The 72,089-nt window shown below is 46.1% G+C and overlaps 1 protein-coding gene across 1 annotated transcript; it reads left to right on the plus strand.

Moving 5' to 3' along the window:
- Positions 1–356: 356 nt before the first annotated feature.
- GALNT12 (polypeptide N-acetylgalactosaminyltransferase 12) lies at positions 357–40,176 on the plus strand (the record flags this gene model as incomplete). The annotated part of the gene is made up of 10 exons (XM_081238371.1): positions 357–721; positions 14,812–14,981; positions 19,616–19,805; positions 22,568–22,753; positions 25,771–25,888; positions 27,263–27,439; positions 29,514–29,645; positions 31,567–31,680; positions 36,928–37,074; positions 39,071–40,176. The coding sequence occupies 10 exons, from the start codon at positions 357–359 to the stop codon at positions 39,209–39,211; spliced, it is 1,740 nt and encodes a 579-aa protein (XP_081094497.1). The 3' UTR covers positions 39,212–40,176.
- Between the last annotated feature and the right edge of the window lie 31,913 nt (positions 40,177–72,089).

Here is a 72,089-nt window from a genome sequence, read left to right on the forward strand (position 1 = left end):
TATTGGACTGTGTAGGGGTCAAATGAGATAATGGCAGTGAAATTCATAGCGCCCTGCACAGCGCATTGGGCCAACATTTACGGAGCGCTTACGACTTGCCAGGCGCTGAGCTGAGGGCTTTACGGCCGTTACCTTTTTAATAAAGCACACAGCCCACCAAGAAGGTGCACGTCTCAGCGAGCCCTCCTGAGGACCCTGTAAAAGTTTGCCCCTTCGGCGGGCAGGCGGGGCGAGAAGGGGGCGGGGCGCAGGTGGGGCGGGCCGGGGGCGGGGCGGCGCGCCGGTTCCGGGATCCGGGTCGCTGGCTGCGCCACCGCCTCGGGGCGCGCCGGGCGCTGGCAGCAGCTGGCGGGCGCATGTGGGGGCGCGCGGCGTGGAGGCGCTGCCCGCGAGGGCTACGGCGCAGCCGGGAGGCGCTGCTGGTACTGCTGGCGTTGGTGGCGCTGGCCGGGCTGGGCTCGGTGCTGCGGGCGCGGCGCGGGGCCGGGACGGCCGAGCCAGGATTCCCACGCACCCCGCGCTCTGGGCGGCGAGACCCGGTTCTGCCGCGGCCGCCGGTGCGGGAGGACGCTCTGGGCGCGCGAGGCGAGGCAGTGCGGCTGCAGCTGCAGGGCGAAGAGCTGCGGCTGCAGGAGGAGAGCGTGCGGCTCTACCAGATCAACATCTACCTCAGCGACCGCATCTCGCTGCACCGCCGCCTGCCCGAGCGCTGGAACCCTCTGTGAGTCCCCAGGTGGCGGGAGAAGCACCGCCCTCGGAGTCCCCGGGCCTCAGTTTCTGCAGCTGTGAAGTGGCAAGGTGGAACCGGGGTCTCGAAAGACCTGGGGATCTCGCGTCTTATTGAGTCACTCGGAAGTGGGCAGTGAAAGTGTTCATACTGCGGGGTGGGGGAGAAAGTTTTAAAAAATGAAAATAGAAAAATCTCAGAAATTGACAAATCTACTGACAGGTTTCAGATGAGACCCTTTGGGTGCCCTTCCTGGGTCCAAAGGCACCCCCAGTCCAGTTACGCCTGTAACGTCCTGCTTTGGCAAAGCTAAGGACCTGTGGGGTTCGAGACAGGCTTCATTCACTTACCTGTGTGCACCTGTGTGCACCAGGGCCCTTGGATCAACCAGGAGGGAGGGCCCACCGGGCAGGTGAGATGAAAGGTGCCTGGAAGGGCAAGTCTGAAGCCGCAAGCCTCCTTGCCCTCTCTCTGGGAGTTGGACTCCTGACCTTTAAGTGGAGGAAGTCAGGAAGGAGCGGCTGCTGGGAAGGGCTCCTTCTGGCTGTGGTCCAGCAGAGCTCACTCCTGTGGTGACACAGTCCTGGAACCTGTGTGGGCAGAGGCCTAATTCCTGTTGGAGCTGCTGTCTGGAGGGGTTGTACCCACTGCTTAGGTAAGAAGGGAACAAGCTGGCAGGTGGAAATTGGCCCTCCTGGCCTTCTATCTCCTTTCCTCTTTTGGAAGGGATCTTCCAGGTCCCTGCTGGAGACCCTCCTTAAAGACTTTGAGGGAAAGAGGGCTCAGCGAGGGGGTTCTGGAGCCAAGTGGGCAGCCTCCTGTATGTACCAGGTGTCTGCCACTCCTCCCTGCTCCTTGTCCCTCCTGCTTTACAGGTGTGGAAATTGGCCCAGAGAGGTCAGGTGACTCACCCAAGGCCCCACAGCTGGAAAGTGGTGGAACTGGCCTTGGGGGACTGTGCTGATTTCAGGATTTTAGGCAACTGCTCTGTGCATCCTTGGTCAGAGCGAGCAGGAATGTCAGGAGGAGGCCCCATCTCTGCCCTCACTGGCAAAGTTTGAATGGATTTTCACCTCACTGTCTCTGCTGTTTTTCAGGATATGCTCATGCCTAGCCTATGCTTTTACCTTAGGCATTTTCACTGTTTATCTTTTTGAGTCGAGCTTTGTTTGTTGGGGTTGGTGGTAGTTCCTCCTCTTCAGCCAAATGGCTGAATATATGTTTATCTCCTTGAAACACCAAGGGTGCTCACTGAGGCAAGGTCTAGGGGAAGCTTTCAGGTCAGACTCAGGGTTCAGACCCAGCTCATGTGAAATAAAATCGTGGCTCTTTTGCTCATCAGCTCTGTGACGTCGGCCAACTTATCTAGCCTCTCTGAGTCTCAATTTCCCTATCGGCAAAATAGGCGATGAGTAGAAATAACACAACCTAGGAGTTAATAAAACACCTAACACCTGGGAACACACTGTGTACTCAGTTCTTATTAGTTTTTTCTGCCTTCCCTGTTGCCAACAATACACTCAGGAGGTTGCTTTTAAGAGTCATCCAGGGATTGGTCATAAAGTTTTTCTTTTCCGGGTTCCAACTTCCTCTGTTGTCCCAGGTTGTGAAGTCTCCTTGAAACATTGTGGGTGACCTGTGGGGCTTATGGTGTCCCATCTCCATGGTGACACAGCTGCCCTGTGTCCTATCAGGATTTGCTTATAGATCCTGCTATTGCAATGACCCTGGGAAGTTAATCCAAACCCAGCGTGATAAGGAGTGTGAATGCCTCCTGTCTTTAATTCCTGCATCAAGGCCTGTTGGGTCATTCTTGCCTAGAGAGAGAGGTGAGCTCCATCTGTGTCTCTCTCAGCCCAGCCAGGCCTTGAGGTATAACTTAGATGTAGCCAGTAGTGTCGAGGCCTTTCACAAAGACTCACTTTTATTATAGTTCATACGGGCGTGAGGACCTAATAAGGTCTTGAGATTTAGCCTGACAAACCAGAATGGCGGATTATGAGTTCACAGTCGGGGTCCTGGGTGAGGGGGAGGGTTGGAACTAATTAATAAGCAGAGGTGTGGTTAGGATCCTTGAATGTCATAGGAGGGAAGGTCCTGAGGGAGCATCCAGTCTAACCAGAGAGGAAAAGCCATGCCCCCAAGGTAACACACATATCTGGGGCAGAGCTGATCTAGAACCCACATCTTTTATTCCCTCCTCCCTTTTGAGATGGAGGCAATTATTTATCTATTAATTTTAATTATAAGAGCAATACATGTTCACTCTAGAAAAGTTTGCATATACAGAGAAGCAAAAAAAAAAAAAAAAAAAGATCATCCATAAACCTACCATCCTGGGAAGAACCACTGTTAACATTTTGCTGTGTATCCTTCTAGACTTTTCCAGGTATAGAAATAGATTCTGAAAAAGATACACACGGGTAAGTGGGTGAGAACATATTCAGACATGAGTATGTACAAAGGCCCACACACGTTTTTAACCAAAGTCTGCACTACAGGGGATAAATGTGTTATCATAGGCAAGGGACTGTTTGGCTTGGTTCTTCTGGCATCTGCAAGCCTTGGTAGCTAATAGAGACACTTTGAAGTATTGACTCTAATTCCTCAAGACTTGGTGTAGACCCTGGCCCTTCTGTGAGGCTAATAATTCACATGCCAGTAGATTAGTGCATCGCTTTTTTTCTATTAGTTACGGCACTGAATCGAGGAGGGAAAGGAGGAGGAGGAGGATGACAAGGAATTCTTGCATGGTAGTATAGTAAGTATAGGGTTTGCAAAACTCTTTCACAAATACCATCTCATTTTAGCCTAGCAAGGACAGGGAACTTTCACTGTGAGATGGCAGCAGGCCAAAGTGGGGAGCCAGATAGCTGGGTTTGTGGCCTTGGGGAACTTTGAAAAATTATGTGAGGGATCTTCCCCAGAATGATTAAATAGAGTTTTGGTGGGTAGGGCCTAGGCTGAGGCTGATGTGCAACTAGTGTTGAAAGCTACTGGCTTAGAGCCTTTGGACTTCTCACGCCAAAGATTAAGGGTGCGTGCTTTTGAGGGTGTGGGAGAATACCAGAATTAGACAAAGTGGGGATTGATGACAGGTCAAGTGCAGATGAAACTCGTGGTGACATCACAGTCAGTTACAAGGTGTGTCACAAGTGGATGGTGGCTAATCACGTACCAATACTTACAGGAAGTTTTAGTTTTCATAGATACGGGAAGCCTTGAGATAATCCTATACTGTTATTCTCATTTGCATTCTGACCTCTTTAGCAGGAGAGAAAGGTGGCGTGACAGCGCCCTTGAGGCTGTGCATTTCCACCGCACATGTATGGGATGCCACGCCTGTGAACATCAGCTCTTCTCTGCCACTGCCAAGGAGTTGTGAACCGCTGGTTAGAAAAGTGTGTAAATAAATAATACACACAGGTGTTTGCATTTCCTGAACGCTTGCTCTGGTTTTAGCCGTATTAGTGCTATAGTTGCAGAGTGTGTATCCGAGTTTAAGGACTAGGACTTGGGTGCTAGGATGGCAAAGAGTCTCAAAATAGCTCTAAATAGGTAATTCAGCAAAGAAGGTGTTTGTGTCTTGCTGGGGTTGGCAGGAGGGAGTTGGTTAAGATTTCTCTTTTTGCAGAGAGGTAGCCTGCTTGTCTGTTCGCTTAACATTACCTTTGGAGAAACATCACACATGGTGTGGAGATTAGACTGTTTCTTTGCTTCCCCAACAAGGTTGTAAACTGAGGCTATTTTATAGTTTTTACTAGACCCATCTTGTGGTTGTCAGAGTGACGTCCTTTCTTTGAATCAGTACTTTAAGTCTACAGAACATGTTCCTTTTGATTAGTTTTCATGATACCTTCTCCCATCCTTTTACTTTCACTTCTTCTGTGACCTTAGCTTTTAGGAATGTCTCTAATTAGCATGTTGCTGGATTTTGTGTTGTCATTAAAAAAAAAAATCCAGACTGACAGTCTTTGACTTTAACTAGATAGTTATGTCCATTTATACTTACTGTGCTTACTGATACTTTAGTGTTTGATTATGCCGTCTTACTTATGCTTTCTATTTGTTATGCTTTTTCTATGTTTTTTCCCTTTTTTCCATACTGCTTTTTGAATTGATAGAACCTTCTGGTTCCATTTTTCTCTCTCTATTAATTTGGCAGTTATCTATTTCCAATCTTTAGTGGTAAATTTGAAAGTATATATTTAACTGAAAAAAGTCTAAAGATAATCCATAACTATGGATACTAGAATGCTTTAACATTGATCACCTTCTTTCCCAATTTGTATGTCATTTTACTCCACTATTTTAATTCTGTCTTGCCTTTTTTTTTTGTGGTACATGGACCTGTCACTGTTGTGGCCTCTCCCGTTGCAGAGCACAGGCTCCAGACGCTCAGGCTCAGCGGCCATGGCTCACGGGCCCAGCCGCTCTGCAGCATGTGGGATCTTCCCGGTCCAGGGCACGAACCCGTGTCCCCTGAATCGGCAGGCGGACTCTCAACCACTGCGCCACCAGGGAAGCCCTGTCTTGCTTTTTAAACCAACACATTAGACATTTTTTAAAATGCAGTATTTGTTTACATTTATCCACACATTTACCATTTCTTCTTCCCATCATTCTTTCCTGAATGGTCATCTTTGGATCTCAGATCTTTCTGGGATTCTTTTCTTGTTCCTGAAATATATCATGTATTTCTTGCTGTAGACAAGGTTATTGTTGTAAACACTCAGTTTTATTTATCTGAAAATTTTTTATTTTGCTCTTGTTCTCAAAAAATTGTTTGGTTGGGTATATTATTCCAGGTTGATAGTTTGGCATTTGAAGATAGTACTCCACTGTCCCCTGCCTTGCTCATTCCTGTGAGATGTCTATGCTGAGTTAAATTTGCCTGTCATTCTTGTTTCTTTGTCATTCATTTGAGGTCCTCTTTTATTTATTTAAGCATAGTCAGCATACTTATTTTATGCTCTGTCTGATACCTCTAATATCCAGGTTCGTAGATTTCCTTGTTGTTCCTGTACTCCGAGGACTTCTTTTACTTTTTTGTAAGCTGATCCACGCATTTAAAAGATTTTTTTTAAGTATTTTATCAAGAATTTTTTGGGTGTCCTGTACCAAGAGGCGTTCCCAGATATTTTAAATCTTTCATACTGCCTTGAGTGAAAGTCCTATATTCACTTTAAAAAAAGACTTATTTTCTCTATTAGTTAGGGTTCTTTGGTTGAAAGTGACTGAAAACTCAATGCAAACTGACTTGAATATAAAAGAAAATATATTGACTTCTATGACAGAAAAGTCTGGGATTACAACTGGGTTCAGATTATTCTGGGCCCTGAATACAGGGACTCAACTGATTTCATCAGGAAAATGTTGATTGGTCAGGCCTGGGGCATGTGACCTTCCCGGAGGGGTGTGTATATGTGCGTATGTATACACAAGTGTGTGCACACACATTGTATGTATGCATGTGTGTGTGTGTGTGTGTGTGTGTGTGTGTGTGTCCAGCCCTGCACAAACCATACAGCTTGAGAGTCCAGGAGGCATGGCTCCTGAAAGAGCAAAGTGCAGTAAGATGAAGAAAGGAGAAAGCATTCTGAGCCAATAAAACACACCTATGTGTATTATGACCTCCCTGGCCTGTTCTCCAAAGGATATGAATTTTCATTTTTTTAAAGATGTTTATGTGATAACCTAAATATAATATAAAAGAAGATCTGGAAGTATTTGCCACACCCATTCATTCATATCCATAAAATACATAGACATATTGTACTGGTGGAGATTATGGTAGTCCGCACCCAGTAGGGTTGTTATGAAGGCTAAAGGGAATAATGCATGTAGAATGCTTAGCACACTGCCTATCATGTAGTAGGCACTAATAAATGTTACTATTATTACTAGGTACAGTGCAAAGCATGCAGAAAATACAGAGAAAAACACACTTTAGCCCCTGCCCTTACAAAGCACATGGATTATTACCAGAAAGTTAAGGAAAGGATGGCTTACTATGATTTAGCAGTGAATTTGGTTCTGAGCTCTCTTTTATCTCCTATGCAGAAGTGGAACCCTGAGTGATGCATAGCTGCCCTTGCCTAATGGAAGGATGCACAGCTTTTTATCACCCAGGAGAAGGGGAAAGTGTTTTTCCTGGAAGCAAATTTAGAGATATTCAGGAAGGATATATTGAACTTCATGAAGGAGAATGCTTTTAAAGGAGGTTTTATCTTCTTTTTTTCTTCAGTTGAAGTATAGTTGATTTACAATGCTGTGTTACTTTCTGGTGTACATCAAAGTGATTTAGTTTTATATATATATATATATATATATATATATATATATATATATATATATATATATATGCTTTTCCATTTTGGTTTATTACAGGATATTGAATATAGTTCCCTGTGCTATACAGTAGGACTTTGTTGTCTGTCTATTTTATTTATAGTAGTTTATATCTGCTAATCCCAAACTCCTAATTTATCCTTCCCTCACCTGTTTTCCCCTTCGGTAACCATAAATTTTTTCTCTGTATCTGTGAGTCTGTTTCTGTTTTGTAAATAAGTTCACTTCTGTCATATTTTAGATTCCACATATAAGTGATATTATATGGTATTTGTCTTTCTCTTTCTGACTCACTTCACTTGGTATGGTAATCTCTAGGTCCACCCATGTTGCTGCAAATGGCATTATCTTATGCTTTTTTATGTCTGTGTAGTATTCCATTATATATATGTGTGTGTGTGTGTGTGTGTGTGTGTGTGTGTGTATATACACTACATCTTCTTTATCCATTCGTCTGTCGATGGACATTTAGGTTGCTTCCATGTCTTGGCTATTGTAAAGTGATATTTTAAAGAACAAAGGAGAAACTGTATCATGCCAACAAAAAAATAGGAGAGGGCAGAATGTTAAATATTACTCAGTGAAGACATTTGCTATGGGAAGCTAAAGAAATATGATTCAGCTTTTTAAAAATCTTTCTTGTGATTATAAAAATGATGCATGTTCATTATAGAACTTTATAATTTTATTATTTTTTAATAAATTTATTTATTTTTATTTTTATTTATTTTTGGCTGAGTTGGGTCTTTGTTGCTGCGCATGGGCTTTCTCTAGTTGTGGTGAGCAGGGCTACTCTTCGTTGTGGTGTATGGGCTTCTCGTTGCAGTGGCTTTTCTTGTTGCAGAGCATGGCTCTAGGCGCGTGGGTTTCAGTAGTTGTGGCACGCGGGCTCTAGAGCACAGGCTCAGTAGTTGTGGCGCATGGGCTTAGTTGCTCCGTGGCATGTGGGATCTTCCCGGACCAGGGCTCGAACCCATGTCCCCTGCATTGGCAGGCGGATTCTTAACCACTGCGCCACCAGGGGAGCCCTATAGAACAATTTTAGAATGCAGAAAAATATAAAGAATTAAATAGGAATTAGTGATCATCCCACTGCTCAGAGATCACCATTGTTAACATTCTTGGCATATTTCTTTCTATTGTTTACTGTTTATGTGTGAGCGCATGCACACAGACTTTGTTGTTCGAAGAACTGACATGATGCTGTTTATAGATCTGTACCCTGCTTTTCTGATTAAACGTCAGAGTGTGGTCATCCTTTTTTTATTGCTAAATATTCTCTGAAAACATGGCTTTGGATGGCCATATAGTGTTTCTTCATGCAACCATGAACGTTTATCCTCCGACATTTAAATTGTTTACAGAATTTCACTATTATAAATAATGTTACAAAAAAAATATTTACGACAAGCCTCCTTCAGGGTATCTCTGATTATTCACCTGGGTGAGAAATTCTTAGATGTATTGATATGAGGTGAATGAGAAGAGGAACATTTTAAAGCTCTGAGTGTAGGGAATTCCCTGGCGGGCCAGTGGTTAGGACTCCAAGCTCTCACTGCTGAGGGCCCTGGTTGGGGAACTAAGATCCCATATGCAGTGCAGCGTGGCCAAAAAAAAAAAAATGTTTAATAATAAAAAAAGTGAAAGCTCTGAGTGTATATTGCTAAATTGGTATCTTGTAATCTAAGAGCACACAAATAGCCCACCTGGACATTTGAGAACAGTGCCCTTGAACTTCTGGATTTTGCACAGCAGTGAAAACACATAAACAAAAACACTGAGGAGGGGCTGACATACAGTCCCAACTCTATTTGGTCAAAGAGAGCTTGTCCTGCTCTCCTATTTACTCCCATCATGAGAAGAAATAAATTTTAATCCAAAACAGTAAGGATGTGATTTCAAACTAAAGGACAGTTCTTTAAATTGAATAAATTTCATGTTTGAAAACCTCATTGTCCTTATTTCTACTCATTTCTCTTTGGGCTGGTGCATATGTGAAACTAAATTTTAGCTTTACCTTGTTTTTAAAGATTAAAAAAATCTTTATTTTTAGTTTCACAAAAACACTTTTTTTTCATGTAGTATAAGCAATTCTTTCTGATGCTTCTAGTGGGCTATGGTGGCTTTTCTATGCACCCTGTCTAGTACTCAGAGAATATTAAATCCAGACATAATTATTAATATTCTTATACATATATGTGTGTGTTTTCCATTTGCTCTAACATATATTTGGAGGAAGGCAACTGTTTTTTGTTTTTGGTTTCATCAACATTCTTTTAATTAAAAAAATTTTTGTCTCTGATTTTTTATTCTTTTTCATTTTATTTTGTTCTGTTTTTAAAATTTAAAAAATTTTCAGATTTTTTATACAAATTTTAAAGGTTACTTTACATTTAGATTGATTACAAAATGTTAGCTATATTTCCCATCTTGTACAATACATCCTTGAGTCTATCTTACGTCCAATAATTTGCACCCCCCCCCCCACCACTGATAACCACTGGTTTGTTGTCTGTATCTGTGAGTCTGCTTCTTTTTTGTTATATTCACTAGTTTGTTGTATTTTTTAGACTCTACATATAAGTGATATCATATAGTATTTGTCTTTCTCTGACTTATTTTATTTCACTTAGCATAATGCCCTCCAGGTCCATCCACATTGCTGCAAATAGCAAAATTCTGTTCTTTTTTATGGCTGAGTAGTATTTCATTGTATATATCTGCCACATCTTCTTATCTATTCATCTGTTAATGGACCCTTAGGTTGCTTCCATATCTTGGCAATTGTAAATAATGGTGCTATGAATATTTGGGGTGCATGTATCTTCAAATTAGTGTTTTTGGCTTTTTTCAGACATATACCCAGGAGTGGAATTCCTGGGTCATATGGTAGTTCTATTTTTAGTTTTTCGAGGAATGCCCATACTGTTTTCCACAGTCTGCACCAACTTACATTCCCACCAACAGTATACAAGGGTTCCTTTTTCTCCACATCCTCAGAGGGCAGCTGTTTTGGTAGAAGTGGGAATGAATGAGAAAGGAGAGGGCCTTGGACAGGGCCACTAAGATTGAGATACGCGTAGGTCAGAATTGGCTTGGTGTTTGGGTACACCCTTTGCAACATTAAAAATTTTCTTTTCTTCTTTATGTATTAAACTTCTAATTTTGAAAAATTCAAACCTAGAGAAAATTTGCTAGAATAGCCAAAATCCTCTATATCCTTCACCTAGACCCACTCATTATTTTGCCACATTTACTTAATTTTTCTCTTTCTACATGTATCCTATATTATTATACACATTTGAGAATAAGTTACAGATATGATAATCTTTTATCCTTTGTTACTTCAGTGTGTATTTTCTCAAAACAAGGACATTCTCTCATGATACCATGAAGGTAGTTATCAAATTCAGGAAATTTATACAATATCAGATGTTTCCAGCTGTCCCAACTTTTATTTATTTTATTTTATTTTTTTTTTTTGCGGTATGCGGGCCTCCCACTGGTGTGGCCTCTCCCGTTGCGGAGCACAGGCTCCGGACACGCAGGCTCAGCGGCCACGACCCACAGGCCCAGCCGCTCCGCGGCATGCGGGATCCTCCCGGACCGGGGCACGAACCCGCGTCCCCTGCATCGGCAGGCGGACTCTCAGCCACTGCGCCACCAGGGAAGCCCTGTCCCAACTTTTAGAGCAACTTTTTTCTTCCTTATCTGGTATCTAATTGAGAATCAAGTAGGACATTTAGTTGTCCTGCCTCTTTAGTCTCCTTTAGTCTGAAATGGTTCCTCAGACTCTCATTGTCTTTTAGGACAGTCACGTTTTTTAGAAGAGTACAGGCCTGTTGGTTTATAAAATGTCAATTCAGGCCTGTCTGATAGTTTCCTTGCAATTTATTCAGTGTATGTGTGACCATAAAACTTAATGACTTAAAACAGCAATAAACGTTTATTATTTTGCATAATTTCTGTGGGTCAGGGATTTGTGAGTGCGTTATCTGAGTGGTCTGGCTTGGGAGTCTCTCATGAGATTGTAGTCAAAATGCTACCTGGGGTTTTTGTCATCTCAAGGTTTGATTGGGGCTGTTGAGGCTGGAGGACCTGCTTTTAGGATGGCCCATAATATGCTGGAAAGTCTGTCTGGGCTGTCCTGGCTGTCAGAAGCCTCAGTTCCTCTCCACATAGATCTCTTTATGGGACACTTGAGTGTCCTCACTACATAGTGGCTGGCTTTGCCCAGAATGGATGGTCCATGGGAGGGAACAAAGAGGAACCTTCAGTGTCTTATGACCTGGTCTTAGAAGCCACATACTGTTATTCCTGCTGCATTCTGTTCATGTGTGGTGGTTTTAAAATATACCTACAAATTCTTTGATAGTCTTCGCTTTAAAAGAAGGAGCCTAATTCTCCTCCCCTTGAGTATGGGCTGGACTCCCCTCTGTGGAGCACAGCGCTAAGTAACCACTTCCGTGATTCAGAAGACCAGCGTGTCCAAGAATTCAGGTCCCGCTGGCTAGGGCTGGTGGGAATGCCTTATCGCTTCAGGGCACCAGCGTGGTCATGCCTCCAGCCTACAGATGAAGCAGGCATGAGAATGTAAAGGGGGCTGAGAAGAGCCAGCCCCTCTCAGAGACTCTCAGATAAGCCTATTCATGTGGCAAGGCCACCCCAGTGACGGCAGAGCCTGGGCTGCTGCCTGGGTAGCCTCGGAGCCCTCTACAGAAACTGTCCTGGCACTTAGGAAAAGGGACCTGGAGCTACGTAGAAGACCCTGAGAGGGATGAGAGGAGAAATTGCCTGTTTCTTGGTAGGAGGGAGGGCTGGTTGAGGAGAGGGGATGTAGGGATCTTTATTTAGATTCTGATGGCCCACCTGAGCCTCCCGCAGGGTCAAAGGCACGAGCCAGAACCCTGTGACAAGATCACACAGGGACACAAGGAGCTCAGCCAAGTACATACACACTTGCAGGCGCTCTGAGAACTGTCCAGGCTACCCTGCCTCTCAGACTTGTCTTTAAAATAGGAACAGTAAATGCTAACATAGGAAGAGGTTTTGAGAGTGAAATAAAGTACTACATTTCATTGATTCTAAGGCATTTTTTTTCTTTTGTTTGGCCACGTGGTGCAGCTTGTGAGATCTTAGTTCCCTGACCAGGGATTGAACCTGGGCCCTTGGCAGTGACAGTGCAGAGTCCTAACCACTGGACCACCAGGAAATTCCCTCTAAGGCAGGGGTCCCCAAACCCCGGGCCTGTTAGGAACCGGGCCGCACAGCAGGAGGTGAGCGGCAGGGGAGTGAGCAGTGCTTCATCTGCCGCTCCCCATTGCTTGCATTACCGCCCGAACCATCTCCACACACCCCCCGTCCCCCATCCGTGGAAGAATTGTCTTCCACGAAACCGGTCCCTGGTGCCAAAAAGGTTGGGGACTGCTGTTCTAAGGCACTTTATTTTTTCTTTTTTGCGGTACGCGGGCCTCTCACTGTCGTGGCCTCTCCTGTTGCGGAGCACAGGCTCCGGACGCGCAGGCTCAGCAGCCATGGCTCACGGGCCCAGCCGCTCTGTGGCATGTGGGATCCTCCCGGACCGGGGCACGAACCCGTGTCCCCTGCATCGTCAGGCAGACTCTCAACCACTGCACCACCAGGGAAGCCCTCTAAGGCACTTAAAAAAAATATTTAAACATTTCTGAAATTAGGATGTCTCTTAAAATCAGAGCATCCTGCAGTTATGATTGGTAGCATTTGTCTTTCTTACTGGTTCATAAGAGAATGGTGTGTCTTCCAACCATTGGAAGACACACCATTAATTTTGATGAAAGCTTACAGACTGGAGGTAAGATAGCACTGAGGAATCGCTAACGTTTGAAGTGTTACAGTGATATTGTGTTCATTATGAAAAGAACCTTTATCTCTTAGACAAATATATTGAAATATTTATGGATGCTGTGGTATGCTGGGTTTTGCTTAAAAATAGTCTGGGGTGGGGGGAGTGGGTGAAGACAAAGATGAATCAAGACCATGTGTTAAGGACCACTGAAGTTAGGTGAAAGGTTCACAGGACTTTCTTATACTGTTCTCTCTACGTTTTGCATGTTTGAAAATTTTCATAATAAAATAAAAGGAAAAAAAGTGAAATAAGTTGTGTACACAAAAGGCTTTTCCTCTGCCCTTTGTGGGACTGGGTCCCTCATTATTCAGGCCTCATGCTAAATGTCACCTCCTGGAGGGGCCCTCCCTGATTACCTGTTCTGTGGTTGCCTCTGTTCCCCCTTCCTACCCCCCTCTGTAGTTGCTCTCTCTTTCATCCCCCTCCTTTTCTTCATAGCACCCTAACTTTCTGAAATTATTGATATGTTTGCTTATTTGATTATTGTCTCCCTGATTGTAAGCTCTGGGAAGCAGGGGCTTTGCCTGTCTGGCACATAGTAGGTGATCAGGAAATGATCGGTGACTGACTGATACAGGGCCCACTGCTACAGTGCCTGGCACGTGGTAGATAGTCAATAGATGTTGGTTTCACCCCTCACCCTGCTTGGTTCTCCATCTCTTTGATCTTGCACTTAGCTTATCTGTAAGACCTTCCCTTACTGCCCCCAGAGGCTGGCCAGTCTTCAACATTTATCTTCTTCTTGCATTTCCACCCAATCCCTTGGTCTGGCCTTTAGCCAGGCCAGCCTTCAAACCATGGTCCTTCTGGTGTCCCTTGTGGGTTTCTGTTCCTCCCCTATCTTGCTGTCAGCCATGTCCTAATTTCCAGGCACTGCCTACTCCCTGGGATGACACTGGGAGTTTGTCATCCATTACTCTGAGGAGAGAATTCTGTGTCAACCTGGAACCTTCTGTGCAAAGTACAGAAAACCCTACCAAAGAAAGAGGGAGCTAAATGGTTCTTATCACTGTCAGCCAAGCCCTAACCCCAGAGAGATGGGTGGGCTCAGCGCCCCCCTCACCACGAGACTGCCACAGAATGGAATGGGAGGGTGGGTGGTGGCAGTGGTATGAGGGCTGGGGGGTAGTCAGTGTTCTCTGCAGAGCCCTTCCTGGAATGTTCATACATCCTAGCCATGGTTCCAATTTATGCATTCAGTGCATCACCTCTGAAAGCATAGCCCCTGCTGGGATGCAGAGTAGGAAAGATGCTGGGAGAAGGTAGGGGGAGATTCAAGTGGTGGTGAGTTCTGGAGCACGGAGAGTGACACCTGCTGAAACGGAGACGTGGGCAAGGTGCTGTAGGAGCAAGGAAGGGCAAGCACCTGCCCCACACAGGTGTCCCCAGGCTTTTCCAGAGAAGGCGGGGTGAGTTCTTGAAAGAGGACAGAGAGCGTGCCAAGCAGGAAAGGGAGGAAAGGGCGCAGTCTGAGCAAAGGCCTCAGTGGGATTGGAAAGGCGTGGACAGATGGGAGAGCTGTTGGGCGGGGAAAGGTGACAGTCCCCCTCCCTTCTGATTCTGCTGAGTTTGCATGTTGCACAAATCTGAAAATTGCTTTAAAGCTTAAAAACAGCATCTGCCGTTCAAGCTCGTTAAGTATTTAAAACCTTTTAAAGAATCTGCTGGGTCTCCTAATGGAACACAGGGGACTCTGGAAAATCCTAGCAGCTATTTGCCATTCCCCAGGGGGAGGCCCCAGGACCGTGACCTACGTCCCCTTCATCACTCCATCCCCAGCACCAGCCTGGGCCTGGTACCTACAGTCAACAGTGGGGTCTTGATTCCTGAAGTTGTGTTGTGTTCGCAGGTGCAAAGAGAAGAAATACAATTACAATCAATTGCCCACGACATCTGTCATCATAACATTTTATAATGAAGCCTGGTCAACTCTCCTTCGGACAGTTTACAGCGTCCTCGAGACATCCCCAGACACCCTGCTAGAAGAAGTTATCCTTGTAGATGACTACAGCGATCGAGGTGAGCCCCTGACATGGGCTCTTGGAAGAGCCTGCCCTTCTGTGGCTGTGCCTGGGAGGCGAGAGTGTGACGTGGGACACATAGAACAGGCCTGGAAGGAAAGGCTTCCTGCACCCCTCTGTGCCTGGCCTCTCCCCTCAGGGAGTTCAGAGCCAGGTGGGGGGAGGCGAACGTGATGGCAGAGGGCTCTACCACACGTTGCTACGGGACTCACCCCGCCTGGGTGCTCAGGAGGGGATGGTTGACCTTAATCTTGAAGGCTGGGTTTGCAGACAGCAAAGGTGGAGGGAGGCGTTTCAAGTGGAGGGCGCAGAATATGGAAAGGCTTAGAGGTGCCGTGCTGTGTGGACGGTGTAGGATCTGCAAGTAGTTCAGGAAAGCCGGAGGGCCAGCTGCTGCAGTGAGTAGCAAGAGAGGAGCAGGGGTGGGGTGGGGGGAGAGGGCCCAGGCCTTCGACCCGAGGCCGAGGAGCTGGGGCTTTGTCCTGAGGGCGGGGAGAGCCAAGGCAGAATTTCAAGCAGGAGACCAGTTTTGCCCTTTGGGGAATCCCTCTAGGCTGGAGTGTGGAGAATGGGGTACTAGGGAGCTCTGCAGGGAGGCCAGGGGGCTGTGGAGGTGGCCCAGGTGGGAGATGGAGGCTTGGAGTCGGGTGGGAGGGCAGGGCAGGGCAGGGCAGGCGCGGGGGAGGAGGGATCCCCGGGAGGTGGCATCCACAGGCCCAGAAACTAGCTGAGGTGTGAGGCGGACCCTCGGGCTTCCGGCTTGGGTCTCCTGGGGAAGCGTGATGCGATCCCAGAGCTAGAAAAGCCATTTAGGGCAGGAGGGGCAGGTCTGGCAGGGGAAGGGGGGCATCTGGCCTTGAACATGTTGAGTTTGGGATGAGATCAAAAAGGGGCAGCCTAGACAGAACTGAAGCCAGGGAGAGACATTCCATTGAAAGGGTGGTTGTTGTCCCTACAGACCTAACCAGTGACCTGGGATCCAGCAATTCACATGCAGTCCAAGGCTGGCCCTTTATTATTCAGTGAACGTTTCCTGAATGTGTGCTAGGCTCTGGGGATTCCGTGGGAAACAAGACAAATCACTGCTCTCATAAAACTCACATTCTAGAGAGGTGGGTGGAGATGGTCAATAAACATATAAAGAACATAACATAATATATGCGTCACGTAGTACAACACAATATAACATAGCATACCATAATGGAACGTGTGATACTATACTATAGCACGAGTAGGAAGTGCTCTGAAAGAATACTGGGAACAGGAGAGTAAGTGGGGCTTGGGCACCAGGCCTACTCTAGCGGGTGGAGGTCAGGGAGGCCTCTTTGAGGAGGTGGCCTTTAAGCCAGAAGCTACAGAGGCAGCTCAGTGAAGGTCTGGGGAGAGGGGCTGGGCTAGAAGCAGCAGGTGCAGAAGCTGGAACAGCAGCCATTCTCCAGGTCAGACCACCGGCTGGTGGAGGGTGACCTGGGGGATGAGGTTGCAGGCTGGGGGGGGGACCAGATCAGGTGGGGCCTCGGAGGCCAATCTAAGGGGTTTAGCTTAAATAGGAGCCTGTTGGGAGCTGCCTGAAGGCTACGGGGAGAGCTGGAACGTTGCTAGGTCTTGGGGACTCACTGTGCTGCCCTGTGGAGCAAGGCTGACGTTGGGGGCGGACACGGATGGAAGGGGGAGGGGCGTAGGGGCTGCCGTGGTCTTGCCTGGCTGGGGTTAGCCCTGTCCATGGAGCGGTAGTCAGCCAGCACATCTTTGGCCACTAGCTGACGTGAGGGCAGCTAAGCATAAGTGAGGGGAAATGTCATGGCCCTGCAGGAGGGAGAGCTGTGGGCCTGGTTGCTAGAGCCTGTTTCAAACCAAATCACCACCCCTGGACCACCCATCAGGGTAGAGCCACTGCTTATTGGGCATCTGCTGCTTCAGGCTCTGAGGCTGGTCTGTCTGACTTCAGAGCCTGGTGTATAGGTCCTAATTGGTGGGTGTGCCGGGCTGTTCTCACAGAGACTCAAAATAACAGTGATTTACATGAGATAAAAATTGATTTCTCGCTCACATCACAAATCTGGGGTAATAGTCTAGGGCAGGTGTGGCCCCTCCGTGCTATTAGGGCCCAGGCTCCTCCCACCCTAAGTCTCCTTCTTCTCAAGGATGGTGCACTGCCTCTGTCTGCATAGCCCAACGCTGGGTCTTCACCTCCTGCTCACTCCCGTCAGCAGAAGGGTTTCAAGGGGACTGGGAGCTACACCTGGAAGTTGCCCTCAGTCCCACTGAGTAGAACAGGGTCACCTGGCCACCCCTACCTGTGAGGGAGGCTAGGAACGTCATCTCTATGGAGGGTGGCCATGTGCTCAGCTGAAAAGCACGGGAGAGTGAGTCTTAGGGGACAGCTGACATTCCCCATGGCAGCAGGCAAGCCAGACTGGGGGTTGAGGCCTAGTGTAGCCTACAAGGTGCTGAATTCTGGGGTCAGGGGTTTTAGGCGAGCTTTACCATAACCCGTCATGGCACCTTGGGCAAGTCACTTGTCTTCTGAGCCTTAGTTTCTAATCTGTAAATGGGTTTATCTACACTAATACCAGAGACTTGTGGTGAGGAATAAATGAGATCATGTGTAGGACAGAACCCCACGTAGCAGCCAGCTTATAGTAGGCATGCATCTCCATTTCCTTTCCTCCCAGGGTTGTTTTAAATATGTCTGTGTGGATGCTGGTTCTGCGTCACACCGCATAGCCTAGAATCCCAGCTCCAACACTTTGCAGCTGTATAGCCTTGAGCAAGGAGCTTAACCAGTTTCAACCTTGCCTTCCCGCCCCGTAAAATGGCATAATAGTAGTTCTTACCTTTCAGGGTCATTGTTGAGGATTAAATGAGATGAAGGCGGTAGCTTGCTATGTCAGGGCCTGGCCCATTGCTGGCACTTGTTCAACGATAACTTCTGCTTTTATGAACTATTTAAAAAACTGCAAAGTGCCAAAAACGTTTCAGAGATGTATTCATTCAGAAGCAAATATCAGATTATTTTCTCTTTATGGGATCAAGCAGCTGCTCAGCAGACAGGAATACAGTATGAACCCCTTCCAGTCCAGCTCAGTGCTCCCATAAATGTAAGGCCAAGACTGGGGGGGGGGCCAAGACTTCCCCTCCCTATCGTGGTAATTTGTAAAGCCAGCAGGATGCCCCTCTCAGCGTGTATTAGAGGTGAGAAGTCCTGCCCTGCCCCCTCCTCCACCCTTCCTGCAGGGTCAGTCTGAGCGGATGAGGGATGTCAGCGCCTTCCAGGATGGGGGAAGACAGTTCAGGCAGACAGAAAACTGATGCAGACCAAACCCATCATGAGTGCTGGGTGGCTGCACCACAGTTTTCCTGTGTGTTCCCTGGGCCCTGCTACTAATTAGCTTTGCTTGGGAAGTCACCTCCCTTATTCCTGCCATTAGCTTATATGCAGTTATATTTAGGGTTGAAAAAAAATCAACCAGTGAATGTTTTGTGTTTCTTGTTTGAGTATCAAGAGTACTTAGGGAAACAGACAACAAAGCAACTTAGAACATTTTACAAAGTTTTCCCTTCACTGATGATTGAGGGGGACTTTGAGATGAAGCCCATGTTGATGTGGGGAGATTCTCTCATTTTTATTTTACCTGACTGGTTCTCACCTGCCTCCACCTACCCATCGAGAGGCATGAATCGGGGCCTCTAGTCCCAGAGCCTGTGTGTGGAGTTGGGAGTCCTGGGGCCAGCTCTAGCTGTGGGCACGTCCTTTCAACTCTTAAGGACTCATTTCCTCTCTTACAAAATGGGATAATCATGTCCTCCTGACAAGTTTTGGATTTGTTTAACAAGGATGGGCAGCTGTAGAAGAAAGCTCTGGAGGCAGCGTTAAGCCTGTAGACTCGAGCCAGAGTCCCTGGGTTCACATCCTGACTCCTCAGCTCACTTGTCTGGGACCTCGGCATGTCACTTAGCCTCTCTGACATCAATGTTCTCATTCATAAAATGGGGACAGTAGTAGTACTTACCTCATAGGGTTGTTATAAGACTCATGTGAGTTATTTGAATCACTTGGACTGTAATTAGCACAGTAGGCTTTCTCATGTTGGCTGCCATTATTATTGTTATTACTGTGTCAACTGAAACGTGCTTCTGAGAAAATTTGTGTTAACGTAATTGTATTATAAATAAAATTTATGTTAATATAATTCCATATAAATTAAAATTTTATGATGTATTGCATAATTAACATAAATGAACAAAGTTTATATTAACACGATTTTTTGGAAAAATCGTGGTTGGATGGTTCTTGTGCTTTTTATTTAAACGTTTACAAGTCAAGGTAATTTGGGGAGGTAATAGCTTTATTGAGATACATCCACATGACACATTCACTCATTTCAGGAGTACAGTTCAATGTGCATGTGTTTTGAGCGGGAGCGTTTGGTGGTTCTGGAATCCTCCACCCCAGCCTCCCTGGCCTTCAAGGGGCTTGCAGCCTTGGTTCCGGGTGCGGTGAGGACGTCCCTGGTGCAGAGCAAAGGAGGCTCGTGTCTACTTAGTCTTCTTTTGGGGACAGGGAGGCCCTGCAAGGACGCGGCTGGGGGTGTGTGGCGGTGACCCTCGGTGTCCTGCTTGCCTCCCCAGAGCACCTGAAGGAACGCCTGGCCTCCGAGCTGGCCAGGCTGCCCAAGGTCCGCCTGATCCGCGCCAACAAGAGGGAGGGCCTGGTGCGGGCACGGCTGCTGGGGGCTTCCGCGGCCAAGGGCGATGTGCTGACCTTCCTGGACTGCCACTGCGAGTGCCACGAAGGGTGGCTGGAGCCACTGCTGCAGAGGTGTGTGGACCATCGGTGGGGGGCGGGGGGAGGCGGGGCCCTGACCAAACTGACATGAGAGGCAGGGGCGCTGGGCTCAGATGCTCCTTGGGCAAAGCCTCTGTCCCTGGACGTGGTAACAGTCCCTACCTCCTGGGGCTGTGGAGGCCGTTAAATGACTTAATACTCGGACAGTGCTTAGAACATGCCAGCATGTGGGAGGTCCTAGATGATTTATTACTGCTTATTATACACGTTTACTGTAGAAAACTTAATATGATCAACCAAGAAAAAAGTATGGTCAATCACACAGAATTGCACTCCTGGAGGGTATACATTTTGGTGTATTTCCTTCAAGCTTGGCTGACTTAGTCATTACATGCGGTACCTACAATACCTATGGCCCACCCATGAAACCTTAAGAGAACCCCCCCAAAAATTTATGTTAATTTCTTTTAAAATCAGAATGGAAAATGAATATCATAATAATGAATATATAATAATGAATCTAGCCTGGATTGTTTGTCTTTTTACCAATATAGTCATAAAATATTGTTTTAATATATTTTTTATAGTCATGAAAGTATAAATATGGCTGTGTCTTCAAGGATATTTCCCCTGCTGTCCCACAGTCTCTTACACTTAACCTCCCACCTGCCCCTGGGCCTACTTTTGTTCTCTTCTCTTCTCTCTCCCTTTCCATCCTACTGATTCTGCATCAGGAGCTGAGCTGGCAAGCCCAGAACTCCTCCAGGTGGGAGAGGAAAGTCTGGGGGGTCTCTGTTTGGTCCCCTCCCTGTGGAGTGGGTGAAGGACTGGAGGATCAGAGTCTGTGCATTTGGCAAACTGCTCTCCCTTGGCATCCAGTGCTTGGTTGTCAGGGTCTGTTTGGAAGAGCTAGGGACCCCCTCGCCTCTGTTCCTGCATGAGACCGAGCTCTGCTCTGCCACTTCCTGCTGTCCCAGCCCTTTGCTGCCTCATTCTCCCCCTCAGCTCTGGTGAGCTTCACCCGCAGAAAGGACTCAGGGTTCCTCAGGCCAGTGATGGACTCTGAGATTACTTAGAACATAGTGACAGCTAGGTGCTCACTCTGGAACCTGGACTAGTGAGTTCACCCTTCCCCCCTTCCCCCACTGTGCATACAGAGGGCTGCCTCTAGGCCCGTCTAAAGTCATGGTAGGGGCACTTCTCCCCTTCAACTGATTCATTAATGCCATCTAGAATTCCATGTTACTCCGTCCCACCCTTTGGAGAGAGCGAGGCAGCATTCCCCATAATCACGTCCTTGCTCCATACCTGGAGGCAAAGGGATTCTCCCCTGGTTACCCTTTAGAAATAACTGGGGAACCTTAAAAACTCCTGGACTATTTGGATCTGAATCTCTGGGGTGGATCCTGGCCTTCTGGATGTTTCAGAAGCTCCCTGAAGACTTGAGGGTGCACCACAGTTGAGACACTGGAGCGTAGACTGTCCCTCAGGTGGTCCCAACCTGGCACGGTAGCCCCTTTCCTCCAGGGGCTTTTGGGGGTGGAAGATGTTTTTGGTTGTCACATCAACTGGGTAGCGCTCCTGGCATTTTATAAGCTGCTGTTGACGTCTGGGACAGAACCGTTCTTTGCTGTGTAGGGCTGGACTGCACGCTGCAGGATGTTTGGCATCCCTGGTCCCTGGCTCACAAGATGCCAGGAGACACTACCCAGTAACCACCGCTACCGGGCCTGCACGTTCTCTAACCATGATTTAGAATTCTTTACTCCAGTGCAGGCTCCCCCCGTTTTTCCCTTTCTTGTAAAAATTAGACTACCCGTGGTTCCAACCAGCTGGACTGCAAGTCACAAGTTTATGATTTATAGGTCTCAAGTTTTAGAGAACTGCCCCCAAAATGTAACCCAGAGAAATCTAGTGTTCACACATGGTTCAGTCTCAGTTCATGTTTCCTGGTGTGCTGCCAAATGCAAAGAAACACAGTCTGGAAGCCTGCTGGGATGGCTGGGCTTGTAAGAATGATTGTGGAGAGAACTGCTGAAGACTACGCACAGGCTGATGCTCGCAAAAGGAAATTATCACATTTTCCACTATGTGTAACTTTTAATAATAAAAAAGGTTAAAAGAACAATATAGCAGTAGTTCCGGGTTCTCTGCCAGCCTTTTACATACATTCCCGTAGGGAGCCCACATTAACCTATGAGTAGGTGTATTTTTCCAGTGTAACCCCTGAGGCAACAGGCTCTAAGCGGTTAGGTGACAACGCTAATGTTACACAGCAAATAAGAGGCAGGATTAAAATTTATTTTCTAATTTATTTTCTAACTCCAAAGCAGACCCTTTGGTCTGGGCGCATCTCTATTCATAGGGAGATAACTATTTCTTGACCTGGAGATGTTTCATTTTAATTAAATGAAGAAATCTCTTGCAGTCTTGAGAAACTGAAAATGTGCTTTCCGTTTTAAAACTTAGCTTTAATTTTGACATCATGACTTTCATAGAGGGATTCAAATTTAACCAGAATATCCCTAGATGGAATCAGAATATTAAAGCTGTGGGACTTTTCATATCAGGGCCAGAGTCCTAGCTCCCCGCCTCCCGCCACCGCCCAGCAGCCCCCTTTTGCTCACCTGCCAGGGCTGACTTGGCTGTAGAGCCCCTGGAATAAGAGAAGCAGGCCTTTCTCAGACAGGTGTTCCTCCTTCTAGTGGAAGGCTAAGGAGAATTAATCCTCAGGTTTCCTAGTTGTCCTGCTGCCTGTACACTGTGGAGCAACGGGCTGTTCTGACTGTTTTCAGGATCCATGAAAAGGACGTGGCAGTGGTGTGCCCTGTGATCGATGTGATCGACTGGAACACCTTCGAGTACCTGGGGAACGCTGGGGAGCCCCAGATTGGCGGTTTCGACTGGAGGCTGGGGTTCACGTGGCACGTGGTTCCCGAGAGGGAGAGGATCCGTATGCGGTCCCCCATCGATGTCATCAGGTCAGGGGTTGACTTCTCTGAGCGTGCCTTCTCTGAGCATGCATCTGGCCAACTTGTCTGTGAAGGCCCACAGGAGGGATGGTTAGCTGTTGCCTCTCCTTTCTTTTTCCAGAGTATTTGTTTACTTTTATTAAAAATCATTGCTGGGCTTCCCTGGTGGCGCAGTGATTGAGAGTCCGCCTGCCGATGCAGGGGACATGGGTTCGTGCCCCTGTCCGGGAAGATCCCACATGCCGCGGAGCAGCTAAGCCCGTGAGCCATGGCCGCTGACCCTGCGCGTCTGGAGCCTGTGCTCCGCAACGGGAGAGGCCACAACTGTGAGAGGCCCGCGTACCGCAAAAAAAAAAGAAAAAGAAAAAATCATTGCTATATATGTGGATTTTATATTGGTGTATATATATATATTTTTAATTTATTTTAAAAATTGTGGTGAAATATGTATAACATAAAGTTTACCATTTTAACCATTTTTTAAACGCACAATTCACTAGCATCAGGCATATTCACAATATTGTAGAACCATCACCTACCTCTACATATTTCCAGAACTTTTTCATCAACCTAAATAGAAACTCTATACCTGTTAAGCAATAATTCCCTTTCTTTTCCTCCTCCAGCCCCCGGTAACTTCTACTTTCCATCTCTATGGATTTCCCTATTTTATGTACATCATATAAGTAGAATCACACAATATTTATCCTTTTGTGTCTGGCTTCTTTTCCTTAACAAAGTAGTTTCAAGGTCCTTCTAGAACTTCATTCCTTTTAATGGCTGAATAATATTCCATTGTGTATGTATCCACACTTCATTTATCCATCTGTCTGTTGATGGACACTTGGGTTATTTCCACTTTTTGGTTATTGTAAATAATGCTGCTGTGAACAGCGGTACACTATTATCTGTTTGAGTGACTGTTTTCAGTTCTCTGGGGTATATACCTAGGACTGGACTTGCTACGGTAATTCCATGGCTAATATTTTGAGGCCACACTGTCAGGCTCCTTCTGAGCTTCAGGGGATGAGTAGACCTGGGGGTACAGGGGCCAACTTTGGCCAGTGGGTGAGCCTGGGTGTGAGAATAGAAGGCTCAAGCAGTGCTGGGTTGCCCTCATTCTTGAGGTGTTGAAGTCATAGTCTGGCTTCTTCCTGTCCTTCCAAGTTTAGCACCAAGTGGGAGACAGATGTGGGAGTCAGGCCAGTGGAGGTTGGACTTCAGCTTTATCACTGGGGTATTGACCCAGAAGTGGTGTCGTAGATCTGCACCCATGTTTGGCAGCTGGCCTTCTGAATCCTTCCACCTGAGTCCAGACCTTGACATGACCCAGTGCTGGCTGGAGAGGAATGACTATGGAGACGCTGTTGAGAGACAGGGCTGGAGAGGTGAATGGGGCCAAGTCATATGCAGCCTTGAAGGCCAAGGAAAGGGGTTTGGACTTTACTGTGGGTGTTCAGAAGCCACTGAAGGGATTTGAGCTGGAAGTGACCTTATTTAGCCTGTTGCATTCTTTAAAGTCTGTGCTGGATGCCACATGATGGGGAGTGGGGGCCTGGAGGGGGTGGAGCTGCAGGCAGGGGCACCACTGGGAGGCGTTGCAGTCCTCCAGCTCAGAGATGATGGTGCAGGAGAAGATGGAGGGGCATGGTGGACTCCAGAGACTTTGTGGTGGGAAAATTGGGAGGAACTGAATGGGAATGAGGGGAGGAGGACTCAAGGATGACATGTAGGCTTCTGTGGGAGCCCTGAGGGGGCACATCCTGCCCAACCCCTCATTTAACAGGTTTGGAAACTGAGACACCAAGTAGGAAGGATCGTATCAGGGGTCACATATGCAGCCTGTGATGCTGACACAAACTGCCCCCCCATACACACACACACACGCACGCACACACGCACGCACACATGCACGCATGCACGCACATGCTCAGGGGCACTGTGGCCAGCTATCCTTGCCCTCCCGTAATATCCTTGGGCCTCAGATTTCTCACTTGTGAAACAGGTATGAGCATATCCACCCTACCTATTTCCTAGCCTTTAGGATGAACACACGTGAAAATGCTTTGTAGCCTAGAACCTTCTCTGCCATAGTCTTGCTGTCCTCTTCTCATTGGCCCAGAGCTTGGAGTGCAGGAAAAGCCAATACTTTGTCAAGGCCCGGAAGCACTACTGGAGGATCTTAAAATTTTGAACTGTTAGGCTCTTCGTGTTATATATTTCCCCATTTTTAAATTTATTCCTCTGCACCTCTCTGCTGTGTTGACCCTATGGCTTTCTGCGGGGTAGGATGGAAGCCTTGGGCCATTTCTGACACCAGTGCCGTCTCCTAAGTGAGCCTGGCAGGGAGAGAACAGGGCTGGCTGAGGCAGCAGGCCAGAGCTGGCCGTGCGGGTCCCGCAGGGGAGGCCAGTCCAGCAGGAGAGGCTCAAGCCCTTGGGGAGCTTCAAGATGCCAGAGTGGCCTCTACTGGCCCCTAAAGGACATCTGTGAGGGCTGTACTGTGACTGCTTGAGCAAGGCCACCACACCCTTACTCCTGCCACCCTCGTAGAACCTGGTCTCTCTCTTCTCATCTCTCCTTGTTGTCTGTGCTCCTAGAAGCACACGGGTTTCTCTCACCCTTAGGCCTTTGCTCATGCTCCTGTCTTCTCGGAGGACCATTCCATTCCTCTTCTTGGCTAACTTCCCTTTGTGCTGCAGACCGTGCCTCCTCTGAGAAACTTAGCCCTACCCGGCCCCCTCCACATCTCATGGCTGCTTCTGCGTTCCTGCTGGGCCCTAGGTTGGCCTTAGCCATCCCACACCTTGCTCTGTGCTTGCCTGGTGAGATGTCTGCGAGCTTCCCTAGGGCAGGGGCTATGGGGCACGTGTGTGCCTCCAGCCCAGTTCAGCACCAGGCCCAGAGCGTGAACTCAGGGTATGCTTATATGGATGAATGGACTCCAGGCTTGTGGTGAGAAGGGATTCAACTAACTGTGATGGTTTCCTGCTGCTTACCTTGAATTATGATTCACACACTTCTAGGTCTCCAACCATGGCTGGTGGGCTGTTTTCCGTGAGTAAGAAATATTTTGAATACCTGGGGTCTTATGATACAGGAATGGAAGTTTGGGGTGGAGAAAACCTCGAATTTTCCTTTCGAGTAAGTATTCCAGTCTTCTGTTTGGACTCATTCTTAACCTGTTCTCGTTCTCTCTGGGAAGGATGTATTTGCTAGGAGAGCCTGGTGGACTTTTCCTCCATATTGGCAGTTTATCCAGCGATCCTCAAAGATGACGGTGGCACACATATCCTATAATCACGCCTGTCTTCTTGTGTAAACTTTTAAAAAAATACACTTTTAATAGATTTGGGGCTGGAAAGGGTCTTGCAAGTCTCACCTAGTTCTTTCCTCTCACTCCATAAAGGGGAGGGACAGAGGCCGGAGGCGGGTAGTGACCGGCTGAAGGTCACTCAAACAGTGCATGGCAGAGACTGGACTAAAACACAGGTCCCTGCCTCCTGATCCCATGTTTTGGAGCCTTGATTTGCTTGACTGCTTGATAAAGTAGCCTCTTTATTTGGCACAGTGACTTTCAAACTTTGACACATAGAAGAATTGTTAGGGAAACTTGTTTAAAATGCAGATTAACAGGCATGGTCTCTGGAAAGTCAGATTTGATAGATTTACGGTAGGGACTGGGAATCTGCCTTTTGTGATGAGCCCATCTATTGATTCTGCTGTATGTGATCCACAGATGCCCCTTTGGGAAAGCCCAAGCATTTGGGTGGATTTTCTAGTTAATTGAATCTTACATTTTAAGTATCAAAACCTTATGTCGATGTTCATGCTTTTAAATGGAAAATTTTAAACTTTACAAATATTTTATATGGTTTCCTGCTTTAAGAGTTAATAAACAAGGCTTTGACTGTCCACTGAGGACTCACACCGCCCCATTATAAGCACCAGATGCTATCCTTGGTCATACATCCAGGGGACAATGGGGTATTCACAGCCATTTGCCCCAGCATGAAAAGGCTCCAGATGACTCCACCTGCTGAGTTTTGGGGTGTGCTTTTAATGGTGTTTCTACCTCTTCCCCAGGTGTCAGGCTGCTCTGTCTGCCTCTAGAAGCTCTTCTTGTCCCCCTTCCAAACCTCTCTTCTTACTTGCTGCTTTTCTATCTTCTGTGGCTAGGAGACCAGGTAATCAGCCTGTGCTTTACATAATAAGTAAGTTCCCAGCGAGGTCCACTGTGGGTGTTCCTAGGAGTCAAGTGCATGAGCCTTAGTGCATGGACTTTGGGGTCTGGATTCCGATGGCTTAGTTGTCTTTGGGGCTGCTTTCTTGCTCTTTGACTGCATCCTGTGTCCTGAGTATGCTGGGGGAGTGGCCCCCTGCCCCATGGAGGGTGAGGCCTTGGCAGTGTTCACCATGACCTCCATGTGTCCAGCCTCCTTGCTCTGGGCCTTGTGGACCTGCAACTGACTTCCCGCTCACTCCCCACCCCACACCTCCTCCCCGCTCTATGTACAGATCTGGCAGTGCGGGGGGACCCTGGAGACGCACCCGTGTTCGCACGTTGGCCACGTTTTCCCCAAGCAAGCTCCCTACTCCCGCAACAAGGCTCTGGTCAACAGTGTCCGCGCAGCTGAGGTGTGGATGGATGAATTTAAAGAGCTCTACTACCATCGCAACCCCCACGCCCGCTTGGTGAGTTCCCCGGCCTACCCACGCTCCATCTGGCTGCATCCGAACAGCAGCAGCTAATTCTGTCCTCCTACCATAGTAGATCTAGTTCCAGAAATAGAGAGGAAATGACACTTGTATGGGAAAACTTTATTCCTTCACTTACAATAACAACAGACAGTTGATTCTCACTATTCGCAGCAGTTAATGCTCCATACAGGCACTGCAATCACTGAATTTGGAACCAACTGTTGAGCCATTGCTCGTGGGGGAAGTACAGGGTTAGATTCCTGCAAACCTCTCGCAGGTGGACATTTTTGTCGATCGATCAATACGTAACTTGGTTTCATGTGTGTTTCTGTTTAAATAATTTATTTAATATATACTGTTGATTGGTTACATTGAACTCACGTCCAAGTGAAGCTCATACAATGCACCAATTTTCTCCCTCCAGCACATCATAGCCTTCTTGCACTAGGAACACTGGACAGCACATCAGCGCTACGCTTGGGGGCCATTTAAAACAGTGAAATCACCAACACAATGCAGAACAATCTGAAAACCGTGACACTAAATAGACCATGAACAGGACACTTGCTTTCAGGACAAGAGCTGAGACGTGACCTCAGCTGGGAACGTGCACGTTGGGTGACTGTCATGTTTTAGAATGACGGAAAGCGTGAAGACACCACAAGTATTGATTTGGGGGTTACAAATACATTTTAGCAAAGAGCCCCACTGCCTCTGACACACCACCTCTGCACACCCCAGGACAGGGTTCCCACTTACCTGTGTTCACATAACTAAGGGGCCACGTGGCAAGACAAGAAGCTCTGCCCCAAGACCTCTTTCCTGGCCACTTGATGAAACTCTCTTCTTGTGAATCCTTATAGCAGCCCTTCAGGGTAGCTCTGAAATTTTCATTTTATAGGTGAGAACACTGAAGCTCAGAGAGAGAGTGATTTAAGGAACTTGCCCAAGGGCTCGTAGCTGATGCAGGTGGAACTGGGTCCACCCCAGTGGATCTCTTTCTGCTCTGTAGAACCCTCGGGGCCCTCACCCTGACCTCCCCTTTGGTCTCTCTCTGCCTCTGGGCTCCAGGGTCATTGTTTCCTCTCTCTTGCCCAAGGCTGCAGGGTAGAAACATCTGCTTTTCCCTGTCACCCAGTCTGAAACCCACAGATCCCTCTTCCTCATGGTTCCCAAAGAGTAGTATGTTAGAAAGAGGGGCACTGCATGCACCTTTTTTTCTGAATGACCAGTGGCCATGTGTTGAAATGGGTATCTGGTTGAAGATGAGGGCATAGCGACTCTCATCAAAGAATGAACTTCTGGGAAATAAGGAGAAGTTTGAAATTTTATTCAAATGTTTTTCCTATCATTACCATTTTGTTAAATGTTTAACTTGTCAAATTTTAATAGTTTAACGTCATAACGCAGGGACAGTCATATCTTTGTGCTCAGCATTGCTCTTGTGGTTGCACATTTGCTGTGCTAAATAGATGCTTGCTTTATTTAATTATTCAAAAGTTCTTGATCATTGGTTTTGTCCATAAAACTAAACTTCTACAAGTATTTATTATTGCAGCATTTTGCTCTTACTATCCGAAGAATATATTTAGACTTCAATAGATTGGGCATATAAGGTTTTCATTCATAATTACCTCTAGAATACTTACCTATGTTTGGGAGTGAGTGGTCAGGTATCAGTGGTGAATCAGAACATTATGGCATACGTGTGCTACTGACTTGTTGCTGGTCTGTGATCACACGCTCATGGATGACACATGGGGCCAGGGATGCTGGTGCAGCCCCAGAATTCAGCTCCCTGTCCCATCTGCAGGTGCTTTGTGTTCTTCCTTCCTGTACCTGGCCACACCTCCCTGCAGTGAGAGCACCTGGGGATGTCATTGTTTGTGCAACCGTCTCTCCTACTAAGATGCTGCAACTATGTCTGAGGCCGTTCCTTATCCTCTGTGCCCCGTGCAGGCTACGCACGCAATAGGTGCTCAATAAAAGCTTACTGAGTGAGTGAGAGAGGGGCTTTGATAGGAAGCGCCGTGGCCTGCAGGGGCTCACCGTTTTGTCATTTTCTCAGGAACCCTTTGGGGATGTGACAGAGAGGAGGCAGCTCCGTGCAAGGCTCCAGTGTAAGGACTTCAAGTGGTTCTTGACTACCGTGTATCCAGAACTGCACGTGCCTGAGGACAGGCCTGGCTTCTTCGGGATGGTGAGCGAGGTGGGCCCATGCTGGGCAGGGTGCTCCTGGCCTCCAGGTCTGATTGACGAACGCTGTGAAAGAAAGACCCCTTCATGGCAACAGCTGGCCTCTCCCACACCCCTCCCCCCTTTTCATCCACTGTCCTTCCTTCTCCCCTTGAGTCTCTGGGCCTTAGGTCCAGAATGTCAGCACAGGAAGCATCTCAGAATTGGTGAGTACAGCCTCCTATTTTACAGGTGGAAACTGAGGCTTGGGAACTTGGTGTTCCCAAGTCCTATTTTGTTATACTAACTCCTATCACATGACTTCAAGTCTCAGTAACTGGACCAGTTACTAATTCCCAACTCAGGGATCCACAAAAGCAGTAGTAGGGAAGGAGAGTCACTTGTGTTATTTCAAAAAAACTAAAAGAAATGTTGTTGGGATGAGGTCAACTAAAATGTCCAGCACCTTTGGCTTTTGCTTGAAACTCCACCAACTTAGGGAGGCCTGCTCTGCTGTGTTGTGTTGATCAGAAGAGCTGTGTTCCATTCTGGAAGTCTTGATAAATACAAAGCAGGGTATCGGTATGTTCATTTCAGTTAGTGTTATGAAAATGTTCAAACATACAGAAATGCAGAGAGAGTAGTGTAATGAACCCTGTCCCTGAGATTCTACAATTACCAAGATTTTGCCTCTCTTGCTTTCCCTCTTCTCTGCTCCACCCTCCCACTGACAGTGTGATACTGAATGAGGTTTAAGATTTCTTGCAGCTCTATTTATTTATAAAATATATTTCACTAAGGAGGTGTAGTCAAACGTACTATGCTCTAAAGTCATTCAAAATCATTCTCTATGTCTATCACCAACTTGATATAGTTAGCTTAATCAATCTGTTTTAATCTTTAGGAGTTTCTCCTTATTTTTCTTCTTTTTTAGTTTTTCTTGTAGTTTCTTTGGTAGACCACATCTTTTGAACATAGGAAGCTGATTTGAGGTTGCGGTTCTTTGGTGGTCAAGAGTGGGGACAACTTGGCTTAATGATGTTTGAGTTCTTCTAAATATAAGATGCTCTGATTATTCACATCTCCTGTTCTCAGGTTGCTTCACAAGCAAAGGGACATCAAGAACATGCTGTTCTGTGTTTTGTGAGCTAGTGGATTGTGGATTCTTCTTTCTATATGGCTGAGTCTTATCCTCAGGACCAGCCTAGTCAAAGGTGGACAAGGGCCAGGGCAAGAGTGGGGTTCAGAAGGAGGTTCTTTAAACTCTCCAGAAAGGGATTTGCAAGATGTTTGAGTCTTTCTCTGGAGGCTCGTGGAAGGGAGGAGGGAGCATGGAACCTCCCATGGTTTTTTGCTCTTAGAATGATTAAAGGGATTTAGATCCAAAAGTACCTTAGAGATGACATTAGATTAGGCAATGTTGAGTGATGGAGAGAGTACTGGACTTGGAGTCTGAGGTCCTGGATTCAAGACTCAGGTATCTCCACTTACCTGTTGTGTGATTTTGTGTGTGAATCATTGGCTCTGTATTATGCTGTTCCTGTAATCTACAGTGATGGACTTCTGATCTGTGGAATGCCGGGTCTCTCAATTGGGGTGTCCTTTGCAGATGGGCAATAGCAGGAGCTCCGTGGTACATACGCAAGGTGACAGTCCAGCTGTGTTTGGCCTAGTGCAGCAGTAAGGCTGCACTAATGAGACATGAAGTGGTATGAGCTCTCAGGCCATAAAGAGTTCATCTCTCTGCTCCTCAGGTTCATCATCTTAAAATGGAGCTTATGATTCCTGCCTGTGGTATAGGATGGGAAAACACTTTTAAAATTAGAAATGGCAGGGGCTCTTAGCAATGAGTCCAGTTCTTGAGGCAGCCACTCCTCTTACTCCATTTACCTGCCCTCACAGCCTTAGGTGGAATCTGGACTAAAACGCCTTTATGTTTTGTTTAGCTCCAGAACAAAGGACTAAAAGATTACTGCTTTGACTATAACCCTCCCAGTGAACACCAGATCACAGGACATCAGGTCATTCTGTACCACTGTCATGGGATGGGTCAGAACCAGGTAGGTGCTGCTTCTTTAATAGATTGACATTCTCAAGCTCTGGGACAATGGACAATGGGATGCTCAGTGCTCAAGGGATCATTGGTGTGGGCCTTTAAAGAGGGAGATGAGGGGAAATCTGTGTGTTTTTAAAGCATTAAGTATGTGACTTTTTTTGGTTTTTTTTGTGGTACGCGGGTCTCTCACTGTTGTGGCCTCTCCCATTGTGGAGCACAGGCTCTGGACACGTAGGCTCAGTGGCCGTGGCTCACGGGCCCAGCTGCTCCGCGGCATGTGGGATCTTCCCGGACCAGGGCACAAACCCGTGTCCCCTGCATCGGCAGGCGGACTCTCAACCACTGTGCCACCAGGGAAGCCCGTGACTTTTTTTTTATTATAAAGGTAATATATACTCATCACAGAACATTTGGGAAATATAAAAAGTAGAAGCAAGTAGTAAATGACAGGACCCAGAGCGGCCACCATTATAATTAAGATATATTTACTTCCCGTGTCTTTTTTTTTTTAATTAATTTACTTATTTTTGGCTGCGCTGGGTCTTCGTTGCTGTGAGCGGGCTTTCTCTAGTTGTGGTGAGCAGGAGCTACTCTTCATTGCGGTGCGCGGGCTTCTCATTGCAGTGGCTTCTCTTGTTCGGAGCACGGGCTCTAGGCGCACGGGCTCAGTAGTTGTGGCACACGGGCTCAGTAGTTGTGGCTCACGGGCTCTAGAGCGCAGGCTCAGTAGTTGTGGCACACGGGCTTAGTTGCTCCACGGCATGTGGGATCTTCCTGGACCAGGGCTCAAACCCATGTCCGCTGCATTGGCAGGTGGATTCTTAACCTCTGTAACACTAGGGAAATCCCCCCATGTCTTTTAATACGTGACCTTCATATTATGTATTTTAAATAGTTGTTATAATGTCTACATGTTTTATAGTCTCTTATTTCCATTACTTAATCATACTTTACTTGTGTTGTTAGACACCCTTTGAGAATATCATTCCTAACGGCCCCTTGATATTCCTTTGTGTGGCTATATTAATTACTGTTGAGGTAACTGATTCCCTCCCTCTCTGTTTTTGTGACTATAAGTAACCCTGCCACTGACATCTTTGGTCAGAAAAAAAAAAAAAAGAGGGAAAACACACCAACAGATCTGCATTTCAGATGACTTACTCAATTAATTCTTTTTTTCCTTAACATCTTTATTGGAGTATAATTGCTTTACAATGGTGTGTTAGTTTCTGCTTTATAACAAAGTGAATCAGCTATATGTGTACATATATCCCCATATCTCCTCCCTCTTGCGTCTCCCTCCCACCCTCCCTATCCTACCCCTCTAGGTGGTCACAAAGCACCGAGCTGATCTCCCTGTGTTATGTGGCTGCTTCCCACTAGCTATCTGTTTTACAGTTGGTAGTGTATATAGGTCCACAGCACTCTCTCACTTCATCCCAGCTTACCCTTCGCCCTCCCCATGTCCTCAAGTCCATTCTCTACGTCTGTGTCTTTATTCCTGTCCTGCCCCTAGGTTCTACAGAACCATTTTTTTTCATATATATGTGTTAGCATACAGTATTTGTTTCTTGTATTTTCTCCATTCTGTTTCCACGATTTTGGATCATCTTTACTATCATTACTCTGAATTATTTTTCAGGTAGAAAAACTTTCTTCTTGAAAGTTTTTTCAGGAAAGTAGACTGCCTGTTGCCTCTTCATTTGTTTGGTCTGGTGGTGCGTACCTTGCTTCTTCATCTGCTGTGTGTTTCTTTGTCTTCTCATTTTGCTTCACTTACTGTGTTTGGGGTCTCCTTTTCGTAGGCTGCAGGTCCATAGTTCCCGTTGTTTTTGGTGTCTGCCCCCAGTGGCTAAGGTTGGTTCAGTGGGTTGTGTAGGCTTCCTGGTGGAGGGGACTGGTGCCTGTGTTCTGGAGGATGAGGCTGGATCTTGTCTTTCTGGTGGGCGGAACCACATCCGGTGATGTGTTTTGGGGTGTCTGTGACCTTATTATGATTTTAGGCAGCCTCTCTGCTAATGGGTGGGGTTGTGTTCCTGTCTTGCTAGTTGTTTGGCATAGGGTGTCCAGCACTTGCTGGTCGTTTAGTGGAGCTGGGTCTTAGCATTGAGATGGAGATCTCTGGGAGAGCTTTCGCCGTTTGATATTACATGGAGCTGGGAGGTCTCTTGTGGACCAGTGTCCTGAACTCGGCTCTCCCACCTCAGAGGCACAGGCCTGACACCTGGCTGGAGCACCAAGACCCTGTCAGCCACACGGCTCAGAAGAAAAGGGAGAAAAAAAAAAAGAAAGAAAGAAAGAAAAAAAGAAAATAAGATAAAATAAAAAGTTATTAAAATAAAAATAATTATTAAAAATCAAAAATTAAGGAGTAATTTAAAAAAAGAAAGAAAGAAGAGAGCAACCAAACCAAAAAACAAATCCACCAATGATAACAAGTGCTAAAAACTCTACCAAAAAAAACCCAAGAAAAAAACGGACAGACAGAACCTTAGGACAAATGGTAAAAGCAAAGCTATATCGACAAAATCACACAAAGAAGCATACACATATACACTCACAAAAAGAGAAAAAGGAAAAAATATATATATATCTATATATTTTTTAAAAAAGGAAGAGAGCAACCAAATCAATAAACAAATCTACCAATGATACTAAACTCTAAATACTAAACTAAGATAAACATAAAACCAGAAACAAATTAGATGCAGAAAGCAAACCCCAAGTCTACAGCTGCTCCCAAAGTCCACCCCCTCAATTTTTGGATGATTCATTGTGTATTCAGGTATTCCACAGATGCAGGGTACATCAAGTTGATTGTGGAGATTTAATCCGCTGCTCCTGAGGCTTCTGGGAGGAATTTCCCTTTCTCTTCTTTGTTTGCACAGCTCCGGGGGTTCAGCTTTGGATGTGGCCCTGCCTCTGTGCGTAGGTCGCCTGAGGGCGTCTGTTCTTCGCTCAGACAGGACGGGGTTAAAGGAGCAGCTGATTCAGGGGCTCTGGCTCACTCAGGCCTGGGGGAAGGGAGGGATACGGATGCGGGGCGAGCCTGCGGCGGCAGAGGCCAGCGTGACGTTGCAGCAGCCTGAGGCGCGCCATGCGTTCTCCCGGGGAAGTTGTCCCTGGATCACGGGACCCTGGCAGTGGCGGGCTGCACAGCCTCCCGGGAGGGGAGGTGTGGATAGTGACCTGTGCTCACACACGGGCCTCTTGGTGACTGCAGTAGCAGCCTTAGCGTCCCGTGCCCGTCTCTGGGGTCCGCGCTGATAGCTGCGGCTCGCGCCCGTCTCTGGAGCTCCTTTAAGCAGCGCTCTTAATCCCCTCTCCTCGCGCACCAGGAAATAAAGAGGCAAGAAAAAGTCTCTTGCCTCTTCGGCAGGTCCAGACCTTTTCCCGGACTCCCTCCTGGCTAGCCTGGTGCACTAACCCCCTGCAGGCTGTGTTCACGCCGCCAACCCCAGTCCTCTCCCTGCCCTCCGACCGAAGCCCGAGCCTCGGCTCCCAGCCCCACCCGCCCCGGTGGGTGAGCAGACAAGCCTCTCGGGCTGGTGAGGGCCGGTCGGCACCGATCCTCTGTGCGGGAATCTCTCCGCTTTGCCCTCCGCACCCCTGTGGCTGCGCTCTCCTCCGCGGCTCCGAAGCTTCCCCCCTCCGCCACCCCCCTTCTCCGACCGCGAAGGGGCTTCCTAGTGTGTGGAAACCTTTCCTCCTTCACGGCTCCCTCCCACTGGTGCAGGTTCCGTCCCTATTCTTTTGTCTCTGTTTTTTTCTTTTTTCTTTTGCCCTACCCAGGTGTGTGGGGAGTTTCTTGCCTTTTGCGGGGTCTGAGGTCTTCTGCCAGCGTTCAGTAGGTGTTCTGAAGGAGTTGTTCCACGTGTAGATGTATTTCTGATGTATTTGTGGGGAGGAAGGTGATCTCCACGTCTTACTCCTCCGCCATCTTGAAGGTCTCTCCAGAATTAATTCTTAAATGAAATTATAGGGTTTGATGTGTAGTGCCACATTGCAAAGCGGTTTTTAGGGCAGTTTCATCAGTCAGGGCCCAGGTCGATCTGTCTGGGTTAAGTGGTGAACTGCAAGCTGGGCAGGGGAGCAAGACCTGGAAGTTCTGAGGACCATAACAGGACCCTGGCCCGGGAAGCAGGCAAACCCGCCAGGGCGGGCCCAGGGGAGGATGCAGGAGAGAGCAAAGCGTTGGTTCTGGACTTTCAAAGCCTGCTGTCCTAAGTAAGGTGTCAGACACTGGAGACGAGGGGTGGGCATTCACGTTTTCCTCCAACCTGGAGTCACCCCAATTCCATTTGAATATTATGCACCATTATGGTCAACAGTAAGCTTTCATAATTCGGACCCCTACAACCTTAAAATTTTCAGGTTCTTCAACCCCCTTTAGAATAGCACTCCTCAAAGGTGTCCCCACCTGGTACCATCAGCATCACCTGAAAGCTTAGAAATGCAGATTCTCAGACCCATCCCATCCCTCCCCAACCCACCTCTTGTCGTGACCAGCTTTCAGGGAGATTTGTTTGAGAAGCAGTGCTCCATATGCCTTAAGAACAGGTCACCTGTGTCAGAATCTCCTGGAAGCAAGGGGATGGATCAGGGTGGATGGGTGGCTGTGTGTCTTGTTAGAAGTGTAAAAGTGCAGCTTCCTAGGCCCCATCTCAGACAGAAGGAATCCTCATTCCCTCTTTGGGAGTGGGGCCTAGAATCAGCATTTTTCCTAGGCACACTAAGGTAGGAAAACCATTGCTCTGAAGAACAAGTCCTCCTGTTAGCAGTCCTGTTGCCTGCTTGTGCACAGAACTTTTATAGTCTCCAAGGTATGGTTGCCTCCATTATATTTCGGGGGAAGAAGGAGGAAAGGAATGAAGAAAAGGAGAGGAAGTGGCTGATCAAGGTCACAGAGAGCCCCTGACTGCTGGGACCGGTCCATCTTCTTTCCTGCCATTCTGCAACAGCCTGGGGATAGGCACAGCAGGTGTGGGGTGACCCAGGAACCAGCCCCACCCTCACAGTCTAGCAAACGAGAAGGGCATGAGAAAGGGCCCCTCCATTCATGCTTGCTAAGCACCCCTCCAGAGGTGCACGTGGTGCTCCGGGGACACAGGCTGGTGTTGGTGGGTGAGGGGAGAAGGCTGGATCCCAGCACCCATGCCTTGGTGACCCCAGGTTCTCATCCCTCTTTCTAAAGACTTCCCTCTTTGCACATCAGAGGGTAACTGGCACATGTTGGCCGCTCTGTTTCTAGTTTTTCGAGTACACATCCCAGAATGAAATACGCTATAACACCCACCAGCCAGAAGGCTGCGTGGCGGTGGAGGCCGGAATGGATGTTCTCATCATGCATCTTTGCGAGGGAGCCACCCCAGAGGATCAGAAGTTCATCTTGCAGGAGGTAAGGGAGCTGTCTCACGCCTTCCTTGCTGTCACTCCTGGTCCCATGGGCTGCAGAGGGGAGTCTGGAAGTAAAGCGAGTCCCTAGCAAGTCTCAGGGATGTGGCCCCTACAGGAGACCAGGAACTTCACAGTGACCCCAAGGGATCCTCTGGCATCCAGCATCGATAGCACTTCTTTCCTCACTGTCCACTCCCTTTCAGTCTTCCTGTCCTCCTTACACTTTGAGCTGCGACTGGCTGGAATGGGAAGAGACGCTGTCGCCAATGCGTTCAGAGATCATGTGGGGTTCAAACGAGTGAAACAAATTGCCAAGTGTAAGGACATGAGGTTAGATCTGAGTAGAAGCCACTCCCGTTGTCTAAGTCTCATGTTTCCCAGCTCTAAAGTGGAGACAATAATCACAGCCTTGTCTACCTCTAGTGAAGAGTAGATGTATGGCCAGAAAGAGTCTTTGGAAGCTGTAAAGCTCTATAGACATTAACTGTTACTTGTATAATAACCAAGAAGACCTCTCTGATGGAGTTGGTTCTCTATCAGAAGAGCCATTATTGATTTGGAACTGGGTGTTATTTCACGTCTGAAAGGTACTACCTCTACCATGTTTGCAGTAAGCCCGTGGTGGGACTCATACATCAGGCATCTCCAAAGACTCACTGAAAAAGCACTTGAGGGAAGAAATCCAAAGAAAATAATTCAAAAGAAAGAATTAGTTCACTTTTATCGCAATGGAAAGCTTTCATTCCCAGCCTGGCCCCAGGGATAGAAAGATTCATCTATACTACGTATAAATGGATTAATTCTAAGTATAATTAGAAGTTGGAATATGCTTTCCTGTAGAAAGTGTTATGATTAGCAACGAAATTTGCAGGTTTCCTGGAAAAGCCAGGCACCATAGTGCTGTCTATGTGATATAAAAAATAATAGGGAAAAATATTTTTGTAAACCCCAAAAGTTTTGTCCTTCCCTTCTGTCTTCCAACTGAAAGCCATTGTAAGCCCTCAGAGAAGAGTAATGCAAGATAGAAATCATGAAATTGGTTTGAAATGTTGTTAAAATTTTACCTTAAACATCTTTAATTTCAGTGACCATTTAAGCAAGTTTCTTTAGAAGGGTGGGAGGAGGGAAGTTTTAATTATTTACTTTCACATTATTCTAAAGGCAACTTATGAGCACCTTTAAGGGCTTTCCAGATTAATATTATTGAGATTCTTTTGCATCTAATTTTATTTCCAAGGGTTCTGTTTCCCTGGAACAGGTATACTCCTTGTTCTGCCCTTTTGCTGCTCAACCATGATGAAGTTCCTTGGGGCTGTACAGCTTACACCAGAGAGAGACGGAGGGAAAAACATAAACTCCAGAACTTGGGGAGAGACTTGCCGAGTTAACTCAGCAACAGTTGGGGAAAAAAGAAATGGGAGAGGCATTAGAGAGGGTCATTGTCCTTCGGGGTTTGGGAATTGGCATTGTTTGCAGAACCCGCTTCCTCTCTGGTGACCTGTCCCCTCACCCAGCTGGTCTGTGGCTGAGCTGGGACTAAAGCCAAGTTTCCAGATTCTCCACTTAAATACATAGGAGAAAGAGACTACCAGAGATGGAATTAGTTGACCTAAGAGAAGTGGAAGAGATTAATAAAGGATCTTTGGTCCTGGTTACCCTGAAGGAAAAGAACATCAGTGAGGGTGAGATATAGGGTCTGACCGATCCCAGAACGGCCAGCAGGTGGCACCATCGGCCCTGATGGTAGAGTCAAGGACCCCATGAAGAGCTCCGGGGAGAGACAAGCAGGACATACATTTCTACACGCCTGGCCCTCTCTATGTATGCACAGGCAGTCATGGGCTGCCTTCATACCTGCAGACACTCACTACTCAATAAATATTTCTGAAATAATAAAAATCACCCTGAGCACTTAACAACACATTTTAAGGAAAAGATACTTTCTGAGGAATTGCTTATAATTATCTTGAACACCCAATGTCTATTATCTTTTGTAGGATGGTTCTTTATTTCATGTACAGTCCAAGAAATGTGTTCAGGCTGAGAGGAAGGAACTGAGCGACAGTTTTGTACCCCTCTTACGAGACTGTACCAACTCAGATCATCAGAAATGGTTCTTCAAGGAACGCATGGTATGAAGTGTCACTGTACTACGGAGCCCATCTAGAGGAGATGGGGGGAGCCCCTGGACTCCGTGTTTAACAGACTTAGCTAAGCACAGAGACAGACACACCAAAAACTTGGCTGCTCTTCTTTTCATAAGGAAATCATTTTGTGATTTGTGAAAGTGATGTTGGCTTTAATAAAAATGTGAATAAGCTTGGTACTGATTTTGAAAACTTTAAAATTGTTCCCAAATACCCTGTTTCCAAAGGGTAGTCATAAAATGTTAACTGTAGGTATTCAGAGAATTAAAAGCTTTTAAGTATTTTTCTGTCAAGATGTATATTCTACTGTCATCTCTTTTTATTCCCCTTAGCAAGAAGGTAAATATTTTATCTTGGTATTTGAAAGGATTCCCAGGTATGAAGGTGTTTGCATGGAAATTAGACTCATGCACCGTACTTGGCATAAATTGATAATACCTCAAACACTGGGTTAAGATTTTTCTCCTTGTAGATAGGTGGACACTGGAACATTATATTGATTCCTTCAGGTCACTGAGATAATCTAGATTTATTTAATAAAGAATGCTACTTGGTTATATGTTGCTGTCATAGTCCAAACTTTATGTTAGTCAGAGAGGACTCACCAAAGCTGAAACTTCAAGGGAACAATTTGATGTACTGGGCTAATATAAACTTCAGCTGCACAGAGTGGACTTCTGACAATGCCTAGCTATGGGATGGCTGGCTACTTTTAGTAATTACCACAATGACTTTAAAACATGTTTATATCATTTTTAATGTTTAGCACACATGGGTGTCAGGGAGAAATGTAAAACTGTATGTGAAATTCAGTTTTCACATTTGTTCATTAATCATATTTGGGCATTTCAATCCATGTTAGATTTTGTGCCGCAGCAGCTGCTGCAGTTTCTCTTCATAATTCTGATTTGCGAACGATCCCAGATCTACTTCTGAGATCTTGTCAACGTGATGAAGTCAATATGCGTGATTTTTTTTAAGAAAAAGCAAGAACATTGCCAATCTTTGTTTTTGCAGTCAGTCAGATGTGAGAGATGACACATGTCTTCAATTGATTAAAAAGCATCAAATTTTGTCTCAGGCTCTTTTTTACACATTTCCCTCTGAGGGATGCAGTTTAACAATTAGCCAGGAACAAATCCAGTTGACCTGGCTTGCATCAACCTGATGCATCTTAACCACTCTGAACTTCAGTTTCTTCATCTGTGCATTGAGAATAATGAAACCAAGCTTGTGGGGCACTTGTGAGGATTAAATAACATAGAGCAGGTGAGGGCTTAGCTTAGTCCCTGGCATACAGTATGGGTTCATTAAATTTCTGTTTTCAAAAATGCACTTTATAAAATGTGAAGCACAGTAAACATCAGTAGGTGTTTATTCAAAAATAAATATTAAATAATTTAGTTATTATATCTTTACAGGATTAAATAGCTCCTCAGCAGGCAGGAATACGATATGAACTCCTTCCAGCACAGCTCCGTTCTCCTGTAAATGTAATATGCTGTGAGGCCAAAGCTTCCCTCCTCCATTGTGGTAACTTATAAAGCAGGCGAGATGCCCCCTCGGCCTGTAATAGAGGTAAGAAGTCCTGCCCTGCCCGCTCCTCCCGCCCTTCCTGCAGTGTCCGTCTGAGCTCCATTGAAGGGGTGTCAGCCCCTCCCAGGGTATAGGAAGACAGTTCAGGCAGACAGAAAATTAATGCTGATCAAATTCATCATGAGTGCTGGGCGTCTACACAAGCATTTTTGGGTGTGTTCACTGGGCACTGCTGGTAATTAGCTTTGCTTGAGAAGTCATCCCTCTTACTCTCGCCAGCAGTTTCTATGTGGTAATTTTTAGTATGGAAGAACTAATAAAAATATTCAGGGTGTCCAGGAAGATACTTTCAGACTCTAAGGCAATTTACAATATTTTGAGGAATATTCCCTTCACTAATGGATTAGGAGTCTCAGCCTGGGTAGGTCTCCACCTGCCCCACTGGAAGGTGTGGATTGGCCTCCAGTCCTGTTGTGTGGAGTCAGGATCCTGGGGGCCAGCCCCTGCTGGGGTAGGTTGCTTCACCTGCTAGCACTCATTTCCTCATGTGCATGATATGGATAAGAATGTCCTCTGTTAAGTTCTCAGATATATTTTTAGTTACTTTCTTAGCAGTTGCCCTAAGGGATTATATTATGCTTCCTGGATTTATTACAATCTTCTTTATTCTTAGTATTGAGTTAATTTGAGTAAAATTTAGCAAATTTGTATCAGTATAGCTCCTATCTCCTCCCCTGTGCTATTATGGACATATATGTTATATCTATATGTTATAAACTCAGTAACAGAGTGGTTTAGGTCTTGCTTTAAATAGTAAGAGAAAAAGAAAAGATATGCACATATAATATACACACAGTCTCTTATATTTACCCATCTATGTACCATTTTCCATGCTCTTCATTACTTCCTGTGAATCTGAGTAACCCTCTGGTGTAATTTTCTTTCAGCATAAGGCCTTTGGTATTTCATCTAGGATAGATATGTTAGCAATAAATTCAGTTTTTGTTTATTTGGGACTGATTTTATTATACTTTCAGTTTTTGGAAAGATAGTTTAGCTGGATATAGAATGCTAGTTGACAAGGATTTTTTTTCTTTCAGCACTGTGAATATGGGATTACACTACCATAGTGTCACCATTGTTTTGACTGACAGGTCATCCATTAATCATTTTGTTACCTGTATGGGATGAATCATTTTTCTGTTGCTGCCTTCAAGATGTTCTCTTTGTCTTTCGGCAGTTTAAGATATGTGTAAATGTGGTTTGTATTTATTGTACTTGGAGTTCGTTGAGCTTGGAATGTAATTTAATGTTTTAAAAATCAATTTGGGAAGGTTTTAACCATTATTTCTTCAAATATTTTTTCTGCCCCTTTCTCTGTTCTTCAAATTGGATAATTTCTGATGATCTATCTTTAAATTCACTGAGTTCTTCAGTCAAATCAAACTATTGAGCTATGTAGTCATTTTATTCCAGTAGTCATTTTTCGTAGTCATTTTTTTTCAACTCTGAATATCCATTTGGTTCTTTTTGGTAGTATCTGTTTCTCTGTTGAGATTTCCTATATACTGACTCATTGTTAGCATATTTTCCTTTAGTTCTTTGATTATAGTTTTATTTAATTATTTGAATATATATATATATATTTTTTTCTTTCTTTTTGCGGTATGCGGGCCTCTCACTGTCGTGGCCTCTCCCGTTGCGGAGCACAGGCTCCGGACGCGCAGGCCCAGCGGCCATGGCTCACGGGCCCAGCCGCTCCGCGGCATATGGGATCCTCCCAGACCGGGGCACGAACCCGTATCCCCTGCATCCGCAGGCGGACTCTCAACCACTGCGCCACCAGGGAGGCCCTGAATATATTTTTAATAGCTGCTTTGAAGCCTTTGTAACTTAGCAGCTTAAAACGTTAAATATATTATCTTACAGTTCCTGTAGGTCAAAAGTTTGCACATGGCTTTTTTTTTTTTTTTTTTTGGCTGCGTTGGGTCTTCGTTGCTGCGCGCGGGCTTTCTCTAGTCGTGGCGAGCAGGGGCTACTCTTCATTGCGGTGCGCAGACTTCTCATTGCGGTGGCTTGTCTTGTTGCAGAACACGGGCTCTAGGTGCCCGGGCTTCAGTAGTTGTGGCTCGTGGGCTCTAGAGCGCAGGCTCAGTGGTCGTGGCACACAGGCTTAGTTGCTCCGCGGCATCTTCCCGAACTAGGGCTCGAACCCATGTCCCCTGCATTGGCAGGCAGATTCTTAACCACTGTGCTGTGCCACCAGGGAAGTCCCTTACACATGGCTTGACTGGATTCTCTGCTCAGGGTCTCCCAAGGCTTCAGTCAAGGTGTCCACCATGGCTGTGATCTCATCTGTGATCTCACTGATTGTTGGCTGAATTCAGTTTCTTGAGGCTGTAGAACTGAGGACCTCAGCTCTAAAAGGCCATTTTCCATTCCCTGCCATATGGCCTTCTACACAACATGACAGTTTTCTTCTTCAAGGCCAGTAGGAGAGTGTCTGTTGCTGACTCTTATCTCTTTCAAGTTCTCACTTGATCTAGTCAGGTTGACCCAGGATAATCTTCCTTCTGTTAACTCAGAAGTCAACTGATTAGGGACCTTAATTACATCCAGGTAATTCCTTCTCTGGAGTGATATGCCATCATATTCACAGATCCTGCACACACTCAAGGGGAGCGGATTATATTCGGCATGTGTACCAGGAGGCAGGAATCTTGGGGGGTCATCTTAGAATTCTGCCTATCACTGTGCACCTTTGATCCCCAATAATTCACATCCCTTACACGTAAAATACATTCACTCCCTCCCAACGTTCCCAAGAGTCTCATCTCATTACAGCATGAGTTCAAAGTCTAAATTTTCATCATCTAAATCTAAATCTCATCAGCTAAAAGTCCAAAATCTAAATCAGGTCCAGGTCCAGGTGCAGCTCCTGGGTATCATTTCAGTATATGCAACTGCTAGGACACCATTGCTCTCCATCTGTTACACTGAAGAGGCCATTCATCCACCCCAATACTCCCAACATACAGTGGTAGGAAGGCGTAGGATAATGTTTATAGATGTTCTGGCTCAAACAGGGGGAAATGAAAGTCAAAAGGAGTCATGGGTCCATAATTGTTTTGAAATCAGGTAAATGTTTGACTTATCTTGATTCAATTTCAAGACCTGGGAATAATCATCAGGGGCTTTTGGCTCTTTCCTCTGGGCACGTGGTTCCACCTTCTTGTCATCCTTACTGTTTTATGAAAAGTAACACACGTTTGCAGCTGAGTAGTTTTGTGAGCCTGCTTCCCACCAGTAGAATTTTGGGTGTCCAACCTCCTCTTTTCATTTTGTTCTCTCTCTCTGTGTCCCATTTAGTCCAAGCTGGCAGCATTTCTCTTCTTTTTTTGTTGTTTTAATATTTATTTATTTATTTATTTATTTGGCTCTGCAGGGTCTTAGTTGTGGCATGCGGGATCTAATTCCCTGACCAGGGATCAAACCTGGGCCTGCTGCATTGGGATCATGGAGTCTTAGCCACTGGACCACCAGGGAAGTCCCCAAGCTGGCAGGATTTCTGCTGAGATAATTCTCAAGAACTTTATGGTATTTCATGGATTCACTGCTTTTCACTCCATTAGGCAGGAGCCACATCCACTAGATCTTTTCAAACAAATCCCTTTTCTCTCATGGCCTCCTGTTGAGAAGGCTGAGTGATGATGACCTTAAGCTTCCTGGATGCCCCTGGTGTAGTCAAGAAGATCCATGACACGCACACACTCTTCATCTCTTAAAAGGGCCCTTTGTGTGACTGAACGTTCTGAGCTTTTGATCTTTCTGAGGTTTTAACAAAAGATTGTACAGTCACACACTCAGTCTTTTCTCTATGCCACATTTTCAGTAGCCATTCTGATTTTTAGCCTCTTTTGCCATCTGGAGAGGCTGAAAATTTTCTAAATAATTCAGTCCTACTTAATTTTTGTATAGCAGTTTTCCCTCTGAATAATCTCTCTCCTCTTTCATTTTACCATAAGCAGCAAGAAGAAACCAGGCAGCATCTTCAGCACGACTTGGAAATCTCCTTAGCTATATAACTAGGTTCATCCCTTAAAAATTCTACATAACTGCTGGAGACGATTTTGCTAAGCTTTCTGCCACTATATAATAAGGATCTCCACTTTCTAATAACATGTTCCTCACTTTCTTCTTAACCTTCATCAGCAGCATACTCAACATTTATATTTCTGCTAACAGTCTGTTTAATTAAGGAAATTTAAGCTTTCTCTATTATGTGCTGCAGAATTCCTCCAGCTTCCTCCTCCTGCCCAATTCTAAAGCTGCTCCTACATTTTAGGTATTTTTTACAGTGTCATCTCACTCCCAGGTACCAAAATCTTTATTAGTTTTCTATTGCTGCGTAATAGATTGCCTCAAATATAGTGGCAAATATAGTGGTTCCTGTAGGTCATAAGTCTGGACATGGCTTAGCTGGGTTCTCCGCTCTGGATCTCACTGGCTGAAATCAAAGTGTTGGCCAGGGCAGCTATCTCATCTGGGACTTGGGCTCTTCTTCCAAGCCCACTGTTGGCAGAATTCAGTTCCTTGAGGTTGTGGGACTGCAAACCTCAGCCTCTAGAGGTCGCTTGCTGAGAGGTTCTCCTGCTGGCTTTGAAGAAATCAGCTGCCATGTCGTGATGGGCCATGTGGCTGGGACCTGAGGTAGCCTCTGGGAGCTCAGAGTGATCAAATTCATGTTGAATTTGTGGAAACAAAGACTCATCAGTATGATTATTACATTAATAACACTGAAGACAATGCAGGTGCATTTGAAACTCTGGTTCAGGGATGCCCATCTCATCAGATGCCTACCTCATCAGATGCCTACTTACCATTCCAGAAGATTCCTTTTTGAAAACTTGTAAAAATTCCCAAGAACCTGAACCTTCATTGCATGACAGTCTCCTTACACGTGAGTTGGGAAGATTTGTTTTATTTATATGGGTCAATTCTGGATATGTGTTAAAGGGAAATTTCCTGTGCTAACTAGCTTCCCTTTCCTCCTCCTGTGAAAGCAGTACTTTTCACAATTTAATGTGCATGGGAATCACTTGACATCCTGTTAAAAGGTAGATTCAGGTTCAGTAGGTCTGGGATAGGCCTTGAGATTCTGCATTTCTCACACACACGCAGATGATGCCAGTGCTGCTGCTCTGTGGATCAAATTTTGAGTAGCAGATTATTCAAGCGAGAATAAGAATGCAGGTCCTGGTTGCCTGGTCACTGGTGTCTATTCTCACACACACACTAGATGGTGTTGTCAGCTCAGGAAATATCACACTGCTTTAGTTGCAGGCGTGTCTGTTGATCTAAAAAAATCCTCCAAATCTCAGGTCCATGGGATGCAGACCTGGAAGGCACCCAGAGATCATCCTTTGCCCAGTGTAGCTGATGGGTGGAGGTGGTAATGAGGTCCATGAGGGAAGGGGGTTGCCTGAGATCACACAGCAAGTTAGGGACAGCGTTTTCTTTGTCAATACCTGTCAGTCTATGTAGTAATCAGTGTTCTAAATTTGGCCTGGGTGTGTTTTTCTTAAAGTGTTAAATTGGTACTCTTTTTTAAAAAAATGTATCTTCAAATATTGGCTTGCTGTATTACATTAAATTATAAAGCAAAATTAGTTTCCTATCTTGATAAGAAGTTCTAAAGACTTTGCCGCATGGTTTGTTGTATCATAGCCGCAATGTTTATTTAGCAAGTGGGGTTGGAAATGCTGGCCTCTTACAGTCTCCTGATGTTTGTGAGATTTAGTGCACTGTACACCAAGTTTCTCACACGTATACACAACTTTAGAGTTTCGTTCTCAAGAGTTTTATTTTGTTTGCTCCTATAAAGTCAACTGAGCGAGGATTGCTGTCTCCTGTTTATTATCAACATCTGCTGATAATGATAATAATACCACGAGTTGGGCACTGCTCTAAGCACTTCATGTAAATGAGCTAATGTAATGCTGAAAACGCCCAGTGAGGTAGGTGTTGGTCCTCCCCTCCCCTCCTCCCAGCTTCCCCCATCCCCAATTTAAAGGTGAGGACACTGAGGCTCAGAGAGTGTAGGGAACTTGTCTCAGGTCACACAGCTAATCAGTGGCAGTGCTAGAATTGAACCCCGAGGGTCTTACTCCAGAGCTCAGTTGTAACTGCTGGGACCTGGTACCTCCTGGAGGGGAGGGGAGGCGACTTGCCCAAGTCAGGCAGCTCGTACACCCTGGCGTCAGCCCTCCCCTCACTCTTAGTCCAGTTACAGCACACCGCTGGTCATGGCATGAGAATTAAGGAGAGTCTGTCCTGCTTGGAGAGTACAGGGGTCACAGCAGAGCCACGTCTCTGGGCAAGTGCCAAGGCAGGGAGCAGAGCCAGGCATAGAGCTCCAGGCTCAGAGCCGCTGGGGGCGCAGACCTGCTCCTCCGGGCGCCATTGTCCTGGTGGGCTCCGTTTTGCCCACACCCACACTCTGCCCTCTTTCTCTTTAAAATGAGGCAAGAGTAGGAAGGCAGGATTCAAGAAGAGGGTGGGGGGTGTTTCTTCAGTTTCCCCTTTGAGATTCTTGCTGCAAAGCCAAGGAGGCCCACAGTCCGTGGCCAGATCCCCTGCGGTTGCCCCATCCAGCACTTTGCTGTCTTTGGAGGGTTTAAAGCCCGTGGGACTGAGAGTTCTGTCCCATCTGCCATGTCATGATTGCTCTGTGAATCATCTCGAACCTTCTTTTACAAGGCAAGGGTCAGTGGAACTGATGGCTCATCAGACTGTTCAGATGGTTATTTCAGTGTCCTAAAAAGAAATTGCCCGATGGGTGTGTCTATTGGGCAGCTCTGGTTATTAACTCAAGAGTGATTGCACAGCACCACTGGATGCTGACTGCCAACTGTTATAAAAGGAAGCAAGTTACTGGGTTATAGAATTTGCAGGGACTTTACAAGTCACGTGTTCAACTCCCCCCTAAGCAGGAGTCCCTCCTTGTCCCCAGCAGTGGCCAGCCAGCCCTAGCTTGCTTACTGCTGGGGGCGGATGCTCCCCCCTTCACAGGTCATCCGTTGTGTTCTTGGACAGCTTCTTATGAGGCTGAAATCTGTCTCTCTGTAGCCTCCTTATTGCTCTGGACCCCCTGCTTGGAGGCCACCCAGCATGTGTGCTCTCTCTTGCCCTCAGAGATTCAAGGAGAGAGAGGATATGTGTCTCAATCTTCTCTCCTCCAGGCTGTCAGCCCTCCCTTCCTCAAAACATCATTATGGAATGTGGTTTTCACTGGAGTTCTGTGAGGGAGTAAAGATAGACGCTTGCATTAAATCTTCTGCATTTCACCGAAGGTCAAGACTCCATTCCCCATCCCTGCAGAGAAGTCTCATCTAGCTCAGGATCCCCCAGATGCTCTGAGGGCAGTGAAACGACATAAGTGGGCTGTAGGGTGGGACAGCAAGAGCGAGAGAAATGGTGTAAGAGAAACTTCATTTTCTATAATAGGAAGTCAGTAATAATGGTCTAAAACTGAAAAATCGTGAGAACCCAGGCCTAATGTGTTATTTGAAGTTCTGAGGCAAATACTGGAAGAAATTGCTGAAAATGTTGAGAGGAGGGGCTCTCTTGAGAGCCAGATCTGGGTAGGGTTGGGACAGGGACTGCTGATTTTATTATAAACCTTGAGTACTATTAGGCTTTTTAAGCTAAGTACATGTACTTAAGCTAAGTATATTTGTTGAAAATTATCTTTAAAAATTCTCCCAAATGGAGTCTGGGCTCAAAGTCTTGTTAGTAGGGAAACAATTAGGGGCCTAGGTTTGGCTTTATTTGGCAGGGTAGATTTAAAAGACGTTGGGATATGTAGAAGGACAGACCTGGATATAAATTTGGTATGGTGAACTTGCCAGCTTTGTGACTTCGGGCAAGTTACTTAACCTCTCTGAGCCACAGTTCCTCATCTGTAAAATAGAGACAGTGCTAGGACCTAACTCTAGGGGGTTGTGAGGATTAAATGAGATGAGGCAGGCTCAGGGCACCCAGCAGAATAGGGGCTCAGGGACCATTTCCTGGCCACAGATTCTCTGTTGCTCGATCCCAGAGATATCCCGAGGACCAGAGCAGCTGTCAGAAAAAACACATATCTCAACTCCCACCCGCAGAATGTTTGCTCTTCATAGAAGTCCTGGATTCAGTGCCTTATGGCAGAACAAGCAAGCAGGAGTCCTTAGTGGCTCCTGGTCCTCCTTCCCTCTCCATCCTCGAGGAAATTAGCTTTTTTTTTTTTTTTTTTGCGGTATGCGGGCCTCACTGCCGCTGCCTCTCCTGTTGCGAAGCACAGGCTCCGGATGCGCAGGCTCAGCGGCCATGGCTCACAGGCCCAGCCACTCCACGGCATGTGGGATCTTCCCGGACCGGGGCACGAACCCGTGTCCCCTACATCGGCAGGTGGACTCTCAACCACTGCGCCACCAGGGAAGCCTGGAAATTAGCTTTTTAACCCTTTTCCTCTCATAACTAGTTCATCTCTGAGAAAACTTTGAACCCAAGAGCGGCAGGGGGTTGGGGGTCACTTCAGTCCAATCTTTTTGCCATGAAGTGGGGACACTGCTCCTCGAGAGGGGCCACAAAGGGGGCCACCAGACCAGTTCATCCTCTGTGCCTGCGGGTAGGGGACAGGAGCAATAGCCTCAGCCTCTCTGCAAAAACCCTAGCGGGCCACGGGATTTGGAAGACTCGGGGAGCTTGTCCCGAGGTAGACTAGGCTCAGCTCACTCCTTTTGGAACCAGAAACTGAGGCAAAATAAAACTGCCTTTTCTGGATAGGATTCTGGACAGTTCTGGGAACTTGTCTGCAAAACAAATTGATTTATGGGGATCCAGCTGTGAGGAACTGTACAAAACAGGGATCAGAGGAGATATACTCCAGATGTGGCTTCATTAAGGTCAAGGGTAGAACAATGGGATTGAAAGACTTCCGAGGTCCATTGGGCCATGGAGACTTCGAGAAAGTATGGCCAAGGGCCTGTGGCTTCCAGCTGCTGATTCCGAGCTGTAAAACAGCTTAGAACTCATTCTGTCCAACCTCTTGAAACTACAGATGGGGACCCCAAGGCCCAGAGAGGGAAGGGGCTTACCCAGCATCACACATGGAGGGGAGACAAGGCTGGACCAGAAGCCACATCTGCTGCTGCCGGTGCCAACATCCGTCTCATCACCTACCCCTGCCTCTCACTCCTGCCTTTCAGAATCCAGCCCAAGGTTGTTTTCTTAATCAAAAGTTGAGGGAAGACTTAACTCTGCCACACTCTCATGGTAACTTGCCCAGTGAGGAGACCAGGCTCACCCTAATGCTGGGGGGAAAGCTCCTTCCCCACTTCACGGGCTGCTGAGACCCTGGGTGACACCTTCTGTTGGAGCAGTCGGTCCCTGTGCTTCTGGAGCTGGAAGTGGTACTTTGTCAGGTGCCTGTTCCCTGTCCTCTGAGGGTGAGGGCAGGATGGCCTCCTACTGCATTGCCAGTATTGGGAATGAATTTCAGTTTTTTTTAATGTAGTTTTAAAAAAAATATTACAGCTATTATTTATTTATTTTATTTGGCCATGCCTCAGGGCACGTGGGATTTTAGTTCCCTGACCAGGGATCAAACCTGTGCCCCCTGCATTGGAAGCATGGAGTCATAACCACTGGACCGCTGGGGAAGTCCCAGATTTCAGGTTTCTGAAGCTTGGAAATGAGATTCACATTTGGCAGAATCTCGAATCAAGTCTGGTCTCCCACTTCTACGACAGCATTCCTGACATGTCTCTCTCTCTCTTTTTTTTTTAATTTTTAAATATTTATTTATTTATTTATTTGGTTGTCCTGGGTCTTAGTTGAGGCAGGCAGGCTCCTTAGTTGTGGCTCAAGGGCTCCTTAGTTGCGGCTCACCGGCTCCTTAGTTGTGGCATGCAAACTCTTAGTTGCGGCATGTGCATGGGATCTAGTTCCCCAGCCAGGGATCAAACCCAGGACCCCTGCATTGGGAGCGTGGAGCCCCAACCACTGCACCACCAGGGAAGTCCCATCTTCTTTTTTTTAAAAACACTTTATTTTTTCCAGATTATTAAAAAATATATATGCTCAGCTGAAAATTTGGAAACTATGCAAGAATATAAAAGAAATCACTTAAGTTCTCACAATCTAATGACAGCACCATTTGGAAGCATTTCCTTCCAGTCTTTTTTCATTATTACAGTTCCTTTTATTTGGCTGGAATTGTCTCAATATTAGCTTTTGCCAAATGAACATGGTTCTGTCCTTTGGGGAAATGCAGAATTAGTCTCCTTCCTCTGCCTATAACAGGGGTGTAGATGTGTGACAACAATATGCACCCCCAGATTCTTCCCTCCTCTGGGAGAAAACCACAACTCCATTTTAAATGCCAAGGTTTTTAACAGTTACGGTCATTGCCATTTATTAAGAGTGTGCTACTTAAAAGGCACTGAGCTAATATTTTCATACATTGTTTAATCTTCACAACAGTCTTACAAAGGAGGTATTTTCTAGCTTCAATTTATAGAGGAAGAAACTGAGGCTCAGAGAGAATGAGTCCCATTTGAACTGATGGGAATTGAGTTCAGTGAGATTATCACCTCCCTTAATCTGGCCTTTTTATCTTTATTAATGCAGCCTTACTAAAACTGCCTCTTGAATGCCAGACTTGCAAATCACACCTTTACATTTGTTCCTGACAAATTTATCTCCTTGATTCTGGCCCACAAAGATCTTTTTTTTTTTTCTCTTGTGATAATCTCTCTGATGCAGCATGACTCATGTAGAATTCCTAGCAATGATTAAAAAGGAAAAGAAAACCCTCCTAGCACAGTGCCTGGCACATAGTACTCACCCAGTACCTGGTTGCTATTATTATTATATGAGGTGGGTGACAATGTTTGTTTGGTTACCTGGGTTTCCCTCTGTTCCCCACAAAACAGAACAATGTGCTAAAAGTAGCATCCTGCTAAGGAGGGGTCCAGCCACCACGGTTGGTCTCTGAGATGGCTTCTAGAACATCCTTCCTTTCTAGCTGTTGGCAGAAACAAGAAGCCAAGAAGATGCTCCCTTGAATTTGGACCCTTCTGCCCCATGCCTGGCCCTGCCCTTCCCCTGGGGTCTCATCATCCTCCCCGTTGGTTGATGAGATAGGTCTGTCTTTGGTGAGAAGGGCCCCCTTCCCCCCACCAGCCTCCAGCCCATGACGTGGCAGCCTGCCTTGCTGTTGCTCGAGCTGCCGTCCCCTCAGAAGAGACGTTCCTTTTAGCGGGGTGGAGCTGTCAAAATGGATTTTAAAATATGGGTTGTATTTTATTGTAATTTTTGGTTGTTTTCTAAATTTGGTCACAATCATGTCATCTTGTTCTAAAAAGAGAGGGAGGAAGCAGCTGCCCTCTGGGAAGGCTTCAGAGAGGAGAAGGAAAGGAAGAAAGCCCTCAGGCTTCCCTGCTAATTGTTCTGCTTCCTTCCTGAGCTCTCGAAAGCCCTCTCTGTGGGAGCAGAAGGGACAGATGTGGACTTGAAGATGCCCGCATGGTCTCCCTGACCTGGGAACTTCATGGAGGGCAGACTGTCACTGGCCGCTGATGACACTCACCAAGGCTACTGGCCCCGTACAAGTGCCAGACAGCACAGACCCTGTTCCCACCTGGACCCAGGAGATTATGATTCAAGGTAGAAACAGAAAGATGGGAAAAGCCTGAAGAAAGGGCTGATCTTGTCTTCCTCAGAGAGGGGTGATATCTGTGCCATCTTGAAAGGCTGAGCAGCCTGTGGATAGGTAGGGGGAAGGCGGTCCAAGAGGAGGGCAGCCTGGCTAGGAATGGTGGGCAGCGGTGTTACTGGAATGTGAGGAAGAGAGGCTGGGAGGTGAGGCCAGGTCCTGGCAGGGTCCACATCTTGTGGGGGGCTTGGATGCCAAGCTGAGGAGTTTAGAGGTCATCCTGGAGGCAGCGAGGAAAAATGGTCTTTGCAGTCAGGACAAGACTGCAGCTGGCTGAGGGGCAGCTTCCTCCCATTGCATCATCCTCCCTTGAGCGTCCATCCCCCAGAGCTGCAGATTCTATCACATTCTGTGCTTTGGCTTCTGTCCACAACGCTGCACTGAACCACCCCTGCCAAGGTCCAGGACCTCTTGTTTGCTAAATCCGTTGATAAGTTTTCTTCCTCATGTTCCTGCATCTCACCGTTGCATTTGGCCTGGTCCACCCCTGTCTCCTGGCATTTTCTCCTCCCCTCCAGGTAGGCTCCTGGCTACCACATCTCTTAGTTCTCCACTCAACCCAGACTTCTGTGGGCTTCCTTTCCAACATCCTTGAGCCACATTCCCCAGGATCCTAGGGCACCCTTTATGTTCTCCCCCAGAGATTTCAAACACAGATGTGGCTTCAATGCCAATGGTTACCTGTGTCCATCAGTTAGGAACTGTATTCAGCTGCAAGTATCAGAAACCTGAAAAACAGTGGCTTAATCAAATTCAAGGCTTTATTTTTGTTACATAAGAGGACGTCCAGAGTTAGGCATTTCAGGGTTGATTTGGTGGCTTTATGGTGCTCTTAGGGATGGTGCTCATTCTGTTTTCCCATTCAACCATGCTTCGCATGTGCCTGTCACCCTGTAGTTGTAATATGCTCCCCCACCCCCCACCAAGCATTTAGCTTGTCGTCATTCAAGGAGAATGAGAAGGGTAAAGAGCAAAAGACCTGCTAACTGAGTCTGTCCCCCATTAAAGAGCTTTCCCAGAAGACCCGTCCTGTTTCGGTATTAGTCAGTTATTGCCACAGCAACGCTCTGTAACAACCACCCCCAAACTCAGCTGGCCAGGCTCAGCTGGGCAGCACTCCAGACTTGGGCCAGCCGGTCTTGGTCTAGGTTGGTTCCAAGTGCACTAGTTCTGGAACCCAGGCTGAACAAGCAGAGATGAGCTGGGGAGGATTCTTCTCATGGTGAGTCATCAGAGCAAGCAAGCCAAACTGCGCAAGCAAATTTAAGGTTTCTGCTTATTCCTTCTGCGAACACTCCAAAGGAAGTCATGGAGCTAAGTCCAACATCGGTGGGTGAGTACTCACCCTCCATCCCCAGTGGCAGAGAAGAGCACATGTTTGTGAAGTAATATCCACATTCACACAGTCTCCGTCCAGTCCTGTGTCCTGTCACCTCTTCATTGAACAGGAGGCCGACAAGTGTGGGCTTTTTGGCTGGCACTTTGCCATCCTAAACAAACTCAAGGTTTTGATGGTGAGGAAGGAGGGAAGAACAGAAATCTGGTAGGACACTTTGGCAGGACTTTTTTCAATAGTTGTGTCCCAGGAACTACCAGGTAAAAAATAATGAAGTTAGAGAACACACTGGCTGGCAGTGACACTAGTGACATTTATTATCCTTGGGAAGCCACCAGGACACAGAGACAGGCCATACCACAAGACCTGTGTGGCCACCGAGTCCCCTCCTCCTGTTGCAACATCTCACAAACCTCCCTTATTTGGTGCTAAGTCCCACTGCACGAGGCCATGGGAGAACATTACCAGCAGAGGTGGGAGAGGTCATCGACATCATCCCCATTTGGAGTTGCTTGTCCTTCTGTCTCTAGTGAAGTGCTGGCCTGTGTCATTCCCAGCACATGCTCATCAGCCCTGAAGGGTCCTGGCTCTGTCACATTGTGGCCTGGCACCAAGACCTGGCTTCGATCTCTTGCCTTTGCTGTATCCATAGCTCAGACAGCTGTCAAATATATTCAGGTCCTAATACCAACTAAGGGAGAGGAAGGTGCAAAGCATCTAAGACAAGAAGAAAGAGCTAAAGCTGTAAGATGGAAGCTGGGGCATTGCCTGGCTCAGGGCTGCAGCGGCTGTCCCACCACCAAATCCTGAGGAGCAAAGGAAGGAAGAGACGTTCACTAGACTGGATGTGCTGTTCCTGAGACAGGGAGCCCAGAATGGTTTCCAAAGCCCACGGAGTTACTCGCCCTCTTAAGCCTCTCTCTTGCCATGTACACACTGGCAACTCGCAGATCTCCCCCCAGCCTGGGCCTCTCCCAACCTGCTGCCCTCTGAGCACTTCCCTCTGGTTGTCCCATCCACCCTGAAAAAACAACACATTCTAACCTGGGCTCATCGTCTTTTCTTTCCCCAACCTGCTATTCTTTCTCCCCTGCTGTCCACAAAGCTGGAAAGATGTGGTTTGTCTCCCTGACCTCTACTTCCCTTTACTCTGGCAAGAACCCCAGTATTTCTTCGGGATCCACCCCTTCCCCTCTTAGTCTCTGTGGTCTGTGTGACTCCAGCAAAACTCATGGATCTAAGTCAGTTAACACAACCGTAGCGATTGGTTCCGTGGTGAGCATGTGACCTAAGCTGGTGAATCTCAGAACTTTCATGCAAATGCTAGGACACAAGCTCTCGTTTGTTTCTGTTGGATTTAAACCTGGAAGGATATAGCTCCGAGAGGTGCTGGCTGGCAGCTGCCTTGTGACCATGAGACTGGTGATCATGTTGTGACAATGCAGGAGGAGCTGTCAAGATCAGAGTCAGCACAGAGTACCTGAGTTACAAGAGATGGAGAGAGAATATACTGATGATGTGGTTAGAGTCCCTGGATCCAGGTGGGCCTGAAATGATTGAGATCTACCCTCATGTTGTTCAGTCATATGAACCAGTACACTTTCCTTTTCCTCTTTTTAAAGGTCAGTTTGATTAGGTTTTCAGCCCATTGTAACCAGAAGTGTTCTGCTACACCTGTTTCACTGAATGGCAGCAGCACTTAACCAAATAAGCCAGAAGCCTGGGGTTCACATTTAGATTCACTCCCCACATCCAAGAAGGCTCAGTCCTGGGCCGTCTCTTTAGTTTCCTCCCTGCATCCCATTGCTATCGCCTCAGGTCAAACCTATGTCCTCTCTTGCCTGAGCCACGGAATAAACAACCCATTGAGTGGCCTCCCTTTCAGACTCAGTGTCTCAATTTCTCCTTCCCACTTGGCAGAGTTGTCTTTCTAAAAGCTAATCTGACTATGGCACGGTATTCAACTACTCCCCAAGCTCAGTTAGTTCACATAAAGAATGACCTGGCCCCAGCCTGCTGCCAGTGGCCTGGGCAGAGTGGGTGTGACAGCTTGAGGTTGCCAGAGCTGGTCTTTGGGGCCTCCTTCCCTCTTCTTGGCGCCATCCCACCCTGGCACCGTCAGCTGAGTGTGGCACAGAACTGCTCAGATGGGCCAGGCCCACAAAACCAGTGGAACTTAAAGGTCTGAGAAAGCAGCTGGGAGGTCAGGCCCCTGCTGCCCAGCATCATAGAACCAGATCTCTGACCTGTGCCCAGGACCCTGGGTGCCAGGCTTCCCCTCTTCACTTACCCATCCAGCTTTACCACCCAACCAGCCCCTGGCTACTCGAAGCGTGAGCCATGGACCAGCAGCCCTGGCATTGCCTGGGAGTATATTAAAAATGCAGACTCTCAGGCCCCAGCCCAGACCTACCGAACCAGAATCTGCATGTTAATACCCTCGCTGGGTGATTCTCAGGCCCACTGAAATCTGGACAGTCATTAAGTCTCCCTCCAGGTCATTCCCTGGACCTCAGGACTGGGACGGAACAGAAGTGAGGTGTAGACAGAGGCATAGAGCTGGAAAAATCCAGCTTCCTTATCCCTCATCCCTGGGGATGTTTGTGCACCTACACTGGGGCCGTGGGATCTTAGAGTGGGCAGGGACCCTGGAGGTTCCCAGTGACCAGGCCACTGAATCTTGCTTGGATCACAGACACCTTTGAGAATCTCAAGGAAGCTATGGCCCCCATCTTTAGGAGAGCATGCATGTGTGTGTGCATGTGGCTGCCCTGCACACAATCACAGCTGACTGCACACGCCCACAGGAGCCTCCAGGTAAAAACTTCTGCCTTAGAAGAATCCTTTCTGTAGCATCTCCAGCCTTGTTGAGAGCCCTGCAGGCTCTCACCACCTGCCACACCTGCATTCCACTCTGGTTACCACCTTTTCTTGGAGCAGGTTGTGCCTCCCAGTGACTTCTTTCCACTGGTCCTTGTCCTGCTCTGCAGAGTCACACAGATGAGGTCACTTAGTCCTCCCCGTGACAGAGATGAGAAGATAAGGAATTACATCTACCAGAGTTTGCCCTTCTCCACAATGTTCAGCTGTGGTTCTTTCCATATAGGATGGGACATCCAGACACTTCCCAGCCCATCTTGGCCCCAGACATCCTCTGTTTCTCAGTGTTCCCATTAAGGGCTGGTCCCCAGAACACAGCATTCCAGGTGCAGCCTGACCAGCCTGGGGAAAGCTGACCACTCACCCATTTGTTCTGAACACTAACTCTGGGGACAGACATACAACAGCAGATACACTGAGCTGGGGTTCAACTCAGACCCCCAGATCTCCCGTAAACACCTGCGTGATCTCAGCTTCCTTTTGTTGTAGGAAAAAATGGGGCGCGAGCGGAGGGTCACGTCCCAGGTCTTGAGTGAGTCCCTGGGGTGGGCCACCAAGTGAGGGTCCTTGGCTTCGAGTAGGAAAGAATTCAAGAGTGAGCCATAGTAAAGTGAAAGCAGGTTTATTCAGGGAGATACACACTCCCTGAATGCTCAGGGTGTGGGTCATCTCAGAAGACAACAGCAGCCCTGAGAGATACACATTCCATATACAGAATGCGGTGTGTCTCAAAAGGTGAGACTGGCATTGAGGTGTGGGTGTGGTTAGTTTTTACGAGCTGGGTAATTTCATAGGCTAATGAGTGGGAGGAATATTCTAACCATCTTGGAGAAGGGGCAGGGATTTCCAGGAGTTGGGGCACTGCCCACTTTTTGACCTTTTGTGGTCAGCCTCGGAACTGTCATGGTGCCTGTGGGCATGTCATTTACATATGCTAATGTATTACAATGAGCGCATAGTGAGGCTCAAGGTCTGCTGGGAGTTGAATCTTCCACCAACTTGGAGCTAAGTAGGTTCTAACCAGTTTTTGTGGTATCCTGTTCTTAATGGTTGTGTCATTCTTTTAATGGTTGTGCCCCGCCCCTTTCCTTCCTGTCTCACTTTCTCTCTTTCTAGCATTTGGGAGAGTCTAAATTGAAATCCCAGGTTAGACCGCACACTCAGGTTTCTGTCCTGTTCCTTAACTGCCCTCAGTGCCCTTGCCCAAAGGCGTTTCCACCCCCCAACACACCCCCACCAGCCTCAGTTTCCTCACAGGTTTGTTGGGATGGTCAAATATGTAATGAAAATACTGGGGCTTTGAAATATGGGATTTAAAAAAATAAATTTATACTTTATTTATTTATTTTTGGCTGCGTTGGGTCTTCGTTGCTGCATGTGGGCTTTCTCTAGTTGCAGTGAGCCAGGGCTACTCTTTGTTGTGGTGCACGGGCTTCTCATTGCGGTGGCTTCTCTTGTTTGGAAAATGGGCTCTAGGCGTGCAGGCTTCAGTAGCTGTGGCACGTGGGCTCAGTAGTTGTGGCTCGCAGGCTCTAGAGTGCAGGCTCAGTAGTTGTGGTGCACGGGCTTAGTTGCTCTGCAGCATGTGGGATCTTCCCGGACCCGGGCTCAAAGCCATGTCCCCTGCATTGGCAGGCAGATTCTTAACCACTGTGCCACCAGGGAAGTTCCTGAAATATGTTTTTTAAAGTTTCTGTTACTTGTTATTTTGGAAAAGATTTCTGGTTGTTTCCAAAATCCATTTCCCCTTTCTTTCATAGGAATAGAACCTCAGCACACAGATGCTCAGCTTAAGACCATAAATCCCGGCCTGCCCTGTGTTAAGTGTGGCCCTGGGAGGTGAGGGGAGCGATGCACTCAAAATGCAGTCATGCTCTTCAACGGAGAGTGTGCCTTTCCTTGCCCTCTCCCCCTCCTCTGGCTGTGGACCTGGTGGTGTGCCATTTTGGAGCACAAGTATGAGTATAACACCCGTGGAATGGCAGAGCAACAAGATGGAAGGTGTCTGGGCCTGTGATGACTGCAAAGAGCAGCCTCCTCAGACTCGGGACGACTTTTATGTGAGTGAGAAATGAACTCCTATCTTCTTTAAGCCACTGTTATTTGTGGTGCTCAGCTCAGCCTTATTCCAGCCTGATGAATGAATTTTTTTGAGGCGTGTTAATTCTAAGAGGCAGGTGTTGGCTTCAAATCAATAGGGAAGAGTTAGAGACTTGCAAATACCCTGAAGAAACCTATATTTCCCCCTTTCTTTCTACTTTTTTCCTTCCTTTCTTCCATTTCTCTCCCCCCCATCCAGTTCTCCAACATTTAGTGGGTTATTCTTCTGTACCAGGCCCTCTACTTGGCACTGTGGATATGAGATGATTAAGGCACAGTATCTGCCGAAGCCTAGCAGTGGAGACAGATATAATGACTAATTGTCCTCCAAGTTCAAGTCACAAGATCACTGTGAAGGTGTGTACAGGGTGATGGGTGAACCCAGCCACCACTTTGCCTTGGCAGGTGGGAAGCAGGGGGCCTGAGTTGGTCCATGAGGGTTGAGTTGAGGCTCTCTAGAAAAAGAAGGACTTGCTTTGCTGTTATTGCCTTGTGAGAGGTCAACTTCTTTCTGACAAGCCCTGAGCAAGGAAGAGACAACTGATTTGCAAACAAACACCTCATGCATTATTTCCTCTGTTCTCCTCACATATTTCATCTCATCCCCTGAATGATATGCCTCCCTGTGTCACTTAATTTCCACAGGAAACTGGAAAAAGCAACATCTAAGTTTCCCCTAACTTGCTCCAGATTTCCAGGGTCAGAATGTGGACCCTGGGAGACACAGTCTCCGTAGGGTCAGAGGTGACAGCCCCAGAACTGGTGGACTCCTGCCGAGCCCGTGTGGCAGCTGGGCCGCCCCGGCGCCAGTTCCCTGCGCAATACAGATGTTCTGCTTGGCAAGGCTTTCACTGGGAGAATAATCAGTGGCTGAGGGGCCCCTGGAGAGGGGAGTGCAGGCCTCGTTCCCACGGGCTCCTGCCCAACGTGGCTCCTGAGTTTTCTGTTCCTGGGAGAGGGGGTGGCCAGCAAATGCTCCAGCTCCCACACCAGTTGCTCCAAGGAAGCAACTTCCTCACATGGCCCCAGGCTGTCCCCAGCCATGGGGACATTGTTTTGTTCACAGCCCAGTGGTAACGGCATTCATTTAGGGGACACTTTCTCTTCTGCTACCCACAAGGAAGCAGCTCTGAGCAGGGGAAGGAGCAGAGATGAGCCTCTAGGGATCAGGTTACAGCCCTTGAAAAGCCACCTTCTCTCTCTGAGTCTCAGTCTCCTTACCTGTAAAAGAAAATGGGCTGGTCCAGGTGGCATCCAAGGGCGATGCATGGCCAAGGTGTGAATTTTGGAGGCCAGCAGAATCCCACCTGTGCCACTTGCTGCGCTCGTGGTCCTGCCTGGGTGGCCTTGCACCTTGCCAGCCTTGGTTTCCTCATCTGTGCATTGGGGAGGTGGGACCAGGTCACCTCGAAGGGTCCTGAGGGCTTCATAATGATGGGAGCATCTGCCTTTCATAAGGAAGCTGAGGAAAAGGGTTTTATTCTCTCCTCGTGGCAGAATATTTCTAATTCTGTGCCTGGTGAAGATAAGCAGGGTCATCTCTAAAGAACTGGCCTCCATGGGTTACCCTTCTGCCCTCTGGCCCCCACCCATGAGTCTCTGCAGATCAAAACACCATTTTTCTAAAGCAAGAATCAGATGACTCTTTGGGGCATCCTCCCAGGTCTTGTAGGATCCAGCCCTTCAGATACGGCCCACCCTGCTCTGCCCTCTCACTTTCTCTGGCCGCTTTCAGGCCCTTAAGTGGTCCAGCTGCAACCTCCTTTGGCCCTGGCCCCAGTAGTGGTGCCAAGGGGTGGCTGGGGGTAGGGGTGGAGGTAGCCCCTCCAGAGTCTTCCTCTGCTCCTCCAAGGCCACTCCAAACTCCTTGATCTAGGTAAAAGCAGGGTGCTGTTGGTACAGGACCATGCCACGTTCCCCAGGTTGCCCTTTCAAGATGCCGCCCCCCCCAGCAGGCCCCCACTACAGCGTTTTCTCTGCCTGGAGCACTCCTCCCCCCCTTTCAGATCTTAGCGTCACCCATCACTCCCTCCAAGTGGCATTCATGCACATCCTGCCGGTCCCCCCTCGCTCTCCTCTCTCACAGCACCTGGTCCTTTTCTTCAGAGAACTCATCGCATTTGTAATTACACAGGTATCTTGTACTTACCTGCTTAATGCCTGACTCTTCCACTGAATTATAAATTCTAGGAGGGCAGGGGTCATGCAGGTCTTGCCATACAGTTGACCCTTGAACATGAGGTAGGGGGCAGTTAAGGGAGCCCATTCCCTCTGGGGTCGAACATCAGACTAAAACTTTACAGTCAGCTCTGGAGTTCCACATCCTCAGATTCAACCCACCATGGATTGTGTAGTTGTGTAGTATTTATAGAAAAAAAATCTGCCTATAAGTGTACCTGCGAAGTTCACACCCATGCTGTGTAGTGGTCAATTGTATTCCCATTGCCTGATACAGTGCCAGTAAATAGTTGACTCTCAAGAAATAATTGATGAATGAGTGAATGAATGAATCGCCCAGAGAATCTAGAATTTGGTGGCAAAATGATGACAATGGGAAGGCAAATGGTTGCAAGTGATGCTGCGGTACCTGCAGGATTGAGGCACTAGGCTTTGGCACCAACACTGTGGGTACAGTCCTGGCCTTGACACTTGGGTCTCTGAGAGGGCAAAGTCATTTTTCCTCTCAGCCTGAGGGAGAAGAGTGTCTTGAGAAAGATAGGAAGGTCCCCTGTGTTGAAATGTTTCTGAGAGGTGCAGGGAGGAAGCAAAAGTCTGAGACATGTCTATTGATTCCGCCACAGGTTGTGGTGACCTTGACAAGAACAGTTGCAAAGGATTGAGGAGTCAGAAACTAGACTGCCGGGGAGTTAGCAGGAGGTGAGGAAGTAGAGACCGTGACTTAATGACTATTTCTAGACATTAGAACAGGAATGGGAAGAGAGGCGACATTAGCTATTTCTTATCACACAGGATCACATCAAAATCAATTTGGAAAAGTTTCTGAATAATAAAAATGATTCATTTCCTGGATGGCTAGCAAAATATGCATGCCTCAACTCCTTGTCTTACTTCTCTCAGAAAAGTAGGATGTCAGATTTGAATGGATCTCAAAGGCCGGATGTTCCAACACAATCCTCTCATTTGGTAGATGAGGTGCCTGAGACCCAGAGAGGGGCAGGGACTTGCCCAAGGTCACACAGCAGTTGAGAGTCAGAGCCGGATTTTAAACTCAGGCTTCTGTAGGCCCAGCCTGAGGTTCTTTTTCATATTTCATGTCTTTCTTTCCTCTGTCCTTTCCAAACAGTCTTTATTGGCTCCAGGAAATGGGGAGGATAGTTATTTTTAGTTTATTCAAAATGAATAAAATGGGTAATTTTTTTCCCATATATCAGATCCAAAGTATGTCTTATGTAAGAGCTAAATGGGATGAGAAACGGTTCCACAGCGAGAACAAAGATTCCTTTGAATATTAAAAGCTCCAGAGTGAACTCCAAATGGGCCCAAATGACTGGGACCAGCTCCTAGCCTAGCTGACTGCAGAAGGCTGTGCAGGGCCGCGTGTGTGTGTGTGTGTGTGTGTGCGTGTGTGTGTGCGTGTGTGTGTGTGTGTGTGTGTGTGTGTGTGGTAGCAGGCTCCATCTGTGGGGTGTGATTGCCTGAGCACCAGGACGAGCACCACAAACCTCCTCAATAACTCTTTATTATTATGATTGTTTAAAAAATATTTTTAGAGCAGTTTTAGATTCACAGCATAATTGAGCAGAAGGTACAGAGATATTTCCCATATACCCTCTGCTCCTACACATGCACAGCCTCCCTCACTGTCAGCACCCAGCACCAGAGTTATGCAGTTGGCCCTTGGACAACATGGGCTGGAACTACATGGGTCTACTTATGCATGGATTTTTTTCAGTAGTACATACTATAGTACTATAGGATCACCAGATATGGAACCACAGATAACAGAGGAACCTTGGATATGGAGGGCTGACTATAAGTTGTACTCGGATTTTCAAATATGCACAGGGTCAGCGCCCCTAACCCCTCCGTTGTTCAAGGGTCAACTGTATATTTGTTGCAATGGAAGAACGTACCCTGACACATCATTATCACCCAGAGTCCATAGTTTACACTAGGGTTCACTCTTGGTGTTGTATGTTCTAGGGGTTTTGACAAATGTATAATGATGTGACCCTGTACCTTCTCAATACCTCTTTATTATTATTATGGTAAAGTACACAAAAAAATTTACCATCCTAACCATTTTTAAGGGTGCAGTTCAATGGCATTATTCACACTGTTGTGCAGACATCACCACTATTCATCTCCAAAACTCTTCTCATCTTGCAAAACTGAAACTCTATACCCATCAAATGCTAGCTCTCCGTTATCCGCAGCCCCTGGCAACCCCCATTCTGCTTTCTGTCTCCGTGACTTTGACACTTGAGCTCTGTCACAGAAGTGGAATCCTACAGTATTTGTCCTTTTGTGACTGGCTTGCTTCACTTTCAGTCCCTCTCTGCATGTGCTCCCTGCACCCCAGTTCCACCATTAGAAAGCCTCACCTCTGGCAGAGGATTTGAGTCTCTGCTGAGGAGGGGCACACGCCCTGGGAAGAAAACACTTCAGGCATTACTGACACTTTTTCTTTAATGCCAATCAGTGGATGATTTCTTGAGAGCAGGTTTCGATGGGGGTAGAGTGACCCTGGTTGAAAACACTAGGTGAATAAGAGGGAGAGACATTAATGACAGAAAAAAGTTTTCCTGCCTGAAAAAAAAATGTTGTTAGGATGATTATAAATGAACCTGTATAGTTGTTTTCATAACATAGCCACCACCTAAATTTATGTCTCTGGGTCTGTTGACCTCATGTCTTGCTCTGACTTAATTCCTTGGGGTGTCATGGCTGAGGCACCCTCTAATGACTGCTAGTGATAATCACCATAATACCTTTGTGTTTGGTTGCAGTCTCTAAATTAGCACACATTTTTTAAAATTTATTTTTTTGATTGAAGTATAGTTGATTTACAATGTTGTGTTAGTTTCAGGTATACAGCAAAGTGATTCAGTTATATATGTATATATGTATTATATATATATATTCTTTATCATTGTTTGTTATTACAAGATATTGAATATAGTTCCCTGTGCTATACAGTAGGTCCTTGCTGTTTATCTATTTTTTATTTCTATCCATTTATTTGATCAAAATGGCAGTGGTGTGAAGTAGTTAGATTATGACTTATTATCTCTATTTTTCAGGTGGGGAAACTGAGGCTCAGTGGGGAAAGGGACCTTCTCTATTTGTTGGTAGAACTGGATCAAACCCAAGTCTTTAGTCCAGGGCTCTTCTCATGGCTCCACATTTTGCTGGCATTTATTAACCTAACAATGTCTAAGGATAACTGTTATTTGCAAACACATGGTCCTCTCCCCACCCCCACCCCCAGCCTTCCACTTGACCCAATCCTTCTCCAAGAATGATGCATCACCATCCAGATGCTCAAATTAGAAATCCAGGAGTTGTCCTTGATATTTCCCTCTCTCTTGCTCCATATCCAATCTTCAGTTAAATATTGTGGTTTTTAATTCCTAAATATGTTTTCAGTATACCCACTTCTCTGTAGTTCTGGACCCCCATAGTCTAGGCCTCTATCTCTCACCTGGAGTTGGCCCTTTATATTGTTATGCTGTCCTTTCTGCTCACCTGTTCCTCTGCGATTTCTTGGGAAATGTGGATTTGAACAATGTTAATCGGGTTTCTGTGTTATAGGATTTCTCTTTGGTATGATAATCATGGTCACAGTGACTCTTCAAGGTGAGGGATCAAGCATTTTGCAAGCCCCAAACTTTCTTGGTCATTCCTGGACTCCTGCAGTCCATTCTCCCAACTGAAGCCAAAGAGTTGTCTGCTAACTGCAATCTTGATCGTGCTGCCTGCCCTTCCCACACCTCTCCTGCGACCCTGGCCTTTCTGCTTCTCTGACATGTGTAGGACACACCATCAGTGCCCCACACAGACCCCTTCTCCAGTCTCCTGCATCTATCTTCAGCTGCAGCAGCAGCGCTGACTGCTGACACCACAGCTTCCTCTTCTGGGGAGCCACCTACCAGGGAGGTCACATTCCCCCATCCTCCACAAGCATCTCCTAACCATGATCTGGGTGGGTTCACAAAAGGCCGCCCACCCTCACCTCGAGGAGAGAAACTTTGCTGTGCAATTTATGCTCCCGAGCCAGCTGTGGATCAGGAACCAGTTAGACTTCACCAGAGAGCACCTCCTCGCTCTTGTTCTGCTTCCCTCACTCCTTGTAGGTTTTTCCTGTCCAGCACTTCCTGGATACTTCCCTCTGTCAGCCTCCACCCTTCAGGAGCCCACTAAGACACCAGCCGCCCCTCAGCCACCAGATGGGTCCTCGCACACTATCCCTCACTCCCGTGCCTCATTCTCTCATAAAGCAGGTCTGTCTCCCCTGTGACGCTACCAGTTCCACCAGGGACCATGTATGTTGCTGTCCACAGCTCCACCCCCCATGCCTGGGAGGTGCTCAAGATTTGCCAAATGAAGTTAGAAAGCATCATAGATATTCAGAATGCCAATGAGAAATATTCATAAAATATGGCAGGCAGCAAGTTAACATCTAGAATATATTAAAACTTTTACCAATAAGAAGAGGCAAATGTGTTAATACAAAAAAAAAAAACCATGATCGGACAATTCATGCACACAAATGGAGATGATTGCTACATCCATGGGAAAATATGTTAATCAGAAAATAGCAAATTAAAACAAAAGATGAAAGAACACTTTTTGACTACTGTGTTACCCAAGGTTGATTCTTAAAAGAGCATCATGCTGATGAGGGGAGGAGGAGCCAGGCATTCTCATACATGGCTAGTGGGAAGATAAGTTGGTACCATGTTAGAATATAGCTCCCTAGGGCAGAAAGTTTGTCTCATTTTCTGTGGCCTCTCCAGTGGCCAGAACCATGCTTGGCACTGGGCACCAAATTAATATTTGTTGAACAAATAGAAGGCAATTTGGCAATATCTATCAAGAACCTTAAGTTTTTCATACCCCTTGGTTTAGTAATTTTACTTCAAAAAGAGACCCTTAGAGAGTAGGACAAAGATATTTGTATCAAGACATTTTACACATTCATTTATAAAATCAGAAGACTAGAAACAGCCTGAGTGTCCACAGCCTGATGACTAGTTAAATTAATTATGGCACATCCATGCTGATCAATCTGATATAAATGATAAAAATGATGTATTTGAAGAATACTATGTATATAGGATTAAACTACTGACAAATGCTAAATGAAAAAATAATATAAAATTCTATATACAGTGTGACCTCAATTTTTGTTACAAAAAAAAACTGAGTTGTTAATGGTGGGTTATAGTTATTTTTATTTCTTTATTTTTCTCCTTATTTTCCAAAATTTCAGCAATGAATATGTATTACTTTTATAGTCAGAAAAAAAAGCTTTGAAAAAGAGATCGTGGTTAATAACAAAATTGTGGGCATCCAGGAAAGTAGAAATGACTGGTAATCTTATTTTTCCCATTAATACTTCATAACAGATGATTTTACGGTGGGTTAGGGAACATAGCCCTGATTGAATTAGTCTGGTTTTACTTAGACAACAATGAGAAGTAAATTTCGTGCTGTTGGAGACACTTGGTATTGTTTTCATGTTCTTAGTATATATTTTTCCATGACCTGGAGAATCTTAAAAATATTGGCTCCAGGGCTGGTCAAATTCTTTCTAAAAGAATTTCGCAACTCCTTTGACTGGAATTGATTTCTCCTGTGGCTCCTCGGATCTGTAAAAGGCATCAGGATGCGACATGTTCGTTGACCTTTATTCTTTGCCTTGGCTAGACAATTTCCCTATGGCTGGCTCAAGGTTTTCAAGAGGAAGGCAATTAAATGACCTAGCACAATTGCCTGGATTCTCAGCCCTGACCTTATCTTGATTAGGAGGAAGTGGATAGCTAGTCGTTCCAAATTTAGAGAATAGAAGAGAGCCAGATGTTTGAGACTATCACGTGGAGGAAGCCTTAACCCTTTAGGGCGTTTGTCCCACTCACCACTTCTCAGATATCTGCTTGTGCCCATCTTGACACAGAGCAAAGGAGTTTTGATTTCCATTTTCCCCTTCCCAAAAAATTTTTCCTGGCTTCTAAGTCCATGGCAAACCTCATTCTAAGTATTGAAAGGACTCAGACCACATCTGCTAGCTTATCATTATTATTATTATTATTTTTGGCCGCATGGCACAGATTGTGGGATCTTAGTTTCCCAACCAGGGATTGAACCCAGGCCCTCGCAATGAAATTTCCGAGTCCTACCCACTGGACTGCTAGGGAATTCACCTGTTGGCCTATGTTAAACCTTCATCATCTCTAAGATCAAGTCCAGGATTCAGAGCCTGGTAGTCAAGGCTCTTTACCATCTGGCCACTCCCTCCTTCTCCTACCATTCATTCTCACTGCAGTGAGAGAACAGCATTTAAGAGAGCAAACTACAGGCAGTTGACACAGATTTGGCCCCTAGGATAGTGGGGAGAAAGACATGAAGAAGGAGAGTACATTCATCTGATAGAGATCTGGGTTTGAAGACCAGATACGCCTCTTACTAGCCGTGTGATCTTGGGCAAGTTATTTCACACCTCTGTGTTTAGTCATTTCCTATTAAAGGGGGATAATAATAATATTAACAATAATGATAATACCAAATCCATAAGGTTTATATGAGCCTTATCATCATCATCACTGCATATAAGTAAAGCACTCAGTACAGTGCCTCCCACATAGTTAGTAGCTAATACACATTAATTCTTCTTTTCTCTCACTCATTCACTTGGAAAAAGTTTGCCAAGTTCTGAGTAGGTGCTGGAAATTCAGAAGGGGATAATGCACAGCTTGACCCCAAGAAATCCATATTTTAGTGATGGAGACTCAGTGGGAACAGGCCAACATAACCCAGCTCCAGTTATCACATTCCAGAAACCCTGGTCTCCTTCCCTTTCCCAAACACACCATGCACCCTTATACTTTGTGCCTTTGCTCACCTGTTCCTTGTGTCAGAAAAGCTTCCCCTCCCTCCTCTGCCATTTGAAGACTTTCAAGATGCAGCTTAAATGGCATCAACATTGTGAAGCCTTCCTGACACCCAAATTATGACCTCGCCTTTGTCTCCACGGTGCTCTGCACAAACTTTCTGACGCTAGCCTTCCCCTTCTATCAGGGCTGGTCAAATAGGAATGTCTCCCAATAGACTGGGAGCCTCTTGAAGGCGAGTATATGCTTGATCCATTTCCATGTCTCAACGTCAGCACAGGACCAGGCACACTGTAGATGTTTAAGAAGTGTTTGTTGGTTGAATGAGTGAATGAATGAATTAAAGGGCACCTGACATCATAGGAGAAACTGCTGCATTGACAGGGGAGACAAGGAGGAAGGATGCTTCCTTTCTGCTACAGTATTTTATCTGCTCTGCAGATAGTTGGGTCCCTCCTACTAATTCCATCTATGGACAAGGATAAGTTTACTTAGTCATAGGAAACTTGGAGAAGGTCCATGTCCTCAGCAGTGTCTGCCTGAGGAAGCTGTCCTGAGTGTGGCTTTCAAATTTCTGACATTGTCAGGAGCATCCTGAAAGGGTTAAGACCTTGTCCTGTTGCTGGTCTCGTGCCATTCCATTCTCTTTTCACTGTGTGGGAGACTATTTAATTGGAAGTGGAGTTGCTAAGGCCAATAGTGCAACAGAAATAATTGGGTGTACAACCACATGTGCTTTCAGGACTGGGACACAGATATTTAATTTAATTCTAGTTTCCCCTATTTGTTGGGTAATCTAGGGATGACTCCTTCTCCTTTCTGGACCTCATCTATTAAATAGTGATTGTGGGAGGCGAGAATTAGGGTGGTGAGACATTACTCTCTAAGGTTCCTTCCGGCTCTGATAATCCATGTCTGTAACTTACATGTTATCAGGTTGACCAAAAGCCCACTGACGCTGAGTTACTGGAAAGTGATGCGGGTGGAGTTCTGGGAGAGTGTCCCAGCCCTTGTGAGTTCATGGCCATGGTTTAGGAACCAAAAGCTCAGAAATGCTCTGAAACCACAGATGGCCAAATCCACCCACTGGAAGTTCAGTACATACTTACTCAAATTTGTAAACTAAAAGAAGAATTTTTTGAGTTGTTGGGAGTATGCGTGGCTAGATATAACCTGGTAGTGGGTGTGTGGGTTGGCTCATCCTAATGTGGGAGGCCTTCTCTGGGGCCAGTGCCGTAGTGAGGAGGCATCTCCCTGGCTAGCCCACCCTGGCCATCAGGATGTAAACATCCCTATAGTGAGTCTTATTCAAGCACCAGGTGTTAATGATACCCTAAGGGAATTCTTTTAACTCACTATGTTATAGAGGCAACAACAGGGTCAGTTGAGAACTGAACCCACTCTCGGGTGTGAATTGCAATATACACTTATTTAAAAACTTGAGATATAATTCACATACCATAACACTTACCTCTTTAAAGTGTACAATTCAGTGGTTTTTAGTATACTCACAAAGTTATGCAACCATCACCACTAATTCCAGAATACGTCATCACCCCAAAAGAAACCCCATATACATTAGCAGTCACACGCCATTCCCCTCTCCCCTTAGTCCTCAGCAACCGCTAATCTGCTTTCTGTCTCTATGGATTTGCTTATTCTGGACTTTTCATAAAAAAGGAATTTTATGACATGTGACCTATCATGTCTGACTGCTTTCATTTTAGCATAATGTTTTTGAGGTTCATCCATGTTGACTGTATACTTTTTGAACAAGTAAAATTTATATATGCATATCATCTTTCAGCTAGCGTAGAGGCAAAACTATAGTTAGAGTTTGGTGAGATCTACCAACCCATCTTCATAAAGAACCAGGCTAGCTAGGTCCTCCTTACTTTATTATTCCAGTTCCATTTTGGCCTTTTTAAAGAATTATGTATAAAGATCTTTAAAATTGAGTCAAATTGGTTGATATTTTCAATTTTTGTTTCATATTTGCTGGCAGGTTTAAGTATTTTCCCAACCCAAGATTATTTAAACATGTATATGTATTTTCTTGTATAGTTTCATGGTTTTATTTTTTCATTTATAACTTTAATGCATCTGGAATTTGTGAATGGTGTGAGGTAGGCACCTAATTTTAAGTTTTCCCATATGGTTAGCAAGTTGTACCACCAGGCATCATTTTCTAATGATTTGGAAACAATAGCATTCGCATCTACTACTTTTTATATATAGTTGGGACCGTTTAGGAGCTTTCTTTCCCGCACTAATCTGTCTTTTCTTCAGCTGCTAGCATACTGTTAAATTTCTTGCCCTTTTATGATACAATTTAATATTTGTTAGGATGAGTTTATATTATCACTCATTTTAAAGCATGCCTAGTTATTATCATACACTTATTATTCTAGTTTAGCCTTATTTGTTAAAATGACATATTTATTTTGTGTAATGTGTATTGCTATGTTATTAAAAATGTTAAATTCTGCCTTAGAGAACAATAGAAACAAGCAGCTGTGTAACATATTATAGATAAAGTTAGTAAAGCATGTATGGGTTGAACATAGATGGGAAGGACAGAAGGACCAAGGAAGCACTAAATATTCATGAGGTCTGAGACATCAAATATGTGTGACAGCTATAGCAGAGCTACAATATGAGAGCCACCTTGGTGATGACTGAGCAGAGAACAAGAAGGTCTGGGTCTCTGCAGTCCTAGAATTGCTGCTACACCAGCCTGGTCTGCTCCCTCCAACTTAGGCGAGAGTGGAAGACACTTCTATTTTGTTTAAGCCATGATTACATGAAACTGAATATACCCTCACTAATATCACCCCTAATTTCATTTTTGTATTTGGTTGTCTGGTTTAGGATTTGCAGAACAGTGTTAATAACACTGATGGGAGTGGATATCCTTCTTGTTACTTATGTGAATGGAATGGCTCATTAAGCATCCCACTGGCTTTGATTTTATATAGAGTACATTTGTCACTTTAAGAAAATATTCTTCTCTTGATGATGAGGATGATGATGATGATGATGATGGAATGTTGAATTTCCTCAAGTGATTTTTGTCACCTATCAAAAAAATTATGTGGTATTTCTGCTTTGCTATATTGATATGATGAATTAGACTAATACATTTTTCTAAAGTTGAAACATATATGCCACTTCAATTTTTTTCTCTATCTTCTCTGTTCTCTTCTTCTATATGTAGAAGCTCTATTGCAGCTCTTGGCTCTCCAACTTTTCTTTCACCATTTTTATCTCTTTAACCATTTCCTTTGAGTTCTGGGAGAATTGTTCATGTTTGCCTTCTGATTTCTTGCTCCTTAAGGTGTGGTCCAGGGACCAGTAGTTTCAGCATCACCTGAGAATTTCTTAGAAATGCAAATTCTTGGGCCCCATCCCAGACCTACTGAATCAGAATCTGCATTTTAACAAGACTCCTAGGTGATTTGTGTGCACGCTAAAATTTGAGATGTGCTGTAAAATCGCTCTTTCCAAGTTTCAGACTTTCCCCATTTATTATAGTAGTTTGATGATTTTAGTGTAAATTTGAAAGGAGAAATTCAGTGTGAGGCTTTGGGTCACCATTTGGGACCAGAATCCACAGGCTCTTTGTGGCAAGATGTGGGGAAGGGTGGTCAGCTACTGTGTGTGATGACATGAAATGAAAATGACATCCCAAAGGTCATCAAAATCACCACCAGGCATCATTAACCCAACAAGAAAGGATCCTTGTGTTGCATTTCTGAAGGGCAGTGTGTATCCCCTAGAGGGCTTTGCCCACACAGTTCTTTGACAAATTTATAAATGCCAAGTCGTATCCACATGAAAGCCTCTTGTCCTGAGCTTATAGAAGGGGAAAGGAGGGGTTCCAAGAGACTGGTTTGGTGTCAGGCATGAATTTCCCTCTTTTCTTGGTGAGTAGAAGAAATTTCTACGGTCACTGATGTTCTTCAGGACCCCAGCATTGTGCCTGAGAGCTGCCTTGGAGGAGGTGGAGTACTCACAGACCTGAATTATATGAGTATTAGCATGTGGAAAGATTTCCCTTAATTTTTTTTAAGGAAAAAATTCATTGAATAATACCCAGTTCTCATCAGTCATGGCAGGATTGGCAGGAAAAGTCTTGGTAAGGCACAAAAAGCTATTGAAATGATTCTAAAGAGAACAAGAATC

The sequence above is a fragment of the Mesoplodon bidens genome (genome assembly GCF_964165515.1).
Source record: "Mesoplodon bidens genome assembly, chromosome: 6".
In the NCBI taxonomy this organism is placed as follows: domain Eukaryota; kingdom Metazoa; phylum Chordata; class Mammalia; order Artiodactyla; family Ziphiidae; genus Mesoplodon; species Mesoplodon bidens.